General features: G+C 64.8%; 4 protein-coding genes across 5 annotated transcripts; 1 reads left to right on the top strand and 3 right to left on the bottom strand.

Annotated features, from left to right (window-relative positions):
* Positions 1-6379: 6379 nt before the first annotated feature.
* ITGAL (integrin subunit alpha L) lies at positions 6380-33124 on the bottom strand. Its single transcript, XM_039536127.1, has 32 exons — positions 32808-33124; positions 30286-30376; positions 27263-27482; positions 25809-25926; positions 24890-24984; positions 24682-24750; positions 24257-24313; positions 23669-23796; positions 22773-22924; positions 22542-22695; positions 21829-21973; positions 21074-21150; positions 18702-18834; positions 18480-18616; positions 17425-17565; positions 16843-17052; positions 16302-16432; positions 16010-16167; positions 15769-15920; positions 14964-15095; positions 14565-14638; positions 14215-14356; positions 13328-13438; positions 13145-13227; positions 8699-8782; positions 8518-8590; positions 8301-8408; positions 8132-8209; positions 7186-7308; positions 6990-7088; positions 6689-6799; positions 6380-6593 (listed from the first exon to the last, which is right to left on the bottom strand). Exons 1-32 carry the CDS (start codon positions 33122-33124, stop codon positions 6450-6452), a joined length of 4047 nt encoding a protein of 1348 aa, XP_039392061.1. The 3' UTR covers positions 6380-6449.
* A 5764-nt stretch (positions 33125-38888) lies between these two features.
* Positions 38889-46619, bottom strand: CD2BP2 (CD2 cytoplasmic tail binding protein 2). Its single transcript, XM_039534299.1, is given in 10 exon segments — positions 38889-39143; positions 39899-40023; positions 40382-40719; positions 40721-40845; positions 41071-41131; positions 41133-41183; positions 41185-41224; positions 41482-41629; positions 42372-42469; positions 46500-46619. Coding segments are annotated over 9 exon segments (1080 nt in total). The 5' UTR covers positions 42453-42469; positions 46500-46619; the 3' UTR covers positions 38889-39032.
* A 642-nt stretch (positions 46620-47261) lies between these two features.
* LOC120403345 (sesquipedalian-1-like) lies at positions 47262-49126 on the top strand. Its single transcript, XM_039534335.1, has 2 exons — positions 47262-48149; positions 48314-49126. Exon 2 carries the CDS (start codon positions 48326-48328, stop codon positions 48914-48916), a length of 591 nt encoding a protein of 196 aa, XP_039390269.1. The 5' UTR covers positions 47262-48149; positions 48314-48325; the 3' UTR covers positions 48917-49126.
* A 1984-nt stretch (positions 49127-51110) lies between these two features.
* On the bottom strand, positions 51111-66436 carry TBC1D10B (TBC1 domain family member 10B). 2 transcript variants are annotated; one of them, XM_039534246.1, is made up of 10 exons: positions 66240-66436; positions 65406-66176; positions 61966-62065; positions 59946-60053; positions 59737-59843; positions 58460-58574; positions 57393-57458; positions 56927-57116; positions 55304-55458; positions 51111-54268 (listed from the first exon to the last, which is right to left on the bottom strand). In XM_039534246.1, exons 2-10 carry the CDS (start codon positions 66167-66169, stop codon positions 53579-53581), a joined length of 2295 nt encoding a protein of 764 aa, XP_039390180.1. In that variant the 5' UTR covers positions 66170-66176; positions 66240-66436; the 3' UTR covers positions 51111-53578. The 2 variants fall into 2 exon arrangements, with proteins under 2 accessions (XP_039390180.1, XP_039390179.1); XM_039534245.1 differs by having other exon boundaries at positions 65406-66436.
* Between the last annotated feature and the right edge of the window lie 1197 nt (positions 66437-67633).

The following is a 67633-nucleotide window of genomic DNA, read 5'->3' as shown; positions in this document are numbered from 1 at the left end:
AAGGTGCTGCAGGGAGTGGGGCGGGGGGGAAGATGAGGGCAGGGAGAAGGGAAGAGAGATGATGGTTCTGTGCCAGGGTCTGCACGTGGGGTTTCACCACTAACCGGGGGAGTCTCGAGTAGGAGCAGAGAGGTGATTCGCCCTATGGATGTGACCCTGGTGCGACGGCTGCTGGAATCCTGCGTCCAGGGCTGGTGCCCCAGTCAAGGGGGCTGGTGAGAAACAGGAGCAGGGTCAGAGAAGAGCCGCGAGAACGATTCAAGGGTTAGAAACCTGCCTGACAGCGAGAGACTCCAGGAGCTCGGTCTATTTAGTTTAAGGTTAAGGGGTGATTTGATCCCAGTCTGTAATTCCTGGCATGAGGAACAGGAATTTGATAACAGATGACTCTTCAGTCTGGCAGAGAAAGATCTGACAAGCTCCAATAGCTGGAAGTTGGAGCTAGACAAATTCAGACTGAGAATAAGGCACAAAGTTATAGCACTGAGGGGAACTAACCATTGGAACAACTTGCCAAAGGCTGGGGTGGATTCTCCTTCGCTGGCAGTTTTTAAATCCAGACGGGATGTTTTTCTGAAAGCTTCTGCCCCAGTTCAACCAGGAACGACTGGAGAGCTGTTCTCTGGCCTGTGTGATCCAGGAGCTCAGACTAGATGATCATGGGGATGGGGGGAAGGGGGACTTGGGCTCTATGAAATGGAAGTGACACTAGTGCCAGTCACTGCAGTCTGAAAACCCCGTGCTCGGAGCCACTATTGTGGGTGTGTTTATTTCACTCCTTGGCATGGCACCTCCTTGAGGTAACAAAATTTCCTGCTGTGATCTCAGCTTGTACCTAACTAAAATGTCATGAGATCGGCGTAACAGCAGGCAGTGGTGTGAAAATAATGAATTTGGGGTTCTTTTTATTTGCCTTCTGGATTTTGAGCCTTTAGGGGTCATGTTTTCAATTTCTTCTCCACATCTCAGACAGCTAGAAATGTAGCTTTTAGTTAGGCAGTGGGAGGAAAGTGAGATTCTCCCGTGATCACATGACTCCAGGAGCTGGGGCTTTCAGAAAAACAGAGTTGGCAACAGACGTCTTTTCTTTGCAACCTCATCTCAGCTCCATACTGAGATCCTGAAGTCCCCTCTGTCCATCTGGAACAGCTTCCTCGGTGTATGAGGAATGATCAGCCCCTAGTACCTATAGCTGATGGTGGGTCCCATCCGAGGGAGTGTGATCCACCATTTCACTGAGGTCACTGCCCATCAGGAGAGCATCTTCCTTGCCTGGAGTGTGGGAGCAGCCAGGTCTGAGATGGGCCCACTCTGCCAGGTTCCCTTTTCGTCATGTCTGCAAGTAATTGAGGCAGCAACTGTGTCCTCAAGATGTTCTATGTGGGCTCTGAGGCCACCCGCTGCCAACATTTCACATGGAACCTGGATTGATTGAACGAGAACAAACCTAGATGCTGTTGGTTAATTTTGGAAAATTCCTGCAGCAAGATTCTTGCTTACGTGGTAACAGCCTTTGGCTACATAACTCCAAGGTTCAAAGCTGAGGTGATTGTCAGTTCCGGGAATGGGTGTCACCTCGTTACTTGCACATGTGCAAAAGAGAATTGTTGTAATAAACTGTTAATGGTTAGAACAGGGATTAACGTGGAGGTGTGTTTGCCAGGTATGAAATATCCCCAGATCAGCTTAGTTCTTGTCAGTCAAATCAGCTCAATCAATCTGAGACGAGCCTTGGAATTTGAAATCAACTGTGGCCGCCAAGGTGGGTGGAATTTTCCTGGTTGCTGTAATGATCGCGGCATAAGCATCCCCCCCCCCCCAATCGCTCTCGCACCTTTTTTAGAAAGATTCCCCAACCCGGGCGGCACTTTTCGGGGGCCACCATCTCCACAAGAAGCTTGGCTCCTGCTCAGCTGCTCCCTGTTCCCGTGACCGTTACGTGGCAGATGCAGGACGGGCGATCGGCTGGTGTTTGCAGCCCTGCAGGATGAGCCCTGACAAAGGGGGACGGGATGATTCCTTCAAGGGCAGTTTGCTGAGGGACTCAACGAAAAAAATTCAAGGGTGCTGGCGGCATCCCCGGAGCGGCTGCAGACGGTGACGCCCCAGCCCTGAGCCCGAGAAACAAGCCCTGACTGGCACCATGGCCTCAGGATGCAGGCTTGGGCCGACAAGCAGCGGCCGCAGAGCTATCGGCTGCGCAGTCACGTTCCCGGACTGGGCAGAGCTCTCGCCCCAGCCTCCCGCACAGGGACGCCGGAACGGAGCTGCCCTGACAGCGGATACGCCTGTGGCGATCGCACTGTGGAAATCACGCAGCGGGATTGCTGCTGGTCTGTGGGAAATCATTTGGGTGTTGGAAAATCCACCGTGGGGCTGTTGTCATGCAGGGCCGTTAATTGTCTCCTGCTCCGCAGGACTGTGACCCGGGAACGCCCAGGACAGGCCACAGAGGCAGAAGCAGCTGCCCCAATGGCCGAGGCCCTGAGTCTCCCATAATCTTCACTCACAGGGGGGAGAGCTCTGATCGGTCATTCATACCCACCTACGCCTGCGTCCAGGCATCCAACACCGAGCCCTGGCCCCGGAGAAGAACTTACCCTAGTGGGCAGCGGCACACACGGGTGGGGAAACTGAGTCACCCCTAGTGTTCCTGGAACTACATTTCCTCCCCCCCCCCCCAGCATTCTCCACAAAGGGATGGAACAGAAAACACAGATGGGGGGGGGCTGCTGTTCTCCCTCTCCTACGACACCTGAACCAGGGGCATTGGAGGAAGCCTTTCCTGTGCCGCATGCGCTGGGCCTGGGGAACTCCCTGCCACTGCATGCTGCTGAGGCCAGAGTCAGTGGATTAGAGCAGGGGGCTGGGAGCCAGGACTCCTGGGTTCTATCCCCATCACTTCACGATAAGGGTCCTGATCTCAGCTGGGGCCCGTTTAGTGCTTTGGGGTTCGTTATTCACTGGCATGTTCGTTACCGCCGCTCAGGGCTGGCTCCAGGCACCAGCGAAGGAAGCAGGTGCTTGGGGCGGCCAATGGAAAGAGGTGGCATGTCCGGGTCTTTGGCGGGAATTCGGCAGCAGGTCCCTCAGTCCCTCTCCTCCTCTTTGAGCTGCCACCGAAGAGGAAGAGAGGGAGCGAAGGACCCGCCGCTGAACGGCCGCGGAAGAGCGGAGCGGTGCCATTGCGCTGCCGCCGCTTTTGTTTTCTTTTCTTTTTTGCCACTTGGGGCAGCAGAAAACCTGGAGCCGGCCCTGCCGCCACTACCATGCACCTCTCCCTGTTATCCCCGTCTGCCCCGAGACCCTCCTTTAATCGCCACCCCCTGTCCCCCACGCAAGAGAGTCTATGGGCAGCAGGCTGCTCCGTGGTTCCTTGCAGACCCCGTGGCCGAGCGAGACCAGATTTCGGAGCCTTTCAGGCCTGTTTCCCCCTGGAGGCGACATCCCTGGTGTCACCAAGTCACAGCCTGTTACCAGCCCCCTGGGTGACAGCTGCCAGGTCTCTCAGAATCCAGCCCGTCTCCGCTTCCTGCCGACCCGCGCTGGGTTCACGTGCTCGGCCCTGCCGGCATTTCCCACGGGGAGGTGTCACCCGCTCGGCCCTGCCGGCATTTCCCACGGGGAGGTGTCACCCACTCAGCCACTGGGCTCCCTTTGGGCTCTCCGGTTCCTCCCTCGCTCTGGGCCGGTTTCAGCTACTCCGCTAATGACCCAGTCGTTCCACCCCGATGGTTACATGCCCCCCTCACGGCTCCTGCCTCAGCTTTTTAACCGCCGGCGAGCCGTGCAAAGTCCGGAGGGAAACTGAGGCAGGCAGCGGTGTCGTGGAAATATGGCTGAAAAGTCCCACATAGTCACAGTTGAGTCTGAATATTTTCTAGCTCTTATTGGCCCACCTCCCCCAGGCCTGGAAACGCAGGGCCCGGTGCCCAGGAATCACCCTAAGAATCAGTGATTCACGGACGTCAGGCGCAAACGCACCCGCTCCTTGCAAAGACACGATCACAAACCCCGTCCTGCAGCGTCCCTGCCACGCCCGCACCCTCCTCTGCCAGGCGACTTGTGCAACAGCGTCACCCAGGGAGCAGCCTCCGGGCCAGGCCACTTCCTCGCCTCGCTGTCGCAAACCAGGGGGTGGCAGTGCGAGCTCAGGGCGAAAGGTCGGCCTGAGAGCCAGAGCCGTTGAGTCTCAGGCCAGAAGGACCCAGCAGGAAACACCGGCCAGCGAATTTCACCCCGTTCCCCCTTTATTAAAGCTAGTGACTTGCATCATCTTCCAGAAAGTTCGTGGCCTCCTGTCGTGACCCAAAGCCTCTAGCGACGGAGGGTGAAACACGACCCGGGGAGTGTCCCAGTCACCCGCCCTGTTAACAATCCGGCGCTCGATTTCCAGCCTGAATAGCTCAGGTTTTAGCGTCCGGCTGTTGGTTCTTGCCCAGCCTTTCTGCGCGAGACCAGAGAGGCCGTTAGTCCGCGGGATTTCCTCCCCGTGCGGGTCCCTCTCCACCGCGATCACGCCACCTCTCCGGCGTCCTTCCGCGAGCCGAGCTCGGCAAACCCAGCCGCTTCAGTCGCCGATTCGGTTCTGCGGCTCCCCTTTGCCCCTTCCCCGGTCTGGCGACATCCTTTATCGACGGGGCACCCCAGAGCTGGGCGCAGCGTTCCCGCCGCGGCCTCGCCAACCCGACGGGCCTGGCTACTCTGGAGGGGATCCGGAGTCTCATGTTTCATGAAGACCGTCAGCTCCAGCCCAAGTTGCTGATCATCCCAATGCCCCGATCCGCCTGCTCCCCTTCCACGGCGCCCCCGTCCACCCCGTCTTCGACCCTGGCTGGCACGACACCGGGCACCCACGGCCCCTCCAGATCCCGGGACCTGCTGGCCAGCGCCGGCCACGTCCGCAGCCTGGCTCTGATCTGGCCATTTCGGGGCGGGGGGGGAGGCGGGGTGATGGTCGGGTGCTGCCGCGTTCACGGCTCAGCGGATGCCCACAACCACCCTGCGGCTCTGACACGATCTCAGTGCCCGGCCCGAGGGAACGGCCGGGCGAAAGCCCAGCGGCTTCCCAATCCCTGGCTCCCGGGGCCGGCGCTGGGGAGAGTCGCTGGCTCGGGCCCGGGCGACTGACAGGAGACCTGTTTTCTGTGGATCGGCCTGAGAAAACACACGGAGAATCGGGGCATTTCTCAGGGGAGGGGCTGTATCGCCTGACCCCCTGGAGTAGCTAACGGGGCATTTGCACCCCAAATGCTCTCCAGCGCCTACCACCAGCCTGGCAGTTTTAGGGGGGGCAGGATCTACACAACCCCTGAATTACAGAACCCCAACTTCCCCCCACCCCACATTCTAGCCAGGGCCTACTACTGGGGCACCAATCTGACCCCCTAGACTAGAGCCCCAAATTCGCACCATAAAGTCTATTCAGAGCAGAGCAATTTTGTGGGGGGCTGTATCTGCCGAACCCCTGGACTAATCAACCCCAAATTTGCACCCCAAATTCCACCTGGCGACTCCTCCCAGCACAGCAACGTTCAGGTCGATCTGACGCGGCAGGTGGATTTTACTGCCGTTTGAGGTGTGTCTTTGCTGCAGAATTTGGGAGACGACCTTAAACAGGCTGCAGCGAGGCGTGAGCTGGCTTTGGGGGAGCTGGACCCCACTTTCCTCTCTGTGCAGGGGGCAGGGCAGAGCCCGCAGCCTGGATCTGCTGGGGCCTTTCACGCTTTCGAGCTCCTACACGACGCAATAAAATAAACCCGGCCGCCAGCGGCCGACCCGGCAGCTCCTGTGCCCAAACGCTCCGCGCCGAAGGGAGAGCGGAGTAATCGCCCCCGGCCCCCCTATGCGCCCAACGAAGCCGCGGGTGTGATCGAAACAGGAGTTCATGGTAGAAATTAATGAACAAAGCAGATTCGTCTCCAGCTTCTGACAAAGATGTTTTTCCTCTGGTTTAAAAACAAAGAAAACCACAGAACAGAAACTGAAACAAAATAATCAGACAAAAACACGTTCAGAAATGCAGACATTTGCCTCCCGCGGTTGGGCAGAGAACCCAGGAGTCCTGGCTTCCAGCCCCCCTGCTCTAACCACCAGCCCCCACTCCCCTCCCAGAGCCGGGGAGAGAACCCAGGAGTCCTGGCTCCCAGCCCCCCTGCTCTAACCACCAGCCCCCACTCCCCTCCCAGAGCCGGGGAGAGAACCCAGGAGTCCTGGCTCCCAGCCCCCCTGCTCTAACCACCAGACCCCACTCCCTTCCCAGAGCTGGGGAGAGAACCCAGGAGTCCTGGCTCCCAGCCCCCCCTGCTCTAACCCACCAGCCCCCACTCCCCTCCCAGAGCCAGGGAGAGAACCCAGGAGTCCTGGTTCCCAGCCCCCCTGCTCTAACCACTAGACCCCACTCCCTTCCCAGGAACCCTGGTTCCCAGCCCCCCACCACCACCGCAGTGTCATGACACCCCCTCAGGGTCAGTGGCTGCCTGCGCGGTGGGGGGCTCTGGTGGGGCCTCGTTTCCCTGCGGACCCCCAGACACAGTCTCCCCTCCTGGGGTCTCCTCCACAGTCATGGGCCGATTCCGCTTGAAGAAGCCGAACTGGGGAAGAGAAGAGGGGGGAGGGGTGTTAGACGGATGGATGGACGGACAGGCCGGTGTCCGGCCAGCCAAAGAGCTGGGCAGGGGACACGCACCTTATACAGGAGCCCGACCATCACGGCCAGAAGCAGGACGCCCCCAATGGAGCTGCCGATAATCACCGGGACCGGGTTGAAACGGGAAATTAACTCCACCTCCGTGGTGATCTGAGGAGAGACGTGGTTAGGGGAGAGAACCCAGGAGTCCTGGCTCCCCCCTGCTCTAACCACCAGCCCCCGCTCCCCTCCCAGAGCCGGGGAGAGAACCCAGGAGTCCTGGCTCCCCCCTGCTCTAACCACCAGCCCCCGCTCCCCTCCCAGAGCCAGGGGAGAACCCAGGCGTCCGGGGTCCCGGTACCTGGCTATACTGGAATTCCTCTGGCTGGATCTGGAAGTATTTGCTCTCGTCGATGCTGACAGCCGCTTCGCTGCGGAGCCGGAGCCTGCGGGCGTCCAGCTGGAGGCCGGACGGACAGAGAGGGGGGTAAGGAGTGGGTACAGCGGGGGCACCACGGCCCCATCGCTCCAGCAGCGGGCGCCCCCCCCGGCCGTACCTTAGCGCCATCCTCCGGCCTGTACAGGTCCCCCGAGAAGTTAAATCTGCGGGATTCTCCACTGGCCAGAGACGCCACCTGACACTGGACCCGGGTGCAGACAGACGCCCCTAGACACCCACGCTGGGAGCAGAGGGAGCCAGAGTCAGACTCCACCGCCTGTCCCAAAGCGCCGTGAAACAGCCGCTCCTCCCCAGAGGGGACGCATCCCAGCGCCGGGCGAGGGGTCCCCGTGTGCCCAGCCCCCACCCCAGAGGGGACGCATCCCAGCGCCGGGCGAGGGGTCCCCGTGTGCCCAGCCCCCACCCCAGAGGGGACGCATCCCAGCGCCGGGCGAGGGGTCCCCGTGTGCCCAGCCCCCACCCCAGAGGGGCCTGGCCCAGCGCCGGCGAGGTCCCGTGTGCCCAGCCCCACCCTCACCCCAGAGGCTGCGTCCCAGCGCCGTGCCCAGCCCCGCCCCAGAGGCCGCGTCCCAGTGCCGGGCAAGGGTCCCCGTGTGCCCAGCCCCACCCCAGAGGCCGGGTCCCAGTGCCGGGCGCGGGGTCCCGTGTGCCCAGCCCCACCCCAGAGGGGCCGGGTCCCAGGGCCGGGCGAGGGGTCCCCGTGTGCCCAGCCCCCACCCCCACCCCAGAGGGGCCAGGTCCCAGTGCCAGGTGAGGGGTCCCCGTGTGCCCCCCCACCCCAGAGGGGCCTGGCCCAGTGCCAGGCGAGGGGTCCCCGTGTGCCCCCCCCACTCCAGAGGGGCCGGGTCCCAGTGCCGGGCAAGGGGTCCCCGTGTGCCCAGCCCCCCCACCTCACCCCAGAGGGGCTGCGTCCCAGCACCGGGCGAGGGGTCCCCGTGTGCCCAGCCCCCACCCCCAGCCCAGAGGGGCCGCGTCCCAGCACTGCGCAAGGGGTCCCCGTGTGCCCGGCCCCAGAAGTGGCTGCATCTCAGCCCTGATCTTACTGTCACTGGTTCGTTTGGGGTCTGCGCTGCAGGCCCCATTCGGAGCGTCAGGGGCGGGGTGCATGTGAACTCCTGTCCCTGCCAGGGAATGGAGAAGGTTATTCAAGGAGAGAACCCAGGAGTCCTGGCTCCCAACCCCCCAGACCCCACTCCCCTCCGTCCCACTCACCCCACCGCTGAGGTTCACAGACACGTCCCAGAGGAAGCCGAGTTCGACCCGGATGGGGAGTTCAAAGGTCACAGCGACGGGCACAGCGGGGGGCCCCAGATTCTGCACCTGGGGGGGGGAAGAGGGACGGCGTTAAAGGAGGGGACGACAGATGGGACCTCGGTGTACGTAGCTAATCGCTGCACCGAGCGCGCCCGCTCTCAGCCGGCTCTGGCACCTGGTAGCGGTGGGCGATGGCTCGGCGCTCCGGCAGCTCCGCCGAGACGCTGACGTAGGTGCTCGACTCCAACCTGGGGGAGACGTGGGGGCGTCAGTGTCTGTGCGGACCCCAGCCCCCCATGGAAGGGGCCTGAGGAGCGGGGGAGGGGATGCGGGGAAATCGGGGGGGGAGGGGGTACCCCGTCACGACGACCCCGACCGGGCGCAGAACCGGCAGCTCCCGCGTGGCTGCGTTGTCCGCCAGGGTCCCGTTCTCGTTCTGACTGCAGGGGAAAGAGGGGAAATGATCAGCTCAGGCCCACGGCGGGACCTGCCCCCCACCCCCACACAGTCCCGCCCCGTCTGGGCCAGGGGCCTCCCCCCACAGCTGGCAAACATCTGTGTGCCGAGAGGGAAAGGGGAGCAGAGGCAGAGGTGGGTGAGGATGGAGGGGTGGAGGGATGGGGGGATAGAGGAAGGACGGACGGGCGTGTGTTGGTGGATGGGGGGATGGGAGATAGAGGAAGGACGGACGGGCGTGTGTTGGTGGAAGGAGGATGGGGATGGAGATAGAGGATGGACGGACGTGTGTTGGTGGATGGAGGGATGGGGGATAGAGGACGGATGGACGGGCGTGTATTGGAGGGTGTTGGAGGACGGAGGGAGGGAGGCGGGGAGGGGAGATAGAGGACGGACGGACGGGCGTGTGTTGGTGGATGGAGGGATGGGGGGATAGAGGAAGGATGGACGGGCGTGTGTTGGAGGACGGAGGGAGGGATGGAGGGATGGGAGATAGAGGATGGACGGACGTGTGTTGGTGGATGGAGGGATGGGGAGATAGAGGACGGACGGACGGGCGTGTGTTGGAGGATGGAGGGAGGGTTGGAGGGATGGGAGATAGAGGATGGACGGACAGGCGTGTGTTGGTGGATGGAGGATGGGGATACAGGAGCGGATGGGCGGGCGTGTGTTGGAGGCAGAGGAGGAGGATGGAGGGATGGGAGATAGAGAGACGGACGGACGTGTGTTGGTGGATGGTGGGATGGGGCGATAGCGGACGGATGGACGGGCGTGTGTTGGTGGACGGAGGGTGGGATGGGGGGATGGGAGATAGAGGATGGACGGACGGGCGTGTGTTGGTGGATGGGGGGATGGGAGATAGAGGACGGATGGACGGGCGTGTGTTGGAGGACGGAGGGAGGGATGGGGGGATGGGAGATAGAGGACGGACGGGCGTGTGTTGGAGGATGGAGGGATGGGGGGATACAGGACGGATGGACGGGCGTGTTGGAGGATGGAGGATGAGAGGATGGGAGATAGAGGACGGACGGACGTGTGTTGGTGGATGGGGGGATGGGAGATAGAGGACGGATGGACGGGCGTGTGTTGGAGGACGGAGGAAGGGATGGAGGGATGGGGGATGGGAGATAGAGGACGGACGGACGTGTGTTGGTGGATGGAGGGATGGAGGATAGAAGACGGATGGACAGGCGTGTGTTGGAGGACGGAGGAAGGGATGGAGGGATGGGGGATGGGAGATAGAGGACGGACGGACGGGCGTGTGTTGGAGGACGGAGGGAGGGATGGGGATAGGAGATAGAGATGAGCACGGACGTGTGTTGGTGGATGGAGGATGGGAGATAGAGGACGGACGGACGGGCGTGTGTTGGAGGACGGAGGGAGGGATGGAGGGATGGGAGATAGAGGATGGACGGACGTGTGTTGGTGGATGGAGGGATGGGGGGATACAGGACGGATGGACGGGCGTGTGTTGGAGGACGGAGGGAGGGATGGGGGGATACAGGAGGGACGGACGGGCGTGTGTTGGAGGACGGAGGAAGGGATGGAGGGATGGGGGGATGGGAGATAGAGGACGGACGGACGGACGGACGTGTGTTGGAGGACGGAGGGATGGGGGGATACAGGACGGATGGACGGGCGTGTGTTGGTGGATGGAGGGATGGGGGGATACAGGAGGGACGGACGGGCGTGTGTTGGAGGACGGAGGTGGGGCTGGCGTGTGACGCCGTCTGGAACACGTCAGAGACGTCTCGTGTGATTATCAGGATTGTATCACTGCGAGGAATCTGCCCAGAGATGCCATGTCTGGTGTCGGCAAAAATGGAGGACACAGGCATATGGTGCTTGTTTTCTCTAGGGTTGTGTAACACCATGGTTACGTGATTCTGGGGGGTAGTTCTATTTCCAACCCTGTGCTGTGTGTCTGGTGACACCCCCGACTGACTGGCAGCAGCACGGCCTGGCTGCTCCATGGCCCATCAAGGGGCGTCAGCTGTACCATGGAGCCGCGGCGAGAGGCCGGGGGATGCACCTGTCCCCCAGCAGCACACGCAGGGCCAGGCCTGTGCACAGGGGGCTGCACGGCTTCTCCGGGCCCACGTGCTGCGAGCTCGTGTTTGGGACACAGGACGGACAAGCCACATGGCAAAGGAGAGAAAAATGCAGCTGTGGCTTCTCCAGTCCTGCTGCCCAGCTCCGGGGTCACCGCTCTGCCAGCGAAGCTCTGAGCAGGGACGGCCTGGCCCAGCCCAGCCGGGGGTGACTCCAGAGGGACTTTCTAGCCAGCGACCTCCCCAGCGCTGCTCACGACCTGATCTCTGGACTCGGAAATCGCTGAATGTCTCTGGGGGCTTCACCATTTCACGTCGCTCTGCCCGGGCTCCCTTTCTAACAAACCGTTAGTGCTGGACGCTGAGGACTGGCCGGCAGCGCGGGATGTTGGGTAACAGCCAAACTGACATTGACCTGGCAACGTGGCGGCCCTTTGGGGTGGGAAGGACATTTTGTAGCGTGAGCAGAGTTTTTAGGTAACTTCTCCCTGCACTGGACCTGGTGCTGGCTGGGAGCCAGAGAACTGCAATGCAGGAAAGGGGCGGGGGGCGGGGGAGGTGGCTTTTTTCAGCTTCTCAATAACCGGGGGGGGGGGGGGGGAGCAGGGAGCACAGGGCGTAACGGGTTGGGGGTTTCACTTCAGTGTTACCCACCAGCCTTGGGAGGAGCTGCTCCCCCTGCTGCAGCCTGCCCTGCCCTTGGCACTCCCAGCGTGGGCTGACCAGGCACCCGCGTCGCACAAAGGACGGATGGACGTGGGTTGGGGATGGATGGATGGATGGATGGCAGGGGAGATGGATGGATGGATGGCAGGGGAGATGGATGGATGGGTGGATGGATGGCAGGGGAGATGGATGGATGGATGGATGGATGGCAGGGGAGATGGATGGATGGATGGATGGACGGATGGATGGCAGGGGAGATGGAGGGATGGATGGATGGCAGGGGTGACGGATGGATGGATGGATGGATGGATGGATGGATGGATGGCAGGGGAGATGGATGGATGGATGGATGGATGGACGGATGGATGGCAGGGGAGATGGATGGATGGCAGGGGTGACGGATGGATGGATGGCAGGGGAGATGGATGGATGGATGCGTGGATAGATGGATGGATGGCAGGGGAGATGGATGGATGGATGGATGGCAGGGGAGATGGATGGATGGATGGATGGATGGATGGATGGATGGCAGGGGAGATGGATGGATGGATGGATGGATGGCAGGGGAGATGGATGGATGGATGCATGGATAGATGGATGGATGGCAGGGGAGATGGATGGATGGATGGATGGCAGGGGAGATGGATGGATGGATGGATGGCAGGGGAGATGGAGGGATGGATGGATGGATGGATGGATGGCAGGGGAGATGGATGGATGGATGCGTGGATGGATGGATGGCAGGGGAGATGGATGGATGGATGCGTGGATGGAGGGATGGCAGGGGAGATGGATAGATGGCAGGGGAGATGGAGGGATGGATGGATGGATGGATGGATGGCAGGGGAGATGGATGGATGGATGGATGGATGGATGGATGGATGGATGGCAGGGGAGATGGATGGATGGATGGATGGATGGATGGCAGGGGAGATGGAGGGATGGATGGACGGATGGCAGGGGAGATGGAGGGATGGATGGATGGCAGGGGAGATGGAGGGATGGATGGATGGATGGATGGCAGGGGAGATGGATGGATGGATGGATGGATGGATGGCAGGGGAGATGGATGGATGGATGGATGGATGGATGGATGGATGGATGGATGGATGGATGGATGGCAGGGGAGATGGATGGATGGATGGATGGATGGATGGATGGATGGCAGGCGAGATGGATGGATGGATGGATGGATGGATGGATGGATGGCAGGCGAGATGGATGGATGGATGGATGGATGGATGGATGGATGGATGGATGGCAGGGGTGATGGATGGATGGCAGGGGAGATGGATGGATGGATGGATGGATGGATGGCAGGGGAGATGGATGGATGGATGGGATGGATGGCAGGGGAGATGGATGGATGGCAGGGGAGATGGATGGATGGATGGATGGATGGATGGATGGATGGCAGGAGGGATGGATGGATGGATGGCAGGGGAGATGGATGGATGGATGGATGGATGGAGGGATGGATGGCAGGGGAGATGGAGGGAGGGATGGATGGCAGGGGAGATGGAGGGTGGAAGGGTGCGTGTGGGGACATCCCTTTGCCTTGGCTTTCCTGTCTGCCCCCCAGACGCGCTGTGGGGTCCCTTCCCTTGCTCCCCCCAGCCAGGAACGCACCAGGCAGCTCGGAGCGTGAAGGAGGCCGGGTCGTCCCCCCAGCCGGTGACAGAGGAGACGTGGAAAGAGAGACGGAGGAAAACCTGCAGGAGGAGACCAGAGAAGGGTGAGACTCGGCGCAGGGCGCGGACACGGGGTGCTGAGACTGGGCGCGCTCAGGGCACAGACCCTCCCCCCCGTTACCTTCGTTCTGCCCCGCAGGGCCGGGGGGCTGAGCTGGCAGGAGCTGTTGAGGACGGACAGACGCCCAGGAGCACCGGGAACGTCGCAAACCAGAGAGACCGGCCAGTGGGACTGGGGATGTGGGAGAACAAGGCCTAGTTAGTGACAGAGCCCCTCACTCCCAACCCGCAGCCCCTGCCCCCCCAGCTCTGCCGGTGCCCCTCACTCCCGACCCGCAGCCCCTGCCAGCCCAGCCTTGCCGGTGCCCCTCACTCCCGACCCGCAGCCCCTGCCCCCCCAGCTCTGCCGGTGCCCCTCACTCCCGACCCGCAGCCCCTGCCAGCCCAGCCCTGCCCCAGCTCTGCCGGCGCCCCTCACTCCCCACCCGCAGCCCCTCCCCCCCCTGCCCTGCCGGTGCCCCTCACTCCCGACCCGCAGCCCTGCCCCCCAGCCGTGCTGGTGCCCCTCACTCCCGACCCACAGCCTCTGCCAGCCCGGCCCTGCTGGTGCCCCTCACTTCCGACCCGCAGCCCCTGCCAGGCCAGCCCTGCCCCCACCAGCTCTGCCGGTGCCCCTCACCCCCGACCCGCAGCCCCTGCAAGCCCTGCCCTGCCCCCTCCCCCCGCTCTGCCGGTGGCCCGCACGCCCGACCCGCAGCCCCGGCCAGCCCTGCCTCCCCAGCTCTGCCGGTGCCCCTCACTCCCGACCCGCAGCCCCTGCTAGCCCAGCCCTGCCCTCCCCCGCGCTGCCGGTGCCCCTCACTCCCGACCCGCAGCCCCTGCCAGCCCAGCCCTGCCCCCCGAGCTCTGCCGGTGCCCCTCACTCCCGACCCGCAGCCCCTGCCAGCCCAGCCCTGCCCCCCGAGCTCTGCCGGTGCCCCTCACTCCCGACCCGCAGCCCCCCGAGACCTGCAGGACGGAGCCCCCCCGGAAGGACAGCCCTGGGGGGTACTGGATCGTCAGCACCGGCCCATAAGCCATTTCGCCCGCGTTCTCCAGCTGCACCGTCAGGTTGAGCGGGAAATGGAGTCTCAGTCTGAGACCTGGGGACCTGGAAAGCACAAACTGCGTCCAGCCCGGCCTGGTCCAGTGGGGGGCGCAGTGGGGGGCAGGGCGCAATGGGGGGCGCAGTGGGGGGCGCAGTGGGGGGCAGGGCGCAGTGGGGGGCGCAGTGGGGGGCACAGTGAGGGGCGCAGTGGGGGGCAGGGCACAGTGGGGGGCGCAGTGGGGGGCAGGGTGCTGGCAGGGGGGTCACTCACCCCGAGAAGTTGAAGGAGACGCGCAGGTCGGCCACGCACACCTCGTCCGGCCCACAGCTCTTCTCAAAGGGAACCTGCGAGGCCAAGAGATCCCAGAGGAGCCGGACGGGACCCAGGCGTCCGGGTCACTCACCCTGGGGCTCCACCCGCTGGGACTGGGACCCAGGTGTCCAGGTCAGTGCCCAGGGAGTGGGAGGGGAAGGGACCCAGGCGTCCGGGTGCATGCTGGGGGAGGGGGAAAGGACCGAGGCATCTGGGCAGCATGATGAGGGAAGGGAAGGGACCCAGGCATCTGGGCAGCATGATGAGGGAAGGGAAGGGACCCAGGCATCTGGGCAGCAGGCTGGGGGAGGGGAAGGGACCCAGGCGTCCGGGCGGCAGGCTGGGGGAGGGGGGTACCTGTATGTGGGTGGTGGTGTTGGTGTTGGGGAGCAGCAGGGGGGTCAGACCCTGCGTGCCCGGGATCGGCTCCCCTTGGACCGAGAAATTCACCTGCAGCTCCACCGGCGTCAGGAAATCCTCCAGGCAGGGCTGGGGGGAGGGGTAAGTGCTGTGAGCTTCCCCACAGCAGTGCCCCAGCTGGAGACTCCCCGCCCAGTGCTGTGAGCTTCCCCACAGCAGTGCCCCAGCCAGGGACTCCCCGCCTGGTGCTGTGAGCTTCCCCACAGCAGTGCCCCAGCCAGAGACTCCCCCACGTGGTGCTGCGAGCTTCCCCACAGCAGTGCCCAAGCCAGGGACTCCCCGCCCGGCGCTGCGAGCTTCCCCACAGCAGTGCCCCAGCCAGGGACTCCCCGCCTGGTGCTGTGAGCTTCCCCCCAGCAGTGCCCCAGCCAGGGACTCCCCGCCCGGCGCTGCGAGCTTCCCCACAGCAGTGCCCCAGCCAAGGACTCCCCGCCTGGTGCTGCGAGCTTCCCCACAGCAGTGCCCCAGCCAGGGACTCCCCCACGTGGTGCTGTGAGCTTCCCCCCAGCAGTGCCCCAGCCAGGGACTCCCCACCCGGCGCTGCGAGCTTCCCCCCAGCAGTGCCCCAGCCAGGGACTCCCCGCCCAGTGCTGTGAGCTTCCCCACAGCAGTGCCCCCAGCCAGGGACTCCCCGCCCGGCGCTGCGAGCTTCCCCCCAGCAGTGCCCCAGCCAGGGACTCCCCCACGTGGTGCTGCGAGCTTCCCCCCAGCAGTGCCCCGGGGGCTGGGAGCGGGGCCCTACCAGGACGTGCAGGGCTTTGGTGGTGCAGGCTGGGCCGGAGCCGACCCGCATGGTCTCCACGAGCCGCGAGGTCCCATCGTGCAGCGCCAGCCGCGGGTTTGATTTCCCAGCATCCACCTGGAGCAGGAAGGAGACGCGGGCGCGGAGGGCGGCTGCGGAGAGCGAGGGAACGAAATGAACAGGTGGAGCCGGGACGAGGGACCGGCCGAGGGCGCAGGGGACGAGCGGGGGGGGGTCTCACCTGGCCCCCCCAGGCTGATCTGGCTGAGGTTGAAGCACAGGGTCAGGGCGACCTGCCCGGCCCCCCCACTCGCCCCCCCTGTGCAGCCGGCATCGTCCAGGGGGATCTGGGTCGGATCCGGCGCCAGGGAGCAGGAGACGCCGATCACCGGACGGGACCTGCCGGGAGACGCGCGGCCAGTGAGAGAGCGGGACAGACGGACGCGCCCCCAGCAGCAACCCCAATTCCCCCCCCATTTCCCCAGCGCTGCGAGCTTCCCTGCAGCAGTGCCCTCCACTGCCCTCTGCCCTACCTGAGCAGCACGGCCCGGCCCAGGGCCCCGACGGCCACGTCCGTGAGTCCGTCCCCGCTGAGATCCAGCCGCCCCTGGACGGACTGACCGAAAAACCGGAGGGTGGAAGAAAGAGACTGGGCGGAGATACGCTGGGGGGAGGGGGGAGAGAGAGATGGGACCGTGCCCCTCACTCCCGACCCGCAGCCCCTGCCAGCCCAGCCCTGCCCCCCCAGCCCTGCCGGTGCCCCTCACTCCCGACCCGCAGCCCCTGCCAGCCCAGCCCTGCCGGTGCCCCTCACTCCCGACCCGCAGCCCCTGCCAGCCCAGCCCTGCCCCCCACAGCTCTGCTGGTGCCCCTCACTCCCGACCCGCTGCCGCTGCCAGCCCAGCCCTGCCCCCCCAGCGCTGCCGGTTCCCCTCACTCCCGACCCGCAGCCCCTGCCCGCCCAGCTCTGCCGGTGCCCCTCACTCCCGACCCGCAGCCCCTGCCAGCCCAGCCCTGCCCCCCCAGCTCCATCGGTGCCCCTCACTCCCGACCCGCAGCCCCCAGGGGTCTCACCTGGCTGTGGGGGTCTCTCAGGGCCAGTCTCCCCGGCTGCCCCAGGAAGATGTAAAGGGCCCCCCGGCCCTTGTCCTCCATGGGGGCCCCGATGGCCACGTCTCCTGCTCCGTCCCCGTTCACGTCCCCCAGGGGCCCCAGCGCTGCCCCGAACCGGCCCAGCCCGTCCCCCGGGGACCCCCACAGCGTCTGGGTGCAGCTCAGGGAGCCCTAGGGCAGAGAGAGGCCAGATCAGAGCCCAGCCCCGGCTCCCCCCGGCCCGGTCCCCCCGCCCCACCCCCAGCACCCCGTCTCCCCCAGCCTGATCCCCGCCCCACCCCACCCCCAGCCCCGTCCCCCAGCCCCGTCCTCTGCCCCACCCCAGCCCCCATCTCCCCAGCCCGGTCCCCCGCCCCACCCCAGCCCTTGTCTCCCCCAGCCCAGTCCCCTGCCCCACCCCCAACCCCCGTCTCCCCCAGCCCGGTGCCCCGCCCCACCCCCAGCCCCCGGCTCCCAGCCCCCAGCCTGGTCCCCTCCTCTCTACCCATCCCCCTCCCAATCCCTCTGCTCGCCCCCAGCCGCACCCCATGGCCCCGGGCTCACCCCGCCCCGCAGGGCGCAGACCCGGACCAGGCCGCCCCGGCTGCGGTTCTGGTGGCCGGGGGCCCCGATCAGAACCAGGTCTGTGTCGCCGTCGCCGTCCAGGTCCAGGGTGCAGAGCTCGGCCCCGAAGGAGGAGCCCACCTGGGGGAGAGACAGACAGACGGACGGACGGTGCCGGGTGCTGAGGGGCTGGACAGAGGGGGGGGAGATGAGGGGCTGGGGGCAGGGCCGGAGGAGGATGGGGCAGGAGGCTCGGGGCTGGACAGACAGGGAGATGAGGGGCTGGGGCAGGGCCAGAGGAGGATGGGGGCAGGAGGCTCGGGGCTGGACAGGGGGCGATGAGGGGCTGGGGCAGGGCCGGAGGGAGGGATGGGGGTGGGAGGCTCGGCTGGACAGACGGGAGATGAGGGCTGGGGGCAGGGCAGACGGACGGACGGTGCCAGGTGCTGAGGGCTGGACAGACGGGGGAGATGAGGGGCTGGGGCAGGGCCAGAGAGGAGGATGGGGGCAGGAGGCTCGGGGCTGGACAGATGGGAGATGAGGGGCTGGGGCAGGGCCGGAGGAGGATGGGGCGGGAGGCTCGGGGGCTGGACAGAGGGGAGATGAGGGGCTGGGGCAGGGCCGGAGGGAGGAATGGGGCGGGAGGCTCAGGGGCCTGGACAGAGGGGTCGGGGAAGGGGTTATGGATGGGCAGAGGGGTGAGGAGAGGGACAAACTGAAGGAGGGGAGGGGGACGGACAGACAGGGCAGCGGGGGCAGCCGGATGCAGGGGCACAGACAAACAGGTGGGGGTACAAGTGGACAGACGGACGGGGCAGCGGGGACAGACGGGGGGACAGACGGACGGGGCAGTGGGGGGACAGACGGACGGGGCAGCGGGGGGACAGATGAGGGGGACAGACGGACGGGGCAGCAGGGGGACAGACAGGGGGGATGGACAGGGCAGCAGGGGGGCAGACGGGTGGGGGGACAGACGGGTGGGGACAGACAGACGGGGCAGTGGGGGACAGACGGACGGGGGGGACAGATGGACGGGGCCGGGACGCGATTCTCACCTGCTCCCCCAGGACACTGTCTCCGACCCGCCCCCCGCGGCGCTGGAAGACTCCGACGCGCCCGACGTGCCCAAACCGGGGGGCTCCGGCCACGTACAGGACGCGGCCCCCCCGGCGGGCCAGGGCCAGGGCATAGCCTGCGGGGGGAGGGCGTTAGCATGGGGGGCCGGGGGGAGGGGGCAGGTGGGGGAGGGGTGGGGGGGACACAGGGGGGGCACTCACCCAGGTACGAGTCCTTGGCCTCCTGCCCCAGGGAGGACTCATTGATGAAGGCCGCGAGGGGGGGGTCTCCCGACCACTCCTCCAGCCCCCCCGCCCAGTCGTAGGCCCCCACCGCCCCCACCACAACGGCCTCCTAGGGGCAGAAGAAGAGAGACAGAGAGAGGGCAGTGAGGGACCCAGGCGTCCTAGCCCATCCCCCACCCTGCTGCCAGTAACCCACCAATTCACCCCCCTCAGCCCAGCGTTAACGAGCCCACATGACTATGAACGAGGTGAAGCCTTCGGCGTATGAATAAGCTAAAATAACGATTAATGAGGGGAACTATTCAGGCTATTAATGAGCCAAAATAATTATTCATTGCTGGCTACTTCATCACTGGCCTTCACCCGCTGCCGGTTTGCAGATGACACTAAACTGGGAGGAGTGGTAGATACGCTGGAGGGGAGGGATAGGATACAGAGGGACCTAGACAAGTTAGAGGATTGGGCCAAAAGAAACCTGAGGAGGTTCAACAAGGACAAGTGCAGAGTCCTGCACTTAGGACGGAAGAATCCCATGCACTGCTACAGACTAGGGACCGAATGGCTGGGCAGCAGTTCTGCAGAAAAGGACCTAGGGGTTACGGTGGACGAAAAGCTGAATATGAGTCAACAGTGTGCCCTCGTTGCCAAGAAGGCTAATGGCATTTTGGGTTGTATAAGTAGGGGCATTTCCAGCAGATCGAGGGACGTGATCATTCCCCTCTATCGGCACTGGTGAGGCCTCATCTGGAGTACTGTGTCCAGTTTTGGGCCCCACACTACAAGAAGGATGTGGAGAAATTGGAGAGAGTCCAGCGGAGGGCAACAAAATGATTAGGGGGCTGGAGCACCTGGGGGGGGGGGGTGGAATCACCTTCCTTAGAGGTTTTTAAGGCCCGGCTTGACAAAGCCCTGGCTGGGATGATTTAGTTGGGGTTGGTCCTGCTTTGAGCAGGGGGTTGGACTAGATACCTCCTGAGGTCCCTGCCAACCCTGAGAGTCTGTGAGTCTGTGACTATTACCTAACCCTCCCCACACTAACCCCACCCGCCCCCCGACGACTGGCCCATCACCGCAGACTCATGAGCAGAGCCCCAGGGTGCAGACGACTCTGCAAACCGCGCCGAGGGGTGCGGGGAAGGAGGAGAAACGCTGAGCCGTGAGCAAAGCCGGGCGCCCAGGAGACGCGGCGGATCGGAACCAGAGGCTCTCGCGTTGGCGGTGACGGGCGCTCGGCAGGGGGTTGTCGGAGACCCTCTAGGAAAAGGGAGGTCAGATTCGCAGGGCAAAACCGATTTGCTGTAGGGGGTTGGGCAGGCGACGCCGATTTCTGGCGCTGGAGGGGAAGTTGACGGCACAAGAACACGGGGTGGAAAAAGCTCGTGGCTGGACGAGGTGGTTCCCTCGGGTGGATCCACAGAGAGATGAGCAGGGGATGGTGCAGAACGGGCGACTGGGTTGCAAACCACCAGCAATGGAGATGGAGGAGGAGGAGGAGGAAAAGTAGATTCATCGCCACGAGCGAACGGGAATGGAGCGCGCCCCTGCACCAGGAAACGTCTCCCTGAGCTGTCCCTATCCACAGCCACAGCCTGAGACACTCGGGCATCTGCTCTCCAGCCTGGTGGCGACGTTCTCCAGATGGTCCCACGGCTGGACGCTCCGTGACAGGGAACGGAACGAGGTGGCGATCGGCCGCCCCAATGCAAGAGGAGCCGAGGGGTGAGGTCGGCAGGGACGTGTCCAGCGGAGGCCGGAGAGACACACGGGCCCTCGCAATGATCACGGACGGAGCGTGAGGCCGAAGACTCGGCACATGGACATTGGGGGAGCCTAGAGAGAGCGACTGGCACGACAGGGCGTCTGGCCGCGAGCTCTGGGGAATAAAAGCTATAAAGGAAGTCGGCCCAGCCCAGGTTAGCAGGACCGTCTCCCCAGGCAGGAGAAACCCGGCTCCACGCCTCACGCTGGGGCCGGGACCTTCGTCTCCCATCACCGGGTTCACCGGCCCCGCGAGCCGGGCGGGTAGCGACGGGGTTAGTGTTACCCCTGACCTGCGACTGCCGGTGAGGCCCGTCCTAGCACGGACGGTGCGGAGTGAGGAGGAACCACAATCCGTTACTAGCCTTAGAAACAGGAGGGTGAACAGACCAATTAATGGTAATGACACACCGCGAGAATCGCCCTGTTCACAGCCGGGTGGCTGGCGCCCCCTTGTGGTGGGACCGTGTGTTACGCATGGTCCGACTACAGCCCCCGGGGGGGGCTCTCTGCCCCTCCCCCCCCGCTGGAGCTCGAGCCCATGGGCCGGGCCGGCCCCCCAGGGTGCACGGGGGGGGGGTTCTACCCACCGGGGTGAGCACGGCGCTGAATCCGCCTTGCGACAGCTCCCGCTGGAACGAGCTGGCGTTGGAAACCTGGGCCGTCCCTGGGGGCAGGAAAAGAGGGGGTGAGACCCAGGTGGGGCATGGGACCCAGGCGTCTGGGTAGGGGTGCTCCCCCCACCCAGCACTCCCAGACACCGGGACAGGGAATGGGACCCAGGCGTCCAGGTAGGGGTGCTTCCCCCGCCCAGCACTCCCAGACACTGGAACAAGGAATGGGACCCAGGCATCCGGGTAGAGGCACTCCCCCCACCCAGCACTCCCAGACACCGGGACAGGGAATGGGACCCAGGCGTCCGGGTAGGGGCGCTCCCCCCACCCAGCACTCCCAGACACCAGGACGGGGAATGGGACCCAGGCGTCCGGGTAGGGGCACTCCCTCCACCCAGCACTCCCAGACACCGGGACAGGCAATGGGACCCAGGCATCTGGGTAGGGGTGCCCCCCAGCCCAGCACTCCCAGACACCGGGACAGGGAATGGGACCCAGGCGTCCAGGTAGGGGCACTCCCCCCCCCAGCACTCCCAGACACCGGGACGGGGAATGGGACCCAGGCATCCGGGTAGGGGCACTCCCCACCCCCAACACTCCCAGACACCGGGATGGGGAATGGGACCCAGGCATCCGGGTAGGGGCACTCCCCCCACCCAGCACTCCCAGACACCGGAACAGGGAATGGGACCCAGGCGTCCGGGCTGGAGGAGGATCCGTGGTCCCCGCACCTTCGATAGCAAAGATCTTCTCGCGAAGCTGCTCCTGGATGGTGCTGAGGGCAGAGAAGCTCCCGACCTGTAAGACGTTCTCAGCCCGCGAGGCGATGGTGAGCAGCTCCTGGTGTGCCTCGGCCGTGGAGAACGCCTGGCCCACCTGCAACCGGGGGAGGGGGTGAGAGACCTCCAGGAATGGGCTCCAGACCCCCGGAAACCCACAGGCCCTTCACACTAACATGGAAACCCCCAGCGTTCTCCAGAGCCCCCCACCATGCTCCAGAACCAACTGGAACCTCCTAGGACCCACAGACCCACACCCAGAACCACCCCAGCCTCCTCCAGAACCATCCAGAACCTCCCACAAATCCCCAGAACCCCTCAGATACCAACATGTCCTTCCAGATCCATTTCATCCCCCCTCCCTGAACCGCCTCATCCACCAGAACAACCCTCCAGAAGACTTCCAGCCCCCCGACCCCGCGCCGAGCTCTGCCTCGGCCTATCCAGACCCCAATCCAGAATCCCAGACATCCCTCCCGGGACTCTTCGGGAATCTCCCAGGCGCCTCATTTCTGGTCCAGAACCTTTAGGGAACCTGCAGCGCCACGGAGCAGATTCCAGATCCTCCTGGGACCCCAAACCTTCAAGGAGCCCCCAGACCCTATAACCCCGAGGGCAGGGCAGGGCAGGGACTCCCCAGCCGCCGGCCGGCTCCCCCGCCGTACCCCGATGGCGTAGCGGACCAGCCCCGCCGCGCTGGCCGCCCCGATGGCCTTGCGGAAGATTGCGCTGTCCTCCGTGGACTGCCCGTCGGTCAGGACGATCAGCAGCTTCTTGGCGTTGGGCCGGGCGCCGTTCTTGGGGGCGAAGGTTTGTTCCCTGCGGGGGGAGCGGGCAGGGTCAGCGGGGGGGGCCGGGGGGCCAGCTGCCCCCTCCCGCCCCCGCGGGGTACTCACACCGCGAAGAGGATGGCCGAGGGGGTGCGGGTGTTGCCCTTCAGATGGGAGAAGAGCATCAGGTCCCGCTCCACGGCCTCCAGGCCCTTGGCGGCGTAGTCGGCAAAGGTGAAAACGTGGTTGATGTCGGAGGAGAACTGGACCACGGCGATCTGGGGGGGGAGGGGAGGGGGCGTGAAGCCCCCGGGGCAGGGGGGGAATGAAAGGAGTCGGGGGTGAGATTGTTTAAAAGAGCAGATTGTCACCGGCTGCCCTGCCCCCACATGGGCACAGCCGGACGGACACACCATGTAGGCACGGACAGACACGCAGCAGGGACAGATGGACAGACACACCGTGCAGGGACAGCCGGACACACAGCACGGACAGCCGGACACACAGCACAGACAGCCGGATGGACACACCGTGCAGGGACATCCGGACGGACAGACGGACGGACACACCGTGAAGGGACATCCGGACGGACAGACGGACGGTCACACCGCGCAGGGACAGCCGGACACACCGCGGACAGACAGCACACACACACAGCCAGATGGACAACACACAGGACTCCGGTCACACCGCGCAGGGACAGCCGGATGGATGGACACACCGTGCAGGAACAGTCGGCCAGCCGGCTGGAAACACTGTGCAGGGACAGCCGGATGGACAGACGGATGGTCACACCGCACAGAGACAGCCGGACGGACGGACATACCGTGCAGGGACAGCCGGACGGCCAGACAGCCGGACACACAGAGTAGGGACAGCCAGATGCACAGCAGGGACAGACGGACGGACAGACGGACGGTCACACCGCGCAGGGACAGCCGGACGGACAGACGGATAGACACACAGCAGGGACAGCCGGACGGACACACCGCGCAGGGACAGCCGGCCGGATGGGCCCCCACCTGGACGCGGGGCCTCGCCAGGGCACGGAGCAGCTCCCCGATGAATCGCTTCATGAGCGTGAAGTCCTCGGGCTGGATGCTGTGCGAGTCGTCGTATAAAATAGCCACGTCCACCCCCGAAATGCACTCTGGGGGGGGAGAGAGATCAGCCCCCCCGGCCAGCATCACCCCCACACAGACCCGCCGCCCCGCCCATCTCCCCGACACAGATCCACCCCCGCCCAGCACCCCGCCACAGACCTGCCCCCAGCCTGCATCACCCCCACCCAGCACCCCACAGATCCACCCCAGCCAGCATCACCCCACACAGACCCGCCGCCCCGCCCATCTCCCCGACATAGATCCACCCCGCCCAGCACCCCACAGACCCGCCCCCAGCCTGCATCACCCCGCCCAGCACCCCCACAGACCTGCCCCCAGCCTGCATCACCCCCCCGCCCAGCACCCCCCCACAGACCCGCCCCCGGCCAGCATCACCCCCGCCCAGCACCCCCACAGACCCGCCCCAGCCACCATCACCCCCTCAGTTCTCCAACTCACCCAGCTCAGCCCCCACCCCACTCCAGCTGCGCCCCAGCTCTGCCCCACCTTGGCTGGCCGGGTGCAGGACCTGGGGCGCTCCCAACCCCACACGTAGCAGAGCCCCTGCAGATGCACGATCTCCTCACCCCGCTGCTGGAGCCGGGGGCCGCAGGCCTGGGGGGGAAAGGGGGTCACCGGGGGGGCTCCCCCACTCCTGCATCCCGCCCCCCACAGCTCCCTCCCCTGCACCCCACAGCACCCCTCCCCACAGCTCCTCCCCTGCACCCCACAGCACCCTGCCCCACAGCTCCTCCCCTGCACCCCACAGCACCCTCCCCTGCACCCCCACAGCCCCCGTCTCCTGATCCCACCTGCCCCTCCCCACCTCGCTTGGCCCCGCCCCATCTCTCTTTGGCCTCCTGGCCCCCCATGGCAGATGCCCCCTCCCCGGGCCCGCCCCGCCCCGCCCTGTGTCGGGGTCCGGGGGTGACTCACAACAACTCGGGAGCCGGAGATCTCGTCGGAGGCGAGCGCCAGCCCCAGGGAGACCGGGGGGGTGTCTGGGGGGGACAGAGAGAGCGTGAGAGAGAGATCCCGCCCCCCCCCGCCAGGCATCCCCAATATCCCGTGTACCCCCTGCCCCTCCCACACACCCCGAGCCATGGGGGGCAGAGACCCCACCGTGCGCCCCTCACTTACCGGGCAGGGGGACGGGCTGACAGGCCCCCGCATGGTAGGAGCAGCGATACAGGGCCCCCGTCCCGTTCCCCGCCAGGGGGGCGCTGACCACCAGCCTGGGGAGAGAGGGGTACAGACAGGACTGGGGGGGTACTCTGGCCCCACCCCCTCCCAGAGCCGGGAGAGAATCCAGGAGTCCTGGCTCCCAGCCCCCTTGCTCTGACCCACCAGCCCCCACTCCCCTCCCAGAGCCGGGAGAGAACCCAGGAGTCCTGGCTCCCAGCCCCCCTGCTCTAACCCACCAGTCCCCACTCCCCTCCCAGAGCCGGGGAGAGAACCCAGGAGTCCTGGCTCCCAGCCCCCCCGCTCTCACCCACCAGCCCCCACTCCCCTCCCAGAGCTGGGAGAGAACCCAGGAGTCCTGGCGCCCAGCCCCTGCTCTAACCACCAGCCCCACTCCTCCCAGAGCTGGGAGAGAACCCAGGAGTCCTGGCTCCCAGCCCCCTGCTCTAACCCACCAGCCCCACTGCCCTCCCAGAGCTGGGGACAGAACCCAGGAGTCCTGGCTCCCAGCCCCTGCTCTCACCCACCAGCCTCCCAGAGCCGGGAGAGAACCCAGGAGTCCTGGCTCCCAGCCCCCAGTCCTGGCTCCCAGCCCCCCCCCCCCTGCTCTAACCCCCCCCCCCTCCCAGCTGCTCTAACCACCAGCCCCACTCCTCCCAGAGCCAGGAGAGAACCCAGGAGTCCTGGCGCCCCGCCCCCCCTGCTCTAACCACCAGCCCCCACTGCCCTCCCAGAGCCAGGAGAGAACCCAGGAGTGCTGGCCCCACCCCCGCTCTAACCACCAGCCCCACTCCTCCCAGAGCCAGGAGAGAACCCAGGAGTCCTGCCCCCCCCCGCTCTAACCACTAGCCCCCGCTCCCCCAGGCCGGGGTCTCACCAGGACGAGTCGTTCGAGCGCATCTGGACGACCCGGTACCCGAACTGCGCGTCGGCGTCGCCCTCGAAGATGGTGGCGTTGTGGGTCTCGATGCTGAAGGCCTGGGAGGGGGCCGGCCCTGGGGGTTGGGGGTGCAGAGTGGCAGGGCACTGCTGGGGAAGCTCGCAGCGCTGGGGCACTGCGGGCGGTGGGGGGACAGGGAGGATGGAGCTGGGGTCACTGGATCAGAGCTCCCCACCCCCAGCAAGCTGCCAGGCTGCGGCAGAAGAGAAATAAGGGGGGGGCACAGCGCCCCTGGTGGGGGGAGGGGAAACGGGAGCACGTGGAGTCCCTGCGGGGGGGGGGGGATTTATACAGAAAACCCGGAAAACACCAGGGAAAAAAAGCCCCCGAGTGTCACAGCGAGAAACGGGAACAAAAACAGGAAACAGGGACCAGGGGTGAGAGCAACCGCTCAGGGGCCTGCCCCCCCCCGCAGCTCCGCCGGTGCCCCTCACTCCCGACCTGCAGCCCCTGCTAGCCCAGCCCTGCCGGTGCCCCTCACTCCCGACCCGCAGCCCCTGCCAGTCCAGCCCTGCCCCTCCCCAGCCCTGCCGGTGCCCCTCACTCCCGACCTGCAGCCCCTGCCAGCCCAGCCCTGCTGGTGCCCCTCACTCCCGACCTGCAGCCCCTGCCAGCCCAGCCCTGCCGGTGCCCCTCACTCCCGACCTGCAGCCCCTGCCAGCCCAGCCCTGCCCCGCCCCAGCACTGCCGGTGCCCCTCACTCCCGACCTGCAGCCCCTGCCAGCCCAGCCCTGCCCCCTGGAGCTCTGCTGGTGCCCCTCACTCCTGACCCGCAGCCCCTGCCAGCTCCGCCGGTGCCCCTCACTCCTGACCCACAGCCCCTGCCAGCCCAGCCCTGGGCTCCCCCCCAGCTCTGCCGGTGCCCCTCACTCCCGACCCGCAGCCCCTGCCAGCCCCGCCCTGCCCCCCCCCGCGCTGCCGGTGCCCCGCACGCCCGCCCCGCAGCCCCTTCTAGCGCCCCCCTGCCCCCCGCAGCTCTGCCGGTGCCCCTCACTCCCGACCCGCAGCCCCTGCCAGTCCAGCCCTGCCCCCCCCAGCTCTGCCGGTGCCCCTCACTCCCGACCCGCAGCCCCTGCCAGTCCAGCCCTGCCCCTCCCCAGCCCTGCCAGTGCCCCTCACTCCCGACCCGCAGCCCCTGCTAGCCCAGCCCTGCCCCTCCCCAGCTCTGCCGGTGCCCCTCACTCCCGACCCGCAGCCCCTGCCAGCCATGCCTTGCCCCCCCCAGCTCTGCCAGTGCCCCTCACTCCCGACCCGCAGCCCCTGCCAGCCCAGCCCTGCCCCCCCCAGCTCTGCCGGTGCCCCTCACTCCCGACCCGCAGCCCGTGCCCCCCCCAGCTCTGCCGGTGCCCCTCACTCCCGACCCGCAGCCCCTGCCAGTGCACCCCGGGTACCTCGCAGGAGGTTCAGCGTGAGCAGAGCTACGAGCAGCGGTCGCAGTTCAGGGTCCGGCGCCATCACTTCTCTGGGTCCCGCGTGGGGGTGGGTCACGTACTGTTCACTCATTTCCTTCCCCTCTTTCACCGCCCCCTTCTCCGCCATGGGGCCATGGCTCACTGGGGCAGCCCAGGGGACATCCCCAGCGTTCAGTGTGGACTGGGCCTCTAGGGGGCGCTGCAGGGGTTGCCGTGGGGCAGGGAGCTCATCATGGGGCACTGAGAGGGTGTCCTGCCGCAGGGAGCGGGCTCTCAGCAGGGGGTGCCGTGGGGCAGGGCAGGGGCGCAGCCGGGGGTCCTGGGGGGGGGGGTGCCGTGAGGCAGGGGCTCAGCAGTGGGTGCCGTGGGGCAGGGCAGGGGCTCAGCAGGGGGCGCTGTGGGGCGGGGGTGCTGTGGGGCAGGGCAGGGGCTCCGCAGAGGGTGCTGTGGGGCAGGGGCTCAGCAGTGGGTGCCGTGGGGCAGGGCAGGGGCTCAGCAGGGGGCGCTGTGGGGCGGGGGTGCCGTGAGGCAAGGGCTCAGCAGGGGGCGCTGTGGGGCGGGGGTGCCGTGGGGCGGGGGCTCAGCAGGGGGTGCCGTGGGGCGGGGTGCCATGGGGCAGGGCAGGGGCTCAGCAGGGGTGCTGTAGGGCGGGGTGCCGTGGGGCAGGGCAGGGGCTGAGCAGGGGGCGCTGTGGGGGGGGGGTGCCGTGGGGCGGGGGCTCAGCAGGGGGTGCCGTGGGGCGGGGGCTCAGCAGGGTGCCGTGGGGCGGGGCAGGGGCTCAGCAGGGGCGCTGTGGGGCGGGGTGCCATGGGGCAGGGCAGGGGCTCAGCAGGGGTGCCGTGGGGCGGGGCAGGGGCTCAGCAGGGGTGCCGTGGGGCGGGGTGCCGTGGTGCCGTGGGGCGGGGCTCAGCAGGGGTGCCGTGGGGCGGGGCAGGGGCTCAGCAGGGGCGCTGTGGGGTGGGGTGCCGTGGGGCAGGGCAGGGGCTCAGCAGGGGTGCCGTGGGGCAGGGGCTCAGCAGGGGTGCCGTGGGGCAGGGCAGGGGCTCAGCAGGGGGAGCCGTGGGGCGGGGCAGGGGCTCAGCAGGGGGTGCCGTGGGGCGGGGGCTCAGCAGGGGGTGCCGTGGGGCGGGGCAGGGGCTCAGCAGGGGCGCTGTGGGGTGGGGGTGCCGTGGGGCAGGGCAGGGGCTCAGCAGGGGGTGCCGTGGGGCGGGGGCTCAGCCGGGGGTGCCGTGGGGCGGAGGCGGCCCTGGGGTCACGGGGGGGCGGGGCCGGGGCTCGGCAGGGGGTGCCGTGGGGCGGGGGCGGCCCTGGTGGCACGGTGGGGCCGGGCAGGGGCTCCGCAGGGGGTGCCGTGGGGCAGGGGCTCAGCAGGGGTGCCGTGGGGCGGGGCTCAGCAGGGGTGCCGTGGGGCTGGGCAGGGGCTCTGCTGGGGGCGCTGTGGGGCAGGGGTGCCGTGGGGCGGGGCAGGGGCTCAGCAGGGGGTGCTGTGGGGCAGGGCAGGGGCTCAGCAGGGGGTGCCGTGGGGCGGGGCAGGGGCTCAGCAGGGGGTGCTGTGGGGCAGGGCAGAGGCTCAGCAGGGGGTGCCGTGGGGCAGGGCAGGGGCTCAGCAGGGGGTGCCGTGGGGCAGGGGCTCAGCAGGGGGTGCCGTGGGGCGGGGGTGCCGTGGGGCGGAGGAGGCCCTGGTGTCACTGTGGGGCTGGCTGGGGGGTGTTTCTCTCCCGGCTGCAGGGCGGATGTGGTCTGACCTGAGCTCCCAGCCCTGGGCTGTTTGTCTGGAGTCACTTCCCCCCAGTGCCCCCCCCGGCGCCACCGTTAACCCTTCGTGTCCCCCCCACCTCCCGAACCCCGAACCCCTCTCCTCCCCTCTCTCTGAGTCACCCCCCCCCGTCACAGAGTGTGGGGTGTCCGGCCCTGCACCCCACTTCCTGAACTCACAGTGACTCTCAGCCAGCCAGTAACACAGAAGGTTTATTGCACAACAGGAACACAGGATACAGCCCAGCTTGTGTGCAGAGCCAGGACCCCTCAATCTGGCCTTTCTGGGGGTTCAGGGTGCTTGGATCCCAGCCTAGGATCCCCTGAAACCCACCCCCCAGCTCCCAAACCGAAGACTGATTCCACTTCCCCCTTCCCTTTGTCTAGCCCCAGCCAGAGGTGAGACCTCCCCTCCCCCAGGCCAGGCTCATGTTGCAGCTGCAGACCTGGCTCTCACCTACCAAGCACACAGACAGCCCCTGCTCCATCACCCCTCTCCCCCCTCCGAGACTGAACTGAGCGGGGTCACTCTGCCCAGTGACCCGGGGAAGTTCGGGGCCCCCTCTCCGGGACAGCGCGTCCGCTATCAGGTTGGCGCTTCCCTTCACGTGGACCACGTCCATGTCATAGTCCTGCAGGAGCAGGCTCCACCTCAGCAGTTTGGCGTTGGCTCCTTTCATCTGGTGCAGCCAGGTCAGGGGAGAGTGGTCGGTGCACACGGTGAAGTGGCGCCCAAAGAGATAGGGCTCCAGTTTCTTCAGGGCCCACACCATGGCCAGGCATTCCTTCTCAATGGCCGCGTAGCTCTGCTCCCGGGGGAGCAACTTCTTGCTCAGGTACACGATGGGGTGTCTCTCCCCCTTTTCATCCTCCTGCATCAACACCGCCCCCAGCCCCGTGTCTGAGGCGTCGGTGAACACCATAAAGGGCTTGTCAAAGTTTGGGTTTGCCAGAACTGGGCCACCGAGCAGAGCCTCCTTCAGCGCCTGGAGAGCCTCCTGGCACTGCTCAGTCCAGACCACCTTGTCTGGCTTCCCCTTCTTGCACAGCTCAGTGATGGGGGCGGCTATGGCACTAAAGTGGGGCACGAACCTCCGATAGTACCCCGCCATCCCAATAAAGGCCTGGACCTGCTTTTTGGTCTGGGGAGCGGGCCAGTCTCTGATCACCTCCACCTTGGCCGGTTCCGGCTTTAGGCAGCCGCTCCCCACCCGATGGCCCAGGTAAGATACTTCAGCCATCCCCACCTTGCACTTCTCAGCCTTGACGGTTAACCTAGCCTCCCGGAGTCGGTCCAGCACTCGTCTAACCTGGAACACGTGGTCCTCCCAGGTCTGGCTGAAGACGCAGATGTCGTCAATATACGCCACAGCGAAACTCTCCATCCCCCTCAGTAGCTGATCCACCAGGCGCTGGAAGGTGGCCGGCGCTCCCTTGAGGCCGAAGGGCAGGGTCAGAAACTCATAGAGCCCCAGGGGGGTGATGAAGGCCGATTTCAGCCTGGCATCTGCGTCCAGCGGCACTTGCCAGTAGCCCTTTGTAAGATCCATGGTGGTGAGGTACCGAGCGCCTCCCAGCTTGTCCAGGAGCTCGTCAGGCCTTGGCATGGGGTAGGCATCAGATACAGTGATGGCATTGAGCTTTCGATAGTCCACGCAGAACCGGATCGACCCGTCCTTCTTGGGGACCAGCACCACTGGGGAGGCCCAGGGGCTGGCAGATGGCTGGATCACCCCCAAGGCCAGCATGGTCCTGACCTCCCTTTCCAGGTCCTGGGCAGTCTTCCCGGTAACCCGAAAAGGGGAGCAGCGTATCGGGGGGTGTGCCCCAGTCTCTACCCGGTGGACGGTCAAATTAGTGCACCCAGGCTGGTTGGAAAACAGCTGTCGGTATAGGAGCAGTACCCCTCTGATCTCAGCCTGCTGGGCCGGGGTCAGCTGATCAGAGAGGGGAATCGCCTCCAGGGGGGAACCAGCCTTTGTCCCTGGGAATAGATCCACTAGAGGGTCATCCCCCGGCTCCTCCCAGTGTCCACACACGGCCAACACCATATTCCCCCGGTCATAATATGGCTTCATCATATTCACATGGTACACCCGGCAGTGGTGCGCCCGGTTCGACAGCTCCACCACATAGTTTACCTCATTTAGTTGCTTGACAACCTTGAAGGGCCCTTCCCAGGCAGCCTGGAGTTTGTTTTTCCTCATGGGGATGAGAACCATCACTTGGTCCCCGGTGGCGAAGGCGCAGGCCTGCGCCGTGCGGTCGTACCAGACCTTCTGCTTCCTCTGGGCTCGGGCCAGATTCTCCCTGGCCAGGCCCATGAGCTCGGTAAGTCTTTCCCGGAAGGTCAGGACATACTCCACCACCAACTCTCCATCGGGAGTGGCCTTCCCCTCCCATTCGTCTCTCAGCAGGTCCAGGGGCCCATACAACAGTTCGAAAGGCGAGAACCCAGTAGATTCCTGGGGTACCTCCCTGTACGCAAACAGCAGGTGAGGTAAATACTTGTCCCAGTCCTGTGGGTGCTGGTGCATGAATGTTTTTAGCATCATCTTTAGCGTCCCGTTGAACCTCTCCACCAGCCCGTTGGTCTGGGGGTGGTACGCTGAGGCCCAGCTGGGTCGGACCCCACATTTCCAACACAGGGACAGGAGCAGAGAATCCTCCAGCAAGTGACCCGTCCCCCATGCTGCAGAGGAAGGCGAAAAATCTCCAGGGCCTCTGCCAATCTGCCCTGGAGGAGAATTCCTTCCCGACCCCAAATATGGCGATCGGCTAAACCCTGAGCATGTGGGCAAGACTCACCCGCCAGCACCCAGGAAAGAATACTCTGTAGTAACTCAGATCCCATCCCATCTAACATCCCATCACAGACCACTGGGCATATTTACCTGCTGACAATCAAAGATCAATTGCCAAAATTAATTGCCAAAATTAGGCTATCCCATCATACCATCCCCTCCATAAACTTATCCAGCTCAGTCTGGAAGCCAGATATGTCTTTTGCCCCCACTGCTCCCCTTGGAAGGCTGGTCCAGAACTTCACTCCTCGGATGGTTAGAAACCTTCATCTGATTTCAAGTCTAAACTTCCTAGTGTCCAGTTTATACCCATTTGTTCTTGTGTCCACATTGGTACTGAGCTTAAATGATTCCTCTCCCTCCCTGGTATTTATCCCTCTGATATATTCATAGAGAGCCATCATATCCCCCCTCAGCCTTCTTTTGGTTCGGCTAAACAAGCCGAGCTCTTTGAGTCTCCTTTCGTAAGCCAGGTTTTCCATTCCTTGGATCATCCTAGTAGCCCGTCTCTGAACCTGTTCCAGTTTGAATTCATCCTCCTTAACCATGGGAGCCCAGCACTGCACCCAGGATTCCAGATGAGGCCTCACCAGTGCCCCGTACAACGGTACTGACACCTCCTTATCTCTGCTGGAAAGACCTTGCCTGATGCATCCCAAGACCGCATTCGCTTTTTTCACGGCCGTATCACATTGGCGGCTCAGAGTCATCCTGTGCTCAACCAACACGCCGAGATCCTTCTCCTCCTGTTACTTCCAGCTGAGGCCTCCCCAGTTTATAGCAAACATTCTTGTTAATCCCTAAATTCACGACCTTGCCCGTGCCCAGGAAGCCGGCTCCTGTCTCAGGGGAGAGATTCACTTTCCCCTTCTCCTGCCCACACCCACGGCCACCCCAACGTCTCCCCAGCTCCACCTCGACATGGCGCTGACCTCGCCCGGCTGGGACCTGCCAGCACGACTCACCTCCGTCCGCTGGTGCTGATTTCAGAGCCCGTCCCGGGTGCCCTTTGCCCCGAGTCGAGACCCCTCTCCCGGTGCCCCTGGAGTAAACGCGCCGCAGCCCCCTCGCCAGGAGCGCTGCCCCCCCCCCCGATGGGACATCGCCACCAGCCACCCTCTGACCCCGCAAGGTTCAGTTCTCCCTCGGGCGCCCTGTCCTGGTACCGGGTCGCTTCTCTCACGGGCTCCTTCCCCAGGGTCTGGCCCTTGGCTTCCTCCAGGAGGGATCCTTCGGCGGCTAGGTCTGGAATTCGGCGGCTGGGGTCGGGGCCCAGGCCCATACCGTGCCTCAGTTTCCCCACCTTGTGACAGTCTCGGTCTCAGCCCAGTTAAGCCCTGTCCCTGGGAACTCCCCCTGCTGCAGGTGTTACGTCCCCTGCGGGGCAGATCCCTGGGGTCAGGCCGAGCGGGCACCGTCTGGCCAGTTCTCCGACCCATCCCCCATCAGCACCCCAACCTCTCTGGGGCCCCCCCCTTGAGATGCACCTTAACCAGGGGGTCCGACCATGCCCCTCAGGGTGAGGTTTGCACTGGGCACTGCCTCTCCCAGGCCCACCTCGGCCGTGCCTGCGTCTCCCCAGTGCCCGTGTCCCAGGGCCCCCCGACCTCCCTCCCAGCTACCCCCCCGGACCCCCCTGGGCACTGAGCCCCCCCCAGAGGAGCAAGATCCGGGCTTTCGGTTTCGCTCTTTGGCAGTTACTGTCACAGGGTCCGGATCCAGTTTGAAAGAGACAGTTCACTTCCCAAGGGAATATTCCTTCCTCGGCGCCTGGTTACCGGCCGTCTTCTCTTCACCACGTGAACCTTTCAGGGGTCTCCCGGATGAAGATTCCCGGGGTCTCTGGGTAACCCCCCCCCCCATTACACCCATCCTCAGCAGAGGTTTCCCGGCGCCCTTTCCCCCCGTGCGGAGAGATTCTCCCAGCAGGGTGGTGACCTCCTCGGGTTGTACATCCCATGACGCCGGGGCCCACTTGGGAATCTAGGGGCCCTGTGAAATGGGCATCGTGGGGCCCTTCCCCATGGCCGGTCCTCTAGGCCCCCCTCTCCTCCGACTCCAGCTCCAGCTCCCATCTCTTCACAGACTGGGAAATCCCCCCCGTTGCTGGGGAACCGGGTCTGGTGCACCCCCTGCTACTCCCAGGCTCTCCAGCCATCCCGGAAGCCCCGTTGGGATCTGGCTCTCGCTCCTCGGCCCGGCTGGGAAATCCACTGCCCCGGGCGAGCCCCCCACGCCCAGCCCTCTCCCCTGCCCCGACTGGAGGGTCCCGTTTAGGGAACTGGTTCTAGGCCATTTCCTCGCAGGTTCCTTCCATTTCCTTGTTTTATCGCTGGCAGCCACTCGCTGCAAAGCACCTGCACTCGCAGCCAACTGTCTACAGGGCGCATGCGCCAGCCATCCTCTGCTGCCACGTGGTCACGGCCTCCCAGGCCCCGAGCTCGGTCCCTGGGAGGAGCCCCCTTCGGCGTGACAGCCCTCCACGAAGGGTCGTCCTCCGGCCCCGCTGCCTCCTGGAACCGCACCGGTCGGCTTTCTGCCCGCCCGTCCCTGCCACGGGTCCCCCGGGGAGTCACCGTGGGTAGTTCTGTGAAAACATCCACTCTCTGCGCAGCGCCAGTCGCCAAGCGACCCGAACGCTGGGAGTCGTTAGGAAAGGGCTAGAGAATAAGACAGAAAATATCCTATTGCCTCTGTATAAATCCATGGGACGCCCACAGCCCGAATCCTGCCTGCAGCTGGGCTCACCCCCTCTCAGAAACCATCTACTGGAACTGGGAACGTGGCTGTGACGAAGTGGGAATGTTCTTAATGTTTGCTCTGACTACTGGGTGGGTGCCTCAGTTTCCCCTCTGCCGTTCTCAAGTGTCTAGGTGGGGGGATCGGGGCTGTGGTTGGTGCAGAGCCCTAGAGGGCCGGGGTGATGGTGTCTGCACAGGGAATGGCCGACGCCCTGTCTCCTGGGCCCCTCCCCTGCCAGGTGCCAGCTGAAGATGTCGGAGAACAAAGCGATCAGGTGCCTCCTGGCCCGGGAACGAGACAAAGGGCAGAGGGGGGGCTGGAGAGTCTCAGTTTGGAGCTGGCTGGGGAGACGGGGGGAGCCCCAGGGCTGGGGTCTGAGCTCCCTGCCCCCCAAGATGGACCTGACTGAGGGGTCCTGTTGCCGGTACCCACAAGCTCTGGTTTGGCCTGTGTTCCTGTCGTCTAATAAACCTTCTGTGTCACTGGCCGGCTGAGAGTCCCGGGGAATCGCAGGACGTGGGGGGTGCAGGGTCCCGACTCCCCCACACGCCGTGACAGTGACATTGGCCATGGTCGGCAGACAGGACACCGGGCTGCATGCACCTCTGGCCTGACCCAGCCTGGCCGCTTTCCTGGATCACTTCTGGAGCCTTTCTGACAATGGGCGTCACGTCAGCGAACCTCCAGCCGCCGGGTGCAGGAGCTGATGGAAGCAGCGGTTACACGCCAGAGCTGCGAGCTCACATCTGAGAACTCGGGGGTGATACCAGCTGGGCCTGGTGACTTCCCGCTCTTTAGTTTATCAATTTGCTCCAAACCCTCCTCTCGTGACACCTCAAGCTCAGACCTGTCACCTCCCAATGACTCAGGTCTGGGAACTTCCCTCCCACCCTGAGCCGTGCAGACGGATGCAAAGAATTCACCGAGTTTCTCCGCAACGGCCTCAGCGCCCCCGAGTGCTCCCCGGCCCCTCGGCGTTCAGGCCCCGCTGGGTGTTTAGCAGCTGCTGAGGGACCTGCCGAACGCTGCTGTTGGGTTGTGTCTCCTCGGCGAGCTGCTCCTCAAACTCTCTTGTGGTCCTGCCTCGTTTTCCGTTCACACTTGACTCAGTCCATGTCCCGCCGGGAGTTTTCACTTCCACTTTCTAAAGGACTCAAACGGCCTCTTCCCCTCTGGCGTTTAGCCACAGAGGTAAGTTCTGGCCTCCATCCCCCACCCCTGCATCGCTCGCTCTCCCCCACCCTCGTTCACTGTCCCCAGGCTGGGGCAGGGAGTTTGGGGGCGGGAGGGGGAGGGGTGCAGGCTCTGGGAGGGGGGTTAGGTGTGGGAGTGGGGAGGGGTGCAGGCTCTGGGAGGTTGGTGCAGGAGGGGTTGGGGTGCTGGCTCTGGGTGGGGGTTTGGGGTGCAGGCTCTGGGAGGGGTTTGGGGGCAGGAGGGGAGAGGTGCAGGCTCTGGGAGGGGGTTTGGGGTGCAGGCTCTGGGAGGGGTTTGGGGTGCAGGCTATGGGAGGTTAGGTGCAGAGGGGAGAGGTGCAGGCTCTGGGAGGGGTTTGGTGCAGGAGGGGTTTGGGGTAGGAGGGTTTGGGGTGCAGGCTCTGGGAGGGGGGTTTGGGGGCAGGCGAGGGGAGAGGTGCAGGCTCTGGGAGGGGGTTTGGTGCAGGAGGGGGTTTGGGGTGCAGGCTCTGGGAGGTTTGGTGCAGGAGGGGTTTGGGGTGCAGGCTCTGGGAGGGGTTTGGGGGCAGGAGGGGTTTGGGGTGCAGGCTCTGGGAGGGGTTTGGGGGCAGGAGAGGGGAGGTGCAGGCTCTGGGAGGGGTTTGGGGTGCTGGCTCTGTGAGGGGGTTTGGTGCAGGAGGGGGTTTGGGGTGCAGGCTCTGGGAAGGGGTTTGGGGTGCAGGCTCTGGGAGGGGGTTTGGGGGCAGGAGAGGGGAGAGGTGCAGGCTCTGGGAGGGGGTTTGGTGCAGGAGGGGGTTTGGGGTGCAGGCTCTGGGAGGGGGGGTTGGGGGCAGGAGAGGGGAGAGGTGCAGGCTCTGGGAGGGGGTTTGGCCAATGGGAGCTGCGGAGTCGTTGCTCAGGGCGGGGGCAGCGTGCAGAGCCCCCCCCCTTCCCCCCAGGGTCTGCAGGGACGTGCTGGCCGCTTCCGGGAGCGGCGCGGAGCCGGGGCACTTAGGGACCTGCCTGGGCCCCGCTGCCCGTCGGAGTTTTAGCCAACGGGAGGCGCTGGGCGAGGGCGGGAGGAGTTGATCTGTGGGGTCCGCGCACCCCAGATCTGGCCCTGCCCTGACAGGCGTTTGTCCAACCTGCTCTTCAAAATCCCCAATGCTGGAAGTTCCCCCACAACCTCCCTGGGCAGCTTATTCCAGCGCTGACCCCCCCGGACAGGTCGCAAGTTTTTCCTAACGTCCGACCGGAACCGCCCCTGCTGCAGTTTAAGCCCATTGCCTCTTCCCCTGCCTCCGCGGTTACCGAGAACAATTCTTCTCCCTCCCGCTCGTAACAACCGTCTATGTACCCGAACCCTGTTCTCCCGGCCCCCCCAGGCCTCTCTTCTCCAGACTCAACACCCCCAGCTCCCCTCGCAGCTCCCGCTTTCTAGCCCTTCAATCATTTTTGTTGCTCTTCTCTGGACTCTCTCCAATTTCCCCACATCTTTGCTGAAACGTGGGGCCCAGCGCCGGCTCCTCCAGCTGACTCTGTATCACCGCGGGGTCGGGCGGAAGGACGTCCTGTGTCTGGCTTACAACACGCCTGCTGATACAGCCCGGAAGGACGGGCGCTGTTCTTGCAACAGCGTTCCGCTGTTGCCACATATTTAGCTTGCGGTCCACCCCGACCCCAAGGACCCTGCCCGCGGTTCTCCTTCCTAGGCACAGTCATTGCCCAGTGTGCGTGTGCGGCTGATTGTTCCTGCCTCAGTGGAGCACTTTGCATTTGTCCTCCTTGGATTTCAGCCTCTTTGCGTCGGACCATTTCTCCAGTTTGTCCAGAGCAGTTCGGCTCTTCATCCCCTCCTGCAGAGCACTCGCCGCCCCTCCCAGCTTGGGACCGTCCACAAGCGTTGTCAGTGGATCTCTGGGCCCTTATCGAGATCATCGCTGAAGACAGACCAGCCCCGGACCCAGAACCGACCCCTGCGGGACCCCACTCGATTCGCCCTTCCAGCAGGACGGTGAACCGCTGAGAACGACTCTCTGGGAGCGGTTTTCCAACCAGCTTTGCACCCGCAATGACAGACCGACACGCAGGCAGTCCCAGACCTTGGCGACCCTATAGCAATACCGAAGACCCTACAAAAACAAACCAGGCCACGGCTCCAGATTCCACAATAAGAAACCGGCACCCACAGGGAACCCAGCGGTAATGAGCTGGCACACACAGCCCCAGATATTGCAACAACAGACTAGGGAACCCTACAATAACACAGAAGATCCATATGACAATAAAGGCCCCACGCACTTGTGAGAGACACTATCCTAACAAAGCAGCATCTGTCAGTGCCCGACAACAGCCAAAACACACAACTCTGCCACTCCTAAGACCCTACAGAAACAAAGCCATATTTTCTATTGCTCCAATACTAAGGCCTGGCTGGGATTGGTCCAGCTTTGAGCAGGGGGTGGGACTAGATCCCTCCTGAGGTCCCTTCCAGCCCTGATAGTCTCTGCAGCACAGTCCTAGCATGTGTAAGACCCTACAATAACAAAACGACGCACAGAGAGGCCCTAGTATTCAAGCGCTCAGGAGAGACCCTACAAAACAAAATAGTTCTCACAAGAGACCCTACAATGACAAAGCAAACCAGGCACAAAAACCCTTGCTCTCATGAGACCCTACAGTAACAAGGCAGCCAACACAAGAGACCCTGCAAAAACCAAGCAACACACAGAGCCCTGCTTCTCCAGGAGACCCTACAAAAACAAACTGAGCCAAACAGCGCTGCTTCTCCCAAGAGACCCTACAAAAACAAACTGAGCCAAACAGCGCTGCTTCTCCCAAGAGACCCTACAAAAACAAAGTGACACACGCAACTCATAGCGTTCTTAAGACCCCACAGTAACAAATCAGCCCTGCCAGGAGGCCCTACAAAAACAAACAGACCCAAACAGCCCAGCCCCTCCCGAGAGACCACACCATAACAACCCAGCGCACAGGCACCATGTATGTATCCAAGACTCCAAGGACCTGACCCCCGGGGGTGGCAGGAGAATCCCCATTGGCCAGGGCTGTCCAGGCCCCCGACACAGACACCAGCCAGCAGAGGGCAGCACCCGCACAGTACAAGACATAGATATATTTTAATCCAAAAAAAAAAAAATAAAGACAACGAGACATCCACACCCCCCAAGCTAGGGGTCAACCCCCCCAACCCGTATGCAGCCCGACCTCCCTCCCTGGCTCCCCCAGACTCGAGTCCAGCCCCCTCGGCTCCAGGGGTCGCAGGCCGGTCGCAGATCACGTGTACAGGTCAAAATCCACCCGCTTCGAGTTGTAGAATTGGCCTTGCGAATTGTCGGCCTTGCGGCAGTAAACGCCCTCCTTGAAATAGCCCTGGTCCACCCACTCCTGCCGGGGGAGAGACACAGGCGATTACAGGGGCCCGGTGCTGGGACGCGGCCTGGGGGGGGCCGGTTACAGGGGCCCGGCGCCGGGACGCGGCCTGGGGGGGCCGGTTACAGGGCCCGGCGCCGGGGCGCGGCCTGGGGGCGGTTACAGGGCCCGGCACCGGGACGTGGCCTGGGGAGGGCCGGTCACCGGGGCCCGGCGCCGGGACGCGGCCGGGGGGGGCCGGTTACAGGGGCCCGGCGCCGGGACGCGGCCTGGGGGGGGCCGGTTACAGGGGCCCGGCGCCGGGACGCGGCCTGGGGGGGCCGGTTACAGGGGCCCGGCGCTGGGACGCAGCCCCTCGGAGTGGGGCGTGGCAGGAGCTGATTACATGGGGACCCCTCGCCCGGTGCTGGGACAGGCCCCTCTGGAGCGGGGGGGTGGGGGGCTTGGCACACAGGGACCCCTCACCCGATGCTGGGACGTGGCCCCTTGGGGCGGGGGGAGAGCTGGTTACAGGGGCCCGGCGCCGGGATGCAGCCCCTTGGGAGTGGGGGCTGAGCACACAGGGACCCCTCACCCGGTGCCGGGAGGTGGCCCCTCCGGGCGGGGGAGGGGGAGAGCTGGTTACAGGGGCCCGGCGCCGGGACACGGCCCCTTGGGAGTGGGGGCTGGGCACAGGGGACCCCTCACCCGGTGCCGGGACGCGGCCCCTGTGCAGTGGGGGGGGGGGGGCTGGGCACACGGGGCCCCCTGGCCCGGCGCTGGGGTCTCACCTGCATCTGGGTGCTGCTGAAGGGCCCGTAGAGCTCGGCCCCATTCGTGTTCTCCCATTTGTACTCCCACATCACCTCCTCCAGCGGCTCCTCCCCGGCCTGGGGCTGTGGCGCCGCAGCGCCCCCTGCTGGACAGACACCGTCGCACGCCCGTCCGCAGCCCCCTCCCCGGGCCAGCCCCCATGCCCCTAAACCCCGCAGCCCGTGCCAGCCCCCACGCCCCTGCAGCCCCTGCCAGGCCAGCCCCACACCTCACCCCCACAGCCCCTGCCAGCCCTGCCACCCCGCAGCCCCGGGGCCAGCCCCACGCCCCTCACGCCCCCAGCCCCTCCTGGCCAGCCCCCAGCCCCTGCCGCCCCTGCCCCCCGCCCCTCACCCCCAGCCCCTGCCAGTGCCCCTCACTCACTGTCCACAGCCCCTGCCAGCCCTGGCCCCCCCGCCCCCCTCCCACACTCCTGACCCGCAGCCCCCCCAATGTCTCACCGGACGCCTGGGTTCTCAGCCTGGCCTCGTCGATGTCCTCGGCGAACATGTCGAGGGCGGGCGGGGGCTGGGCGGGCGGGGGCTGGGTCAGCGCCCGCAGCCTGAGCGCCAGCTTCTCGCGGGTCTCCTGGTAGATCTCGTAGACGCCCCGGCCCACCATCTGGTCAGCCAATCCCGAGAGCCGCTCCAGCTGCTCCCGCCTCTGGGGCGAGCCCGGCGCCTCCCCCTCCTCGGGCGGGGCGGGGGTCCCGGCCTTGGCGCGGGTCCAGGCCCGGCGGGGGCGCGAGCCCGGGCCTCCCTTGCTGCCCAGGCGCTGGATGGCCCGGGCCACCGTCTCCCGGCCGCACCATCTCCACCATCCCCTCCAGCAGCGTCTGCTTGTCCAGCAGGGGGCGCCCCCCGTCCTCCTCCTGCCCCCCGCCGGGGGGCTGCCGGCCGCCGGGGGGCTGCTCCTTGATCCGCACCTGCGGGTGGGGCGGGGTCAGGCCTGGTCCAGCCGCCCCGCCCCGCTCCTCCCCGCCCGGCCCCCTCCCCGCCCGACCCCGCCAGTCCCTGCCTCCAGCCCTGCCCGGCCCCCGCCCCCTCCGCCCCGGCTCGACCCCGCCAGTCCCTGCCTCCAGCCCCGCCCGGCCCCGCCCCCTCCACCCCCGGCTCGACCCCGCCAGCCCCTGCCTCCAGCCCCGCCTCACCCAGTCGATGTTGTCCAGCCAGTTGTCGCGGATCAGGGCCTCGCGCCGCAGGAAGTAGTTCCTCCGAGTCGAAGTGCCCCTCCTCCATCTCCTCCTCCAGGTTGAAGGGGTGATCCGCACCCGTCCTCATAGTCGATGGTGGCCGACTCCTGCCCTGCCCGTGGAGTCCCCCTGCCCGTCAGGCCCCCGACTTCCCTGCTCTGCCCCGCCCCAGAGGAGTCAGCCAGGCTCCCCCTTCTCCCTGCAGGATCCCCCGTCCCCCTCCTTCCCCCGTCTCCCTCCTTCCCCGCTCCAGCCCCTTCTCCCCTGCAGGATCCCCGTCCCCCTCCTTCCCCTGCTCCAGCCCCCTTCTCCCCTGGATCGCCCCCTCCCCACAGGATCCCGGCCCCCTCAGCCGGACCAGGGTCTCACCCTCCACATCCTCTGATGCCAGGATGTCGTATTTACTGGCCCGGCCGCCGTCCCCATCCTCATCCTCGTCTTCCTCGTCGCTGTCCAGGGAGTGTTTCCCCTTGAACCGGCTCCCTGGGCCACTGGCCCCCAGGCCAGGCTCTGCCAGCTGGGGAGAGGGATGTTAGGTCCCCTCAGTCACCCCGAGAAACAGCCCCCCCACAAGGCACCACCACCCGGGTCACCCCGACATACAGCCCCCCCCACACACAGATACCAACCCCAGGTGACCCCAATACACAGCCAGCCTGTATACCGCACCCCAGATCACCCCAACACACAGCCCCCCCACCCGATACCACCCCCAGGTCACCCAGACACACAGACCCCCCCCAGATACCAACCCCTGGGTCACCCCGAGACATAGCACCCCACGGATACCAACCCCGGCTACCCGACTCACAGCCCCCCCCCACAGATACCAACCCAGGGTCACCCCAAGACACAGCCCCCCTGGGATACCACCCCCTGGGTCACCCCAAGACACAGCTTCCCCCCCCAATACCACCTGTCGGGTCACCCCGAGACACTGCCCCCTTCCGGATACCACCCCAGGTCACGCTGAGACACAGCCGCCCCTTCCGGATACCACCCCAGGTCACCCTGAGACACAGCCCCCAGATACCACCCCTGGGGCACCCTGAGACACCCAAGGGGGACACCTAACACAGCTCCCACCCATTCCCTGGTCATACCCTCTGACGGGCCCCCCTCCTACCCCCAGTGACCCCCCACCCCCCCACCAGGGACCCTGTGCCCTATGGAGACCCCCCAATACCCAATGCCTCCCCGCCCCACAGAGCTCCCTCGCCCCCTGGGGGTCCCCCCCACACCCCATCCCCGTAACTCACCTTCTTCTTGGGAATGGCCAGCTCCTCCTCCTCCTCGTCCCCCTCGGCCTGGTCCTCGAATGTCACCTTGCGCTTGGGCATGGTGGTCTCTGACGGTCCTGGGGGAGAGGAGAGCTGGGTGAGAAAGGGGGGGTTCCCCCAGTGCCAACCCCCCAGACGGGCCTCACTGCCCATCCCTGGGGTCTGCCTGCAGGAGACCCTATGATAAAGGGACGATCCCAAAGCGACGCTCTCCGATAACAAACCGAGGCCCACGGAGCGCTCCAGTCACAAACGAAAGACCCTACAATAACAAACCCCCACTCAAAACAGACGATAGTGGGAGCTGGCTAAGCAGGACCCTGCCGTAACAAACCAACGACTCACAAGAGACTCTGCGCCAACCCACCAGCCCTGGCAGAGGAGACCCTACGATAACAAGCCCCACATGTCCCAGCCACGCCCGCCCCACCTGGTCACTGAGAAGCCCCTTATCCGTGGGCAGGGGTGCAAGTTGGGTGGTGCGCGCCGGTACCGGCAAGAGATTTTTAGCGGGTACGAGGTACCGGAAAGACTCGGAACTAGCCCCCCCCGTCCCCCCCCCGGAGGAGGGGGTGGGGCTGCGCTCTGTTCCTTAAAGGAGCAGAACATGGCTAGGGAGGGCATTCATTCTTTATATGGCTTTAACAGCACAATACAGACGCTAACAAATTTAAACAAAGCCCTTTTTTACGTTTGTTAGCATATGTATTGTGCTGTTCAGTTGGTCAGGAGTCCTTGGGGGAACGGAAGGAATCTAAACAGTGTTTTTGATTCTGTTTCTCCCCACTGGTCTGAATTATCCATGACATTCATCGCAAAGAAAGAGGTAGAGGCCCACAGATTTGCAAACCTAAAAACCCGTGTTCTGCTTTAAACCACCTCAGCCCATGCCAGGTTTATGAACATTCAAAAGTTAACTGCAAAGGAACTATAAGGTGGATAGAAAACTGGCTAGATGGTCGGGCTCAATGGGTAGTGATCAACGGCTCCATGTCTAGTTGGCAGCCGGTTTCAAGCAGAGTGCCCCAAGGGTCGGTGCTGGGGCCGGTTTTGTTCAATATCTTCATTAATGGAGGGTGGCGTGGACTGCACCCTCAGCAAGTTTGCAGATGACACTAAACTGGGAGGAGTGGCTGATACGCTGGAGGGTAGGGATAGGATACAGAGGGACCTGGACAAATTAGAGGATTGGGCCAAAAGAAACCTGATGAGGTTCAACAAGGACAAGTGCAGAGTCCTGCACTGAGGAAGGAAGAATCCCATTCACTGTTACAGGCTACGGACCGAGTGGCTGGGCAGCAGTTCTGCAGAAAAGGACCTAGGGGTTACAGTGGACGAGAAGCTGGATATGAGTCAGCAGTGGCCCTTGTTGCCAAGAAGGCTAACGGCATTTTGGGCTGTATAAGTAGGAGCATTGCCAGCAAATCAAGGGATGTGATCATTCCCCTCGATTCGACATTGGTGAGGCCTCATCTGGATACTGTGTCCAGTTTTGGGCCCCACACTACAAGAAGGATGTGGAAAAATTGGAGAGAGTCCAGCGGAGGGCAACAAAAATGATTAGGGGGCTGGAGCACATGACTTATGAGGAGAGGCTGAGGGAACTGGGATTGTTTAGTCTGCAGAAGAGAAGAGTGAGGGGGGATTTGATAGCAGCCTTCAACTACCTGAAAGGGGGTTCCAGAGAGGATGGAGCTCGGCTGTTCTCAGTGGTGGCAGATGACAGAACAAGGAGCAATAGTCTCAAGTTGCAGTGGGGGAGGTTTAGGTTGGATATTAGGAAGCACTATTTCACTAGTAGGGTGGTGAGGCACTGGAATGGGTTCCCTAGGGAGGTGGTGGAATCTCCTTCCTTAGAGGTGTTTAAGGTCCGGCTTGACAAAGCCCTGGCTGGGATGATTTAGTTGGGTTTGGTCCTGCTTTGAGCAGGGGGTTGGACTAGATACCTCCTGAGGTCCCTTCCAACCCTGAGATTCTATGATTCTATGAACACTGAAGCCTGTTACCCTGAATGTGGGCCCGCCAGTGCCCCCCTGGCTAAAAGTGCAGTCACACCTGAACAGCTAAAAATGAACCTGGCCCTTTTCGGCTAAACGACAGAGTCATGTCACTGGCTCCATCTCTGTTGTTACATAACAGATCCAGCTCCAGTGGGGCGTGGGGCTGGCACAGAGGGTCTCAGGTACGTGGTGTGATTGTTCAGAATCTCTTTGGGGAATAGTCATGTAGGTGAAACAGCTGGTCCTTATGATCACGCTATTTCTATGTGTGTATATTCCTCCTGGCATCTGAGGTTACGAATAGTAGCTCTGGTTACTACACGTCTGCTCCTGTTGCAACGCCCACAAGGTATTCAGCCAGCGCATGAAGGGACAACTCGAGCTGAATGGCCCATTAAGGAACCCTCAGCTCACAACGGACCCTGGAAAACGCCTGGCTACACGGAATGTTCTAACCAGAAGAGGGGTGGGGGTGATGGGCGTGTGACTTGCCCAGGTGACTCCAAACACCATCTTCCACAGTGAGACCAGATTTCCCTTCACTTGGCACTTGGCACAAGCTAAAGGGCCCTGGCCTGGAAGCATCTCCATTTGGCCTCTTTCCTGCTCCGGCCTCTGGACTATGAACAGCTACTAACGGGAGCTTTCGAACCAAGGGACTGAGCACTTTGAGGTAATCTGGAGCCTTCATATTTCCTTGATCCTTTGCAGATGGATTTATGAGCTGGATCTGGTACAGAGACTGTCCTAGCGTCATTGACTGCTGAGTTCTCCCTTGCAATGGACAAAGATCAGATCTCTTGACTTTCTCACACGAGCCAGCAGCCTTTGATACCTGCGGTATAAGCAACACGGCCCTTGCTTGAGTGGTTCTGTCCTTTCCTCTCCACTGTCAAAGCCTGTTCCCACTGAACTCAACAGCAAAACTCCTTTTGATCTCCATGGGAACAGGATTTGGCACCAAGAGGTCAGAGAATGTGATTTTGATCAATTGCTTCTCTGTCCAGAGCCAGTTCTCATGCATGCTCTGCCAGGCTGATTTCCACTGCCCCTCCTGTATGTCATGCTGAGGAAAATAAGGAACCACAGGCTGTAGTTCTAGCAGGATGCTCATGGCACACACAGTTCGGTGCCTCTTTTCCCTCAATCCCAGCTGGTGCAGCATCTTTGCTTTTCTGTGCCTGGCGGAGAGCGATGCTTAGAGAAAGGCAGGCTGGCCGAAGCTTCGTTTGGATGTAAGGGAGGCACTGACAGCGTGTGAAGGGAAATGGGGCCATTGTCTTTCCGACCCTGCTTTCGTTTAAGAAGTTTTCAATGTGAGGTGCTGCTGGATCCTCAATGACCCCTGGAAGTACAGGTGGCACCAGGGGCCCAAAGCCTCGTTTTACAACCGCGGCTCTTCAACAGCCGCAGCTGTAACATTGTGGCCAGGTGAGGGGGTGTCGAGGGGACGGGGGCGCGTGGGGGCCTGGCCTGGGCAGGGCCCCGTGGGGAGGCGACTTGCCCTCCCTTGTGTCCCTCCCACGAGTCGACTCGCACCCCTGTCTGGGGGTCCAGGCTAGTAAACACTGGCCTACAGCTAATACATATTTGCATATGCAAATGAGCTCCCTTCAAGATGCCGCCCCCTTTCCCGGCCGGCCTGTACCTCGCAGGGCCGCCCACCCTCCCTGGGGGAGACCTAAGGGGCAACCCCCCATCCCAGATTCCTAATTTGCATATGCAAATGACGCTCCCATTCCTCATGGGGATAACCCCAGCGCCCCTCCCGGGCAGGGCAGGGGGCGGGGCCCCGATTTCAGACCCCCAACAGCCCCACCAGGGGACACCTGGGAACGTCTTAATTTGCATATGCAAATAACCTACAGCTCCCCCCCGGGCGAGCCCCGCATGGGGGCGGCCCCATAGGAACGGGGGGGAGGGGCGACCGCGCCCTCCAGGCCCCACCCCCTCATTTGCATACGCCAATCACCCCCTGGGGCCTGACACAGGCCCCCCCTGGCTGGGTCATGGCCCCCCCCGGGGAGCAGGCTGCCCCCCACCCGGGGACCCCACAGCCCCCTCATTTGCATATGCAAATCAGCTCCCCGCTAGCTGCGCAGCTCACCTGTCTCCGGAGCTCGCAGGGCACCTCGCGCAACAACCACTTCCGGGTCAGCCCGCCCTCCTTCCGGCCCGGATGTGACGTCACCACTAGGCAGTTACCTCCCCTACGCCCCGCCCCTCGCCCCGGGTTGGTCCCGTTGCTCGCCGTTTCCTCTGATTGGCTGGGGCTGGGCCCCCCCCCCGGAATTTGGCAGTTGACCCGCCCCCGACAGGGCCTTACAGGAAGTGACGTCACCCCATGGTTTCCGCCCGACGGACGGCAATGGGGGCGGGGCTGGAGTGAGGGCAGGATTTAAAGGGACAGGAGCCTATTGTGGGGGAGGGGAGTGCGGGAGGAAGAGGAAATGACGTTGCCTCCTGGCAGCCGCTGGCTTCAGCCCATTGGCTACCATGGGGAGCGGCGTCATGGCAACGTTTAAAGGGGCAGCGCCCGGTTTTCTCAGACCCCCCCCGCGCGGCCCCGCATGGCCCGGGGGGGGCTGGGAAATCCCCTCAAATACGTGTCCCCCCCATCCCCGCCCCCCCAGCGCAGGACCACGTGCCCCCACCCCCAGCACCGCCCCGCCCCCCGTCACGGGGCCACGCCCCCGCCCCCATTACCGCATCTGATGGGGCTCCTGCGCCCCGCCCCTCCCCAGGTGCCCCCGCCCCACCCCCATTACCGCATCTGGGGACACTCCCCCGCCCGCCCCTCCCCCCGTGCCCGCTTTGTCGGGGCCCCAGACACCCCCGAGCCCCCGGGGGGGGGGGAGCCTCCCTGGGGCCCGCCCGCCCCTCGGAAGAGCCGGTGGCGTTTTGAACCCGGGCGCCCCCCGCGGCCACCTGCCCGTGTCGGGGGGGGTGAACCCCCAGGCGCCGGGGTCCCGCCTCGGGGTCCCCCTTCCGGCCAGGGCGGAGATCAGCGGGAGTCCGGGGGCGCATCGGGCGGGGCCCCGTGTAAACCCGCCCCCCCTTTACCCCAGTCGCGGTGCCAGCCAGGGAAGGAACCGGAGGGGGGGGGGCCCAGCTGCCCCAGCTGAAATTGTGGGAACCCCCTTGTATTTCTCCAGCGTCAGTCTCGCCTTCTGCCCCGGCCCCCACCCAGGAAGGGGGCCCCCCACCCAAGGCAGCCAGAGCCCCCACATGTGGGCTAAGGATGCGGTAGGACCCCCTAGTGTTTAACCCCCCAGGGCTGGTCTTCGTTTTTGGGGGGACACCTTCTAAGCTGGGACAGCCCCCCAATCAGGCTCCAGGCCCCCCCCAAATTCCCCCAGGAACATGGATCTCTTTAGGACCAAGGGGAACTCCAGACTAGGCAACTCCCCTGGGGTTAGTTCCTTGTTCTAGCTATTCTGTTCCCCTGCCAAGTAAGGTGCCCTGGGCGGGGAGAAGAAGGGGGCCTGGAGGGGCTGTACCCAGAATATCCACTGGTGCACCCCCCTCCCCAGCAGACACACCAGCAGCGACAGGTGTCGGGGGCTCATAGCTGGGTTGGGGGGACAATTGAGGTCAAATAGCTGGACCTTAAAAGTGACCCCTGCTCTGCCCCAGAGAGAGAAGGGGAAGGGAAAACTGGGGACCCCCCCACCCCAGAGAGGGGCAGCAGATTTCCAGGACAAAGGTGGATCCGGGATCCGGCTGATCACAGACAGAGGAGAGCAGGAGAAGGCAGGTAAAGGCCCCACCCTAGGGCTGGCACCCTCCGGAGAGGAGAGGCCCCGTGTCCTATTCCCTGCCCCCCGGAGCCAGCCAGGCCCCGCCCTGGGGCTGGAGTGGGGCTGGTGCCCCCTAGAGGGGACAGGCCCCATGCCCCATTCCCTATCTCCCCCTTCCCAGGTCCCCGTCCACATGAAGTTGCACGAAACCAGCGTCCTGGGCTACTCCCGCGTGGCGGCGCCCCCCGACCGGCAGGGGCGGCTGTACAAGAAGAGCGAACGCAGCAGCAGCTACCAGCGGCGCTGGTGCGAGTTACGGGGGAACCTGCTCTTTTACTGGGAGCGGCAGGGGGACCGCGAGCCGCTGGGGCTGATCCTGCTGGAGGGCTGCACCGTGGAGCTGCAGGAATCCGCCACGGAGCCTTTCACCTTCGAGATCTCCTATTCCCACGGGCCGCCGGGCCACCGGGCTTACAAGATGGCTGCTGAAGACCAGGCCTCCATGGAGGGCTGGGTGCGGGCTCTGAGCACGGCCAGCTTCAACTACCTGCGGGCCCTGTTGACAGATCTGGAGGGACAGTACCGGGCCAGCGGGGCCCTCGGGGCGACAGCCCTGGAAGAGAGGGCTGCGCAGCGCAGCCCATTGGTGGCAGAAGTGGGATTGCCAGACTTTGAGGGGCTTCACCGCCAGTTCGGGGAGGAGATTATGAAACTGAAGGCGAGGTGGAGGGAGGGGAGAGCAGGCGGGGACCAGACAGTGCAGGGGGACCTGATTGATTTGTAGTAGGAGTAGGGAAAGGAGGCAAGCCGGGGGAGTGGGGAACCCGGGGGCAGGCGAACAGGGGGCTGCAGGTCAGGATTAAGGGGCACCAGCCTTGGTGGTTTGGGGTGACTGGGAAATGGGGACAAAATATTTGTCAAACATTTACACTGTGAAGATGCCTTTACAATAATAAAATTGTTCTATCCAGGCCCTGGTACCAGCCTTGTGACTTCACCATTTGGTCACATCCAGACAGCAGCAGGGGACGCTGTGGGGAGGGGGGTGGGGTGCTGGCTGTGGGGGGAGCTCCTGGCTACTCCAGCCCTGCCCTCTCCCAGCAGGGGGGGGCGCTGTGGGGAGCAGGAGCACTGACTGCCAGGGGAGAGCCCCCCCCCCCAAGCGACACAGCGCCCCCTAGCGCGGCACCGAGGCATTGGGGTCAGCTCTTAGATCTGAGAACCTCCCAGGTCGTTTCAGCCAATCCCCACCTGCGCCGAAGGAAGATCTCGTGCCACGGAGACCAGCAGAGGAGGAGACGCTCCTCCAAGGCCGACGTAGCCCGTACCCGCCTGGGGCAGGATCGTCCCCATCTGTCCCTCCAGACTCTAGCTCTGACCTCCTTCAGCAACGCTGCCGGAACCGTTTCTGTTCCAAGCCCCTGCCCTTGGGGAGAGGACCCAGTCCCCCACCGTCCTCCCCGAACCTCCTCCCACAATTCACAGCCCAGCCCCTTGTGGCCACTGCTCGTCCACCCAGGCAAGATCTCTAACCTGCTAGACCTTGCTCCCCACCCACAGAACCCAGGAGTCCTGGTTCCCAGCACTCCCTCTCCACCCCCGCCCAACCCACTAAGCCCCACTTCCCTCCCAGAGGTGGGGACGCTCACTAACCTCTCAAAGTGCCCTTAAGGATCTGAGACGGACAACTCAGCAACCCTCATGCCAGTGACCCAGAACAACCCCAGCACCAGGACCCAATGACCCTCTGTGATGAAGTGGGGAGTTTTCTTAATGGGTCTCAGTTTCCCTCACATGCTGCACGATTAACCAGGTGGTGGGACAAGGGCGTCCGCAGAGACCCCTAGCAGACCAGGTGTGAGTGCCCCAACTGATGAGCCTGGCCTGGGCAGCAAGCCAGCCAGTTCTGACCAGTTGAAGATCAAAGCCATGGGCTGGGGAGCCTGCCCCTGGGACAGACACATGCGGCTGGCAGCCCTGGGCTCTGGGTCTGACCAAGATGGACTTTGCTGTTACGTCCTGCTCTCTGTGCTAACAATGAACGTTTCTCCGCTGTTCCAGAGGCCTAACAAACCCTTCTGGGGTACCCCCCTGGCTGGGAGTCACTGCTGACTGCAGAACTCGGGGTGCAGAGCCCCTGTGGGGCTTCCCCAGGTGTCCTACTCAGCTGGACTCACTGTGTGGAATGGGTGCTGAAGGATCCGAGGTCGGCCCAAGGAGACGTACCCTAGTGTGTGCGCGCCCTGGAGAGGGCCCCAATTCACGGCTGTTCAACTAGCACCAAGCCTGTTCCCCCCTGACACCCTCAAAAGACTTTCAAGGAACCAAGACCCACAGTCCAAGGACTCTCAAAGAACTATGACCGTCAAAGACCCAAAGATCCTCCAAGACCCCCAACCCAACAACCATCAAAGAGCCAGGATCCCCAATCAGCCAATGATTCTCAGAGATCTAAACCCAAAGGCCTTCAAAGAACCACAACCCCCAACAAGCGTATGATTCTCAAAGACCTACAATCCAGTGACCCTCAGAGAGCCAGACTGACAACCCAATGACTCAAAACAGCCATGACCCCCAAGGAGCCAATGATTCTGAATTGACCCTCAAAGAACCAATGACCCTCAAAGACCTAGAACCCAATGACCTTCAAAGAACCATCATGACCCACCAACCCAGCCTTCAAAGAGCCAGACCCCCAACCCAATGACCCTGAAAGAGCCCAATGACCATCAAAGACCTAGAATCCACTGCCCCTCAAAGAACTGTGACCCCCCAAGCCAATGACCTTCAAAGAGCCATGACCCCAATGAGCCAATGATTCTCAAAGATCCATCACCCACAACCCAAAGACCCTCAGAGCACGATACACCCCAATCCAGTGATACCCCCTAGAGCCCACGATTCTGAGACCTACAACCCAAACGATCCTCAGAGAGCCACGCCCCCCAACCATGACGCCCAAAGAACAGTGCTGCGTCTTCCAAGTTTGCAATTTTTTTTTGTTAACCTTTTTAAACAAAGCGACAAAATAAAATCTCAGAGAATGAGGCACAAACAACAGAAAGGGGCGGGGAGGGGGAATGGAGAAAGAGGAGAGATGTAAAATGTAAACATCCAGTTTTCTGCCCTTCATGCCCAGGATGGGGGTGGCATAAAAAGAGAGACTAGGGATTAGAGCTGGGGCAAGGGGGGGGGGGGGGCTGTATCTCTATATTCCAGTGTCTGTCCCATTAAATAAGACCTCATGGCCAAACCCAAAATGTCTGTATACATAATTACAATACCGAGACATATATATAATATATGTGTATAGAGAGACACGTATATACAAAGGGTGGGAGGGAGAAAAGGGGGGGCTTGTTGGGTGGCAGGTGGGAGTTACATTGGCTGGGGGGGCAGCTAGCGGCATGGTTTGTGGGAATGAGGTTTGGCTGGAGGCAAAGAACAGCAATGTGGTCTCTTGCTCAAAGGAGCCACTCTACAAGGTTAAGTTAAAGCCATGTCTTGCAAAGAGGGGAAACTGAGGCAAAGGGGGAAGTGACAGAGCTGGGGATAGAACCCAGGAGTCCTGATTCCCAGCCCACCCCCACACTCTAACCCACTAGCCCCCACTCCCTGCCTGGAGGCAGGGATAGAACCCAGGAGTTCTGGTGCTCTTTGCTAGCTTTACACAAGACAGTGGGGGTTGGGGGATTCCCATTGGGTCAGCCCCACTCCTCTTCCAGCCAGCGTGAAAGTGTTAGCCTCCCATCTGAGACCCCTGCTCTCCCTCCATGGGGCCAGTGGGTGTCCTCTAGTGGTCGCACAGCGTACCACAGTCAGAGAGAGAAAATTCCAGTTATTGTAAGGGTGTTTGTTCATGCTTTTTAAGGGGCCGGGGGGGGGGTGTTTGTTGGGTCTGGGGGGACTGGAGTGTGTTGATGGTTGGGGTGAATCACATATAAGCCAGAGAAGGGGAGGCAAGGAATTGACAAGACAAAAGAGATAACCAAGAGAGTATCCGGGGGGGGGAGTGTCTAAGAGCCAATTTAATATCCCCCAGGGCAAATTGGGGGGGGGGGCTATGTGGTGCTAGTCAGAAAAAGTCCCATAGCATCAGCCACTGGGGGACTTTATTGGCTTCTTGTCCACCAACACTGGGGACTCGATAAAATTTATCACAGCTCTCACGTGAAATAAACTTTATTGATACCCATGTCTGCAAACACTAGGACATCGATAAAGCTCATCCCAGCTCTCACATGGAACAGGATATTCTGTCTGCAAACACTGGAGTGTCGATAAAGCTCATCCGTGCCCTGACATGGAATGCCATGCTCTGGCTGGGAACACTGGGTTTGTCAATAAAGTTCATCCCCCACTCTTACAGGGAAGAAACTTTTTTGACACCTTGTCAGCAAAGTGGGCCACCAATAAAGTTCACCATCTTTCCCAGAAGGCCCCAAAGGAGACCATAACAGTGGGCCGCCAGGGTACCACACAAGTAATGAAGCCCCAGGTGGGGACAAGGAATGAACTTTATTGAAAGCCCAGCATTGGCAGACGAGAACAGTCCAGTTTGTCCAACACTGGGCTATCAATAAAGTTTACTCCTTGCCACAAAAACCCTGTGCTGGGAGATGGGAGAACTTTCTTGTTCTCTTGTCTGCAAGCACTGGGCTATCGATAAAGTTTCTCACCTAGCACGTGACTTTATCGACACCTTCTTGAGAGGCGGATGAGCTTTACTGATGTCCTGTCGGGGAACACCGGGCTACAGATAAATAAAGAAATGTGGTGTTGGGACAAGGAGGAACGTATGCCCTGTCCGCATACACTGGGCTGTCAATAAAGTTCATCCGTCTTGCCACTGAAAGTCCAAGTAGAAGAACTGTATTGATACCTGTGTCCATCAACAAGAACTGCGTTTGGGGGTGAACAGCACAAAGAGGAGCGCTCCTGCTAGCATGGGGGCAAGAGGGTGGCTCTTAAAACCAACCTCTCCCGAGCAGAGGGGCGGGGGGAGTGTAGGGCTGGAGTGGTTAAATAGTTTAAAGGGGATTCTCCTATATACAGTAAACGGGCTGGACTATTATTAATACAATTATATTCTGGTTAAGACTTGAGGGGGACGCCCCACACCCCTGGAAAAGCGCTTGGAGGGAGGGGTGTACCTGTTTGTTCCACCGACGGGAGGGGAGGACACAGAAAACGGGGGGGGGGGGGAGAGCACAGTAGTCGTTTGGCTTTCAAAGTCGTTAAGCAGGTCCCCTCCTGGCAGGAGGAAGATTGTGGGGCGCCCCCTGGAGGCTAGCTCAGAGCTCAACACTCTTGTCCTTTAGATTCCAGCTTCCTCCCAGCCGGCGACCCCACCCCCATCTGAGTCTCCTCACCCCTTGGTCCTTGGCTAATCTGTGGTGGGTCAGAGGCAGCAGGGCCCCCCCCCACTGTCCCACTCCCACTCAGCTCAGAAGTAAGTGTCCTGCAGCACAGAGCCTGCTGGGGGATCCCCGTCTTGCCCCCCGTCCTCGGCGCGGGGCGGGGCTTTGGCCTCCTTCCGGCGCATGGAGACCTTCCTCTCTTTCTTCTGCTTGGCCTCCTCCTTGGCGCGCTCCTTCTGCTGCTTCCGCTCCAGCTTCTCCTTCTCCTTCTTCTCCTGCTTCTCCCGCTCCTTCGCCAGCCGCTCCCGCTCCTTCTCCTGCTTCTCCCGCTCCTTCTGCAGCCGCTCCCGCTCCTTCTCCTTCTTCTTCTCCTTCGCTCCCCCCTTCTTGGGGCCCCCCAGCGGCGTGTTGTTCCCCGTGGGGGAGGGCAGAGTGATGTGGAGCCCTTCCGACACCACCTGGCCTGGGGCAGTGGCTGGAGTGGGGGCAGCGGAGACGGCCGGGCTGCCCATGGGGTGGGCGGGGGAGAAGTTGCCCCCCGTGCTCGCCCCACTGCCGCCGCGGGCCGCCCGCTGTTTGAAGCCGGTGAGGCTGAGCAGGCTGGCGCTGGAGGTCAGCGGGGGGTTCATGCGGTGACACTCTTCGTGGATGGCGCGGGAGCCGTGGAGGCGGCGAGAGGGTTTATACTGCAGCTCCCCGCGGGTCTCGCGCCACTTCTTGAGCTGCGTGGCGTTCTCACGCTCAATCAGCGCTTCCGTCACAGGCAGGTTCACCACCTGTGGGCGGGAGGCGCAGCTCAGACACCCGGCGGCACAGCGCCCTCTGGAGAACTAGCTTGGGGTCTGCCCCGACCCAGAGCGCCCCCTACTGGGTCATCCGTCCCATCCCTTGCAGCACAGCACCCCCTAGTGCAGGAGTTGGCAAACTACGGCCCACAGGCCAGATCCAGCTCACCAGCCGTTTAAAGCTGGTCCTGCAAGCTCCCGCTGGGGAGCAGGGTCTGGGGCCGCACCATGCAGCTCCTGGAAGCCGTGGCATGACCCTGCTCCAGCTCCTCCAATGGGAGCTGCAGGGGCAGTGCCTGCAGATGGGGCAGCGTGCAGAGCCACCTGGCCGCGCCTCTGCCTAGGAGCCGGAAAAGGGACACGCCACTGCTTCCAGGAGCTGCTTGAGGTAAGCGCCGCCTGGAGCCTGCACCCCTGAGCCTCTCCCCACGCCCCAACCCCCTGCCCCAGCCCTGATCCCCCTCTTGCCCTCCGAACCCCTCAATCCTAGCCCGGAGCACCCTCCTGCACCCCAAACTCCTCAGCCCCACCCCAGAGCCAGCACCCCCCTCCCTCCCCGTCCCCCCAACCCCAATTTTGTGAGCATTCATGGCCCGTCACACAGTTTGTATTCACCGATGTGGCCCTCGGACCAAAAACTTTGCCCACCCCTGCCCTAGTGCCACACTGGCGCCAGCACCAACTGCCAGGGGAGAGCCCGTACTCGCTCCCTGCAGCACAGCGCCCTCGGGCGTCAGAGCCAGCCCTGGCTGCCAGGGGAGAGCGCCCCCTGCTGAGCCCTGCCCCACTCCCTGCAGCACAGCGCGCCCTAGTGCCAACCTGGGACATTGGGGCCAGCCCTGACTGCTATGCGACAGCGCCCCCTGCTGAGCCCTGCCCCACTCCCTGCAGCACAGCGCCCCCTAGCGCCGCACTGGGGCCAGCTCTGACTGCTATGGGACAGCGCCCCCTGCTGAGCCATGGTGGTCTCCCTTCCACACCCTGAACCAGCCAGGCCCTGACTCGGTGCCGCCGGGCGGGGCTCACCTCCAGGATGAGGAAATCCTCTTGCATGCTCTGAGCTGGCAGGTTGCGCAGCTTCTCCATGGTTTCGTACATGCCCTGGCAGCTGCGCAGCTTGTCCACCGAGCCCAGCGTATTCCGGAGAAGGACCAGGCCCACCCGGAAGACGATCTTCACCCCTGGGGTGGGGAAAGGGTAGAGAGACTGGTGTGAGCCATGGGGTTTCAGGGACCTTTGTGCTGGGTGTCAGCCATGCACACATAGGGAGGAGAGCGGAGGTGGGGTCAGCTGGATGGGTGGTTGGGTTGGATGTAGGGTGACCAGATAGCAAGTGTCACGGGGGTGGGGGATAATAGGTGCCTATGTAAGACAAAGACCCAAATATCGGGACTGTCCCTATAAAATCAGGACGTCTGGTCACCCTAGTTGGATGGGACGTCTGGGTTGATGGATTGGGTTGCGTTGAATAGAATGACTGGGTTGGATTGGATTGGGTTGAGTTGGATGGGATGGTTGAGTTGATGGAAGATGAGTTAACAGATTGGGTTGATGCAGTGAGTTGGGTTGGACGCATGGTTGATATGGGTTGGGTTGATCAGATGGATGGTTGGTTTGGAAGGACTGGGTTGAGTTGGGCTGGATTGTATAGAGTGGTTGAGGGATGGCTGGTTGATTTAGACTGGGTTGAATGGTTGGTTGGACGGTTGGTTGGGTAGGATGGCTGGATTAGATGGATCAATGGGTGATTGGCTGGTTGGGTTGGATGGGGAATGGGTTGGATTGGTCAGATGTATGGATGAGGGACAGGTTGGATGGTCATATGGATGGACAGTGGGTTGGATGGGACAGTTGGATGGATAGGAAATGGGTTGGGCTGGTCAGAAGGATGGATGGATGGTTGGGTAGGTCGGATGGATGGATGGCTAGTTGGGATGGGACGATGGACGGATGGTTGGACTGGTCAAGAAGATGGATGGTTGGCTCTGATAGGAGATCGGTTGGCCTGATCAGATAGATGGGATGGCTGGATGGATGCAGGATGGGTTGGTCACATGGACGGATGGTACCATTGGTCAGGTGGAGGGATGGTTGGCTTGGGTTGGTCAGATGCACAGATGGGACAGCTGGATGGCCGGAGAGCGGGTTGGGTTGCTCGGACGGACGGCCGGAGAGCGGGCTGGGTTGCTCGGACGGACGGATGGAGCGAGGGTGGGTTGGGTTGCTCGGATGGATGGATGGAGCGAGGGTGGGTTGGGTTGCTCGGATGGATGGATGGACAGATGGAGAACGGGCTGGGTTGCTCGGACGGCCGGAGAACTGGCTGGGTTGCTCGGACGGACGGATGGATGGACGGATGGAGCACGGGTTGGGTTGGTCAGACAGATGGATGGACGGATGGAGCACGGGTTGGGTTGGTCAGATGGATGGATGGATGGAGCACGGGTTGGGTTGGTCAGATGGATGGATGGAGCACGGGTTGGGTTGGTCAGACGGACGGATGGAGCGAGGGTGGGTTGGGATGGGACGATGGACTGAGTTGGAGGTTGGGTTGGTTTGGTTTGATTGGCTGGGTTGGACTGCATTGGGCTGGGCAGTGACACTCATACAGAGGGCTGGACGGACGGACAGAACGGGGGGGCGTCTCACCCTCGCAGAAGAACATATCCCAGACGCGCAGCACCGAAGCCCAGGGCAGGGTGCGGGAGAAGATGCACATGAACCACTCCGTCATGTAGAGGATGGGGTCAATCTTGTATTTCTTCAAGTGCCGATAGGCCATGGGGGATGCCCGGCGCAGCAAGGCAAAGAAGATCTCTCCATCCAGCTGGATGGCTTCCTGCCGGGGGAGGGGAACACATCAGCCCCTGCTCTGGCTCTGCCACCCCCAAACACCCTCCCTTGTCCCTCCATCCCTCAACACTCCCCCTTCACTGCTCACCCCCACAAGGCTCCCCATTCACTGCCATCAACCCCCGTCCTTCCCCATCCCCCACACCAACACCCCCCTCTCCACGAAGGATCACTCGGCAGAACCCCCCCTCGCAGAGAGGGGGAGGCGGGCCCCAGCCCCGAGACCGCCCTGCCCTGCCCCACCAGCGGGGGTGCTACTCACCAGCCCTGCGCTGTAGTAGCCTGGCAGGTACTTCTCACAGATCTGCACCAGGCACCAGAAGGCTTGCTGCGGGGACGGAGAAGGGGGAGACATCAGACAGAGACAGAAACCAAGAGAGGATCCAGCCCCAGGGCGTAGCTGCACTACGGGACAGACGGGGTCTCTCCCCTCCATGTTTAATCCAGCTCCTTCTGTCGACCAGGCCTCATCTACCCTGGGGCTTAGGTCAACCTCACTGCGGTGCTCAGAGCGAGATTGTCCTGGCCTGGGATGACCCAGCTGGGTCACTCGAAGTTTGCGGTGTAGACCAGGTCTCAGACACGCCCCAGAGAGGAGACCCAGACACGCACCGAGGCTATGTCCACACACACACACACACACACACACACGCGTGTTCCTAACCCACATTAGCGAACTCGGCTGGAGACAGCAGCTGCGGCGTTAGCTCCCGCGGGTTAACACACACGCTGAGGTTTCTGCAGTGCAGACGCGCCCTGAGAGAGTCCCAGCCAGAGGCAGACAACGCAGGAATGGGGGGAGAAGGGGAAACCCCCCAACGTGTAACAGGGGAGCGAAGCTGCACGCGACGGACAGACTGACCAGACTGGGATGGACAGAGCGACAGACAACGCTTCGGGCTGGAGAGCGAGAGAGGGAGGAAGAAACGGGAGCCCGAAAACAGACACACAAAACACAATCGGGCAAAAGAGACACGGACAGACAGACAAAATGCACAGACGCTATGTCAGATGGGAGGGGTATTGCCCAGAGAAGGGGACAGAACCCTGGAATCCCGGCTCCCAGCCCCCCCGCTCCCCTCCCAGAGCCAGGGAGAGAACCCAGGAGTCCTGGCTCCCAGCCCCCCCTGCTCTAACCCACCAGCCCCCCCGCTCCCCTCCCAGAGCCAGGGAGAGAACCCAGGAGTCCTGGCTCCCAGCCCCAAATCCAAGAAGTGCCCAGAGGTAAAACCAGCCAGACATGTAAGAAGCAAGAGGGGATCGGGGGAGGCGTGAGGCTGGGGTGGGGCTCTCACTCAGCCACCGGGGGCGCTAGCGGGCGGCTCGTACCTCAGCAGGCATGTGCATCAGCAGGACGGCAGCCACGGGGGCCTGGGCCTGGCAGTAGCCCTCGTCGGGCCGGTAAATGGTGTAGGCCTTTAGGATGCGGTACAAGTCCTGCTGCCTGTGGGAGGAAAGGGAGGGGGGTCAGACACACACAGGGGCCTTGTCCTCTAGGGGGCGCCGGCTCCGGCCCCAGGGCAGGGACTGGCTGGCTCGGGGGACGGGCGATGGGACACGGGGCCTGTCCCCTCTAGGGGGCGCCGGCTCCAGCCCCAGGGCAGGGACTGGCTGGCTCGGGGGATGGGCGATGGGACACGGGGCCTGTCCCCTCTAGGGGGCGCTGGCTCCAGCCCCAGGGACTGGCTGGCTCGGGGGACGGGCGATGGGACGCGGGGCCTGTCCCCTCTAGGGGGCGCCGGCTCTGGCCCCAGGGCGGGGACTGGCTGGCTCAGGGGATGGGCGATGGGACGCGGGGCCTGTCCCCTCTAGGGGGCGCCGGCTCTGGCCCCAGGGCGGGGACTGGCTGGCTCAGGGGATGGGCGATGGGACGCGGGGCCTGTCCCCTCTAGGGGGCGCCGGCTCTGGCCCCAGGGCGGGGACTGGCTGGCTCGGGGGATGGGCGATGGGACGCGGGGCCTGTCCCCTCTAGGGGGCGCCGGCTCCAGCCCCAGGGCAGGGACTGGCTGGCTCGGGGGATGGGCGATGGGACACGGAGCCTGTCCCCTCTAGGGGGCGCCGGCTCCAGCCCCAGGGCAGGGACTGGCTGGCTCGGGGGATGGGCGATGGGACGCGGGGCCTGTCCCCTCTAGGGGGCGCCGGCTCCGGCCCCAGGGCGGGGACTGGCTGGCTCGGGGGACGGGCGATGGGACGCGGGGCCTGTCCCCTCTAGGGGGCGCCGTCTCCAGCCCCAGGGCAGGGATGGCTGGCTCGGGGGATGGGCGATGGGACACGGGGCCTGTCCCCTCTAGGGGGCGCCGTCTCCAGCCCCAGGGCAGGGATGGCTGGCTCGGGGGATGGGCGATGGGACACGGGGCCTGTCCCCTCTAGGGGGCGCCGGCTCCAGCCCCAGGGCAGGGACTGGCTGGTTCCGGGGATGGGTGATGGGACGCGGGCCTGTCCCCTCTAGGGGGCGCCGGCTCCAGCCCCAGGGCGGGGACTGGCTGGCTCGGGGGATGGGCGATGGGACGCGGGGCCTGTCCCCTCTAGGGGGCGCCGGCTCCGCTCCAGCTCAGGAAAGAGACTAGGAGGTTCTGGTCCAATGGGGGCTCCCCCCGGTCACTCACCCGTGGCCTCCCCTGGCAGCAAACATCTCGTGGAAGGGGAACTGCCGGTGCAGATCCTTTTCAATCACATCCAGCCACTTGGGGTCCCCGGGCTGGCGCTCCAGCTCCTAGGAGTCACGGGGACAGGGGTGAGACTCGGCCCCAGCTGCCCGTCACCCCCCCGCCTCCCCCTGCCCCCCAAAACCAGCCCGGAGGGGGAGGCCGCGCACCTCAAATTTGCCGGGGTTCTGGTCCAGGAGCTCCTTGCTGTTCGACAGCAGCTGCCAGGCTTTGGCCCGGAGAGACGAGGGGATCCCCTTCCGACAGCGCAGCTTCACCTGCGGGACAAGAGCCGCCATGGAGCCCGCACAGCGCCCCCTGCTGGGCGAGGCCGGGAGCGCCCCCCACAGCCAGCCCCTCGTCCTCCCCACGGCGCCCCCTGCTGGGCAAGGCCGGGAGCGCCCCCCACAGCCAGCCCCTCGTCCTCCCCACGGCGCCCCCTGCTGGGCGAGGCCGGGAGCGCCCCCACAGCCAGCGCTGCCCCCTCCCCACGGTGCCCCCTGCTGGGCGGCCGAGCGCCCCACAGCCAGCCTCGTCCTCCCACGGCGCCCCTGCTGGGCGAGGCCGAGCGCCCCACAGCCAGCCCTCATCCTCCCCACGGCGCCCCTGCTGGGCGAGGCCGAGCGCCCCACAGCCAGCGCTGCCCCTCCCCACGGTGCCCCTGCTGGGCGGCCGAGCGCCCCACAGCCAGCCTCGTCCTCCCACGGCGCCCCTGCTGGGCGAGGCCGAGCGCCCCACAGCCAGCCCTCGTCCTCCCCACGGCGCCCCTGCTGGGCGAGGCCGGGAGCTCCCCACAGCCAGCCCTGCCCCCTCCCCACGGCGCCCCCTGCTGGGCGAGGCCGGGAGCGCCCCCCACAGCCAGCCCCTCGTCCTCCCCACAGCGCCCCCTGCTGGGCGAGGCCGAGCCCCACAGCCAGCCCCGCATCCTCCCCACGGTGCCCCCGGATGGGCGAGGCCGGGAGCGCCCCCCACAGCCAGTCCTCGTCCTCCCCACGGCGCCCCCTGCTGGGCGAGGCCGGGAGCGTCCCCCCACAGCCAGCGCTGCCCCCTCCCCACATCGCCCCCTGCTGGGCGAGGCTGGGAGCTCCCCCCACAGCCAGCCCCTCGTCCTCCCCACGGCGCCCCCTGCTGGGCGAGGCCGGGAGCGCCCCCCACAGCCAGCCCCTCGTCCTCCCCACAGCGCCCCCTGCTGGGCGAGGCCGGGAGCGCCCTCCACAGCCAGCGCTGCCCTCCCACGGCGCCCCCTGCTGGGCGAGGCCAGGAGCGCCCCCCACAGCCAGCCCCTCGTCCTCCCCACAGCGCCCCCTGCTGGGCGAGGCCGGGAGCGCCCTCCACAGCCAGCGCTGCCCCTCCCCACGGCGCCCCCTGCTGGGCGAGGCCAGGAGCGCCCCCCACAGCCAGCCCCTCGTCCTCCCCACAGCGCCCCCTGCTGGGCGAGGCCGGGAGCGCCCCCCACAGCCAGCCCCTCCTCCTCCCCACAGAGCCCCCTGCTGGGCGAGGCCGAGCGCCCACAGCCAGTCCTCGTCCTCCCACGGCGCCCCCTGCTGGGCGAGGCCGGGAGCGCCCCCACAGCCAGCGCTGCCCCCTCCCCACGGTGCCCCCTGCTGGGCGAAGCCGGGAGCGCCCCCCACAGCCAGCCCCTCGTCCTCCCCACGGCGCCCCCTGCTGGGCGAGGCCGGGAGCGCCCCCCACAGCCAGCCCCTCGTCCTCCCCACAGCGCCCCCTGCTGGGCGAGGCCGAGCGCCCCACAGCCAGCGCTGCCCTCCCCACGGCGCCCCTGCTGGGCGAGGCCAGAGCGCCCCACAGCCAGCCTCGTCCTCCCCACAGCGCCCCTGCTGGGCGAGGCCGAGCGCCCACAGCCAGCGCTGACAGCCAGCCCTCGTCCTCCCCACGGCGCCCCCTGCTGGGAGGCCGGGAGCGCCCCCCACAGCCAGCCCTCGTCCTCCCACGCGCCCCTGCTGGGCGAGGCCGGAGCGCCCCACAGCCAGCGCTGCCCCTCCCACGGCGCCCCTGCTGGCGAGGCCGGCGCCCCACAGCCAGCGCTGCCCCCTCCCCACGGCGCCCCCTGCTGGGCGAGGCCGGGAGCGCCCCCCACAGCCAGCCCCTTGTCCTCCCCACGGCGCCCCCTGCTGGGCGAGGCCGGGAGCTCCCCCCACAGCCTGGCTCCCCACAGTGCCCCCTGCTACTCACCTTCTGGAATCTCCGCGAGAGCCATTTATCCCAGTGGGAAAACATATCGAGCCATTTGAGCTCCCGCTGCCGCGCCACGTCCACCGGGATGGCGCTCTCCCTGCGGGGGAGGGAGGGGATCAGAGACACGGCGCGGCCACACCCCACCAGCCAGTACAGCAGGGGAGGCCTGTCAGCGGGGAGAGCTTCCCCACAGCAGTGCCCTGGAGGGGGAGCGGGGCCGCTGGCGCTGGGAGCTTCCCCACCCAGAGGAGGGCACGGGAGGGGACTGGGGGGGCAAGAAGCAGACTCCCCCCGTTGGGGCACATTGGCTCCCAGCCTGCAACGGAAACTGGGGCCTATTAAACCATCTAGGATGTTTGTAATTGTAAGAGAGACCTCGGCACCACCCCCCAGCTCTGCCAGTGCCCCTCACTCCTGACCCACAGCCCTTGCCAGCCCAGCCCTGACCCCCACCCCAGCTCTGCCAGTGCCCCTCACTCCCGACCCGCAGCCCCCGCCCCCCAGCTCTGCCAGTGCTCCTCACTCCCGACCCGCAGCCCCTGCCAGCCCAGCCCTGCCCCCCAGCTCTGCCGGTGCCCCTCACTCCCGACCTGCAGCCCCTGCCAGCCCAGCCCTGCCCCCCCCAGCTCTGCCGGTGCCCCTCACTCCTGACCCGCAGCCCCTGCCAGCCCAGCCCTGGGCTCCCCTGCCCCCAGCTCTGCCAAAGCTCCATCCCAGGGATGTGATGGGTGGGTTTGACTGGGAAGTGAAATGAACAAGGTCCCGAGTGGAACAGACCAGCCCGGTTTCCATTCCCCCGGGGAGGAAGGAGGAAACACGTTGGGGCCGAAATGATTCTGTGTCTGGTTGGGCCAGGGAGGCTCTGCACCAGCCCTGCAGCAGCAGCCGCCTCCCAGCACCAGCCCCCGAGCTCTCAGTTCCCACTTCCCAAGCAGCCTCCCTGCCTGGTCCACTGCTGTCCCCTCCCCTGAGCCCAATCCAGCCCCAGGCTGGGGAACCGGCTGCTCAGGGGGAAGGGGAACGGGGACGCGGAGCCCCCTAGGCCAACACCGGGGAAGCCACCCCAAGCTGATGCCCTGTCATGTGATGAGTCTGCTGGGTCTCAGCCAATGCGTCCCCGGCCTCTCCATCCCCCCCCGGGCGATGAGCAGCCCCCCAGCAGCCAGGCCCAGGGCAGAACGGCCCATGGAGCTGGCCCTGGTATGGGGCGGGGCAGACTGAGCTCGACTCCACAGGCCCAGGGTAGGGAGTGGATGGGCGGGGGGAGGGCGGAGAAACAGGAAGAGCAGGGAGGGGAAACAGGAAGTGGTGGCTTGGGGCTGCCTCATTGAGAAACTCAGGAAGGGAAGCGGGGGCGTTCGCACGAGCAGGGGGGGGAGAAGTGGGGAGACGCCCCTTCTCCGCCATCGCCCCCCACTGCAGAGCTGTGGCTGGAGGGTCTGTCTCCCCGCAGGGCCCAGCCCCCCCAGGGCCCAGCTCTGCCCCCCAGGGCCCAGCCCCTGCCCCCCACAGCGCAGCCATCTCACGGCTCAGCCCCTGCCCCCCAGGGCCCAGCCCCTGCCCCCCACCGCCCAGCCCTCTCACGGCCCAGCTCTGCCCCCCACCGCCCAGCCACTCCAGGGCCCAGCCCCTGCCCCCCACGGCCCAGCTCTGCCCCCCACAGCCCAACCACTCCAGGGCCCAGCCTCTGCCCCCCACGGCCCAGCCACCCCAGGGCCCAGCCCCTGCTCCCCACAGCGCAGCCATCCCAGGGCCCAGCCCCTGCCCACCACGGCCCAGCCACCCCCGGGCCCAGCCCTGCCCCCACAGCCCAGCCACCCCACGGCCCAGCCCCTGCCCCCACGGCCCAGCCACCCCAGGGCTCTCCCTGCCCCCACGGCCCAGCTCTGCCCCCACAGCCCAGCCATCCCAGGGCCCAGCCCCTGCCCCCACGGCCCAGCCACCCCAGGGCCCAGCCCTGCCCCCACGGCCCAGCCACCCCAGGGCTCAGCCCCTGCCCCCACAGCCCAGCTCTGCCCCCATGGCCCAGCCATCCCAGGGCCCAGCCCCTGCCCCCCACGGCCCAGCCATCCCAGGGCCCAGCCCCTGCCCCCCAGGGCACAGCCATCCCAGGGCCCAGCCCCTGCCCCCCAGGGCCCAGCCATCCCAGGGCCCAGCCCCTGCCCCCCCGGGCACAGCCATCCCAGGGCCCAGCCCCTGCCCCCCACGGCCCAGCCACCCCAGGGCTCAGCCCCTGCCCCCCAGGGCCCAGCCATCCCAGGGCCCAGCCCCTGCCCCCCAGGGCCCAGCCATCCCAGGGCCCAGCCTCTACCCACCACGGCCCAGCCATCCCAGGGCCCAGCCCCTGCCCCCCAGGGCCCAGCCACCCCATGGCCCAGCCCCTGCCCCCCACGGCCCAGCCACCCCAGGGCCTAGCTCTGCCCCCCACACGGATTGTCCTAGTCTCCCCACCCCAAGCATCAGCCCCTCCCCACCTAAGCCCCATACACACACCCAAGTGTCCCCCCACATCCATACCTGGGCCCAACATCCTCACCTCTTCCCCCGGCCCCGCTCAGTCCCTCCCTAACAGGCCCAGGCGCCGCTCCCCACCCCCTCTGATCTGGCCCCTCATCCCGGTCTCCCCCCGGCTCCCATCCCTGCCTGGCTGGGCCGAGGGGCTGATCCAATCTGGTCTTGCCTTCTCCCCTCCCCTCGGTCTCCCCTGCCCCAGATCAGCCCCTGGGCCTAGCTTCCAGCACCCTGGTTCCCCCACTCAGTCATCCCCTCCCCGCCCCCAGGGACTCGGCTGCATCGCGGGGCAGGCCCTGAGCCCCAGGGATGGGCAAGACACCTGCTTCAGCCAAGCCACCCATGTGCCGAGCGGGCCAGGTCTCAGCCCTGCCCCCGACTCCGACCAGGGCTAGTTTGTGGGGGGCGAGGGGAGGCAGGACTGGGGGCCGGGTGGGGGAGTGATCTCAAGTTCCCTAGGAGTTTTGTTTCGGCCTGGGAGGGGGATTGAGGGGCAGAGACTCCCAAGGATGGAAAACGGGCCTAAGCGGGCTCCAGGCATGGCTCCCCCAGGGCGATATGGGGCTGGGCGGGGAGGCTGGGGCCTGAGGCAGGCACAGGAGGGTCGGGAGAGCCAGAAAGATCCCTGCTCCAGGCACTCCCTCGCCACAGCTCTCTGCCGAGGCTGCCAGGGCTGGGCCGGACAGCCCCCGCAGGCCCTGCACGGATCTGGGCTGAGACCCAACACACTCGCTGCCTGCTGGGGACCGGGAATGGGGGTCTGACCCTGGGAACAGATGGGAGCTGGTGCCCCCTAGAGGGGAAAGGCCCTGGGTCCCATTTCCCACCCCCGTGAGCCAGCCAGGCCCCTGCCCTGGCACCAGACCGGAGCCAGCGCCCCCTAGAGAAGAAAGAGTAAATGTGACGGGGGTGGCTCGGGTACTCACAGCATCCCCGAGTGCTGGTTGCCCCCCAAGAAGCCATATTTGTCTGTTCTGCGGTAGGCCAAGCCATTGATCTCCGAGTCCGAGCCCAGGGAGCTGACGTCGTCCAAGAACCCGGCGCCACTCAGGGACTCCAAGGTGCCCGACATGAGGCTGACCGAATCCAGGTAACTCAGGGTGTCTGGAGCCGGCGGGGGCCTGGGAGGTGGGATTCCAGGACCCAGGCTGGACTGCGACCCCATGTCCTGGGAGGTGGTGGACCCTAGGTCTGCAGGCCCCTCCGTCGCAGTGGGAGAGCTCTTCTCCGGCACCACCGGGCTGGGCGCCACCACCACCACGGACGGCGAGGGGAAGGGCGTCGGGAGGGGCTTCACCGGGGTGCACGGGGCTGCAGTTTCCGTGGCGGGAGACGGCGTGGGAGAGGCCACCGCCACAGTGACCGTTTCCGTGGGACCTGTCACCACGTCGACCCCTGCCATCTGCATCGTTTCTGTGGAAACCGTCCCTGTAGCGGCCGCCATGGTGGCTACGGGTGCTGTTACCACAGGAGACGCCACCGAATCGGCATTGTTGCCCATCAGCCCTGGACACGCCACCCCGCTGCTCGTCGCCGCTGCCACGCTGCCCGGCGATGCCGTCGCGTTGCCTAGAGATGCCGCCACGTGGCCTGTGGGTGTCGGAGATACCGCCAGGTTGCTTGGAGATGCCGCCACAGTGCTGGTTGCCGCCGCGGTGCCCAGTGACACAGTTCCGCTGCCCGTTGCCATCGGAGATGTCGCCAGGCTCCCTGTCGCCGGCGGATACAACGACGCCCCGCTGTCCATCGCCGGTGGAGATGTCGCCAGGCTCCCTGTCGCCGTGGGAGATGCCGACGCCCCGCTGCCCGTCGCCGGCGGAGATGTCGCCAGGCTCCCTGTCGCCGTGGGAGACGCCGACACCCCGCCGCCCGTCGCCGGCGGAGATGTCGCCAGGCTCCCTGTCGCCGTGGGAGACGCCGACGCCCCGACGCCCGTCGCCGGCGGAGATGTCGCCAGGCTCCCGTCGCCGCGGGGAGACGCCGACGCCCGCTGCCCGTCGCCGGCGGAGATGTCGCCAGGCTCCCGTCGCCGTGGAGACGCCGACGCCCGCTGCCCGTCGCCGCGGAGATGTCGCCAGGCTCCCGTCGCCGTGGGGCGCCGCCGCTGCCCGTGGCCCCGTTGCCCCCAGGCCCGGCCGTGGCCGGGGGTCTGGGCGCCGGCGGGGTTGGCGTCGCCATGGCGCTCAGCTTGGCGGCGTAGAGCGCCGAGCGGGGGGCGTTGTACCGGGGTGGGGGCGATGGGGTGTCGCCAGCCCCCATCTCCATGGCGACAGCCGGCTCCTCCCCCCCCAGCCCTTGGGGGGGCGGCCTAGTGGCCCCCACCGAGGCCTGGGCTAGAGTGATGGGGGAGGGAGGCGGAGGCAGGAGCCTCGCTGGGTCTCTGCCTTGGCCTCAGCATCCAGAAGCCAGGGCGGCCCCCCTCAGGCTGCGCGCGCAACCCGGCAGTGCCACGTGGGAAGGCGGCCAATCCCAGGCCGGGAGGGCAACCGGGCCAGCCAATTAGAGGGGAGGAGGGGGAGGGCTGTGGGAGGGCGGGTCCGAGTGAGCGGGAGCCGCTCCGGGATGGGCCAATCAGGGCAAGGAAGGTCGGGGTTCCGGCCAATCGGGCAGATGGCAATCAAAAGAGGAAGGGCGGGTGAGCGAAGGGCTGGGGCGATGGGGCGGGACCAGTGGAGATGTGGCCAATCAGAGCAGAGGTATAGCCCCAGCCACCCAATCGGAAGGTGAGGTTAAACCAATCACCACAGAGACAGGAGAGTCGGGCCTGTGAGAGGAAGGGGCGGGTCTAACGCTACATTCAACCAGTCCTAGGAGGACCGGCTTTAGCTCAGCCAATTAGTGGCAAACAGGGTCGCAGCTTAACCAATCAGTGTCGGGGACACCTCCAGCTGGCGCCGGTGGCCCAAGCGCTTTGTCTGTTGGCCAATAAAACACCGGAGCGGGAAACTGACCGGCGACTGCTCGAGCCAATGAGCGCGGACTTAGGGAGGGAGTGGCAGGCTCCTCAACAAATGGACACCCAAGAGCGGGCAGCTCAGAACGGGGCGGACTGCGCCAAGGGGGAGGGGCCGTTGGTGACAGTTGGGCGGTTGATTGGCGGTTGTCTCAACCAATAGAAGAGAAGGGATGGCGGAAGTGGCCGCCAATAGAAAGG

Source organism: Mauremys reevesii, linkage group 4 (genome assembly GCF_016161935.1).
Source record: "Mauremys reevesii isolate NIE-2019 linkage group 4, ASM1616193v1, whole genome shotgun sequence".
NCBI classification, from domain to species: domain Eukaryota; kingdom Metazoa; phylum Chordata; order Testudines; family Geoemydidae; genus Mauremys; species Mauremys reevesii.
This window is presented reverse-complemented; position numbering and strand designations above follow the sequence as displayed.

Bases quoted from the DNA above. Each gene is read 5' to 3' on its own strand.
- ITGAL (XM_039536127.1), bottom strand. From the start codon at position 33,124: ATGGGCCTGGGCCCCGACCCCAGCCGCCGAATTCCAGACCTAGCCGCC. The intron at 24,751-24,889 runs GTAAGTGAGGGG...TGTCCCCCCCAG, and splicing joins TCAGCCCGTCCCCCTGCCCG to ACACCCCCCCGGTCTCCCTG. The intron at 18,617-18,701 runs GTGAGTGCCCCC...CTCCCCCCGCAG, and splicing joins GGCCAAGGACTCGTACCTGG to GCTATGCCCTGGCCCTGGCC.
- LOC120403345 (XM_039534335.1), top strand. From the start codon at position 48,326: ATGAAGTTGCACGAAACCAGCGTCCTGGGCTACTCCCGCGTGGCGGCG.
- TBC1D10B (XM_039534245.1), bottom strand. From the start codon at position 66,226: ATGGACAGCGGGGCGTCGTTGTATCCGCCGGCGACAGGGAGCCTGGCG. The intron at 60,054-61,965 runs GTGAGTAGCAGG...CTTGTCCCGCAG, and splicing joins TCTCGCGGAGATTCCAGAAG to GTGAAGCTGCGCTGTCGGAA. The intron at 59,844-59,945 runs GTGCGCGGCCTC...CGTGACTCCTAG, and splicing joins AGAACCCCGGCAAATTTGAG to GAGCTGGAGCGCCAGCCCGG.